At 38.3% G+C, this 72,089-nt stretch overlaps 1 protein-coding gene and 1 non-coding gene across 2 annotated transcripts; both read right to left on the bottom strand.

The window, feature by feature from the left end:
* Positions 1-30,871: 30,871 nt before the first annotated feature.
* TRNAS-GCU (transfer RNA serine (anticodon GCU)) lies at positions 30,872-30,959 on the bottom strand. Its single transcript has one exon. It is a non-coding gene; the product is annotated as a tRNA-Ser (tRNA).
* Positions 30,960-35,287: 4,328 nt separating this feature from the next.
* LOC143530021 (cytochrome P450 93B2-like) lies at positions 35,288-68,123 on the bottom strand. The gene is made up of 4 exons (XM_077025662.1): positions 67,889-68,123; positions 45,928-46,034; positions 36,238-37,167; positions 35,288-35,965 (listed from the first exon to the last, which is right to left on the bottom strand). The coding sequence occupies exons 1-4, from the start codon at positions 68,121-68,123 to the stop codon at positions 35,339-35,341; spliced, it is 1,899 nt and encodes a 632-aa protein (XP_076881777.1). The 3' UTR covers positions 35,288-35,338.
* Between the last annotated feature and the right edge of the window lie 3,966 nt (positions 68,124-72,089).

Here is a 72,089-nt window from a genome sequence, read left to right as displayed (position 1 = left end):
CATCAATCTTGATAGTTGTACCTAGCATAAGTAAACAGTTTTAAGATACATAAGTAAATATTTTAGCAAAACTACACTAAAATACATAAGTAAACAGTTTAAGATACTTAAAAATACATACCTGGATTGCATCTAACCACCTCTTGACAGTATTCTCTAAGAATAACATACTGACCACTAAAATCATACACAACATTCTTTTTAGCAACTCTTTTAGCCTTGTAAATCTGGTTAGGGGTGACTTGAACTTGCAACCTCCTTTGAATATTTTTTTTGCAATTTCCTCATACTTTCATGTGGGTCCTCTTCAAGATCTTCCTCCAGTTCCTTTGCCAACCACCCAACCGTGCATAAGCTTACAGTTCTAGTTTGTAAACATTGATGCTTAGTATCTAATGTTGTCACACACCATATTCTTTCAGCCCCATCAAAAGACACATGTAGGACCCATGGGCAAGTGGGAGGAGGAATCTTATTCCTTTTAGGTTTGGATATATGGCTGGAACTACCCTCTTGGGCCCCACAATTTTTTTTACATTTTCTTTTCCTTCTTGGCATGAGATTCTCTTCCACCTCATTATTTTCACAACTACCCATATTTAAGTTTCTCCCCAAACACACTACACGATACCTAATCTTGTCATTCTTCACAACATGAAGTTGTCTCCTTGAATGAATTGCATGAGTCTTCACCATTTGCTTTATCTCATCTTTACCACCTAAAGTTTGACCCAAGTAAAAAGGGCAATATTCTTCATCAGTTTCTTTTGAGTGTGATTTTCTCTTTTTTTTCTTGTTCATCCTAATAGCTCTTTGCAACATAGTATCATTATCAGGATCACTAAGACTATCAATATCATATAGATCTAAATCATCTAACTCATCTCCTTTATCTTCAACATCTTCACCTTCATCAGATGTATCATCCACGGCTGCTCTAAATAATTCCATATCCTGATTTGGGTCATCCATACTGTTTTCATTAAATATGAAGTCTGAATCATAATCATTAAATAATCATAATTAGAACCTTCTGCCTCACTATCACTATCAAACCCCTCTACATCTTCATCAGATTCAGGCACCCTAACATTATGTAAATCTATGTCATCTAATTCAACTACATCATCATCAATATGTTCATCAGATTCTAATTCATCATCTATTTCCACATTAAAACAAATTAACATTGAAGCCTCTTTTACCTTTGATATAATGTGTGAATGTTCCACATACACCTCAATTACCTTGTGCACACTAATATATCCTATGAGGCTAAGAGCATCAGCATCATTGGACAAGGGTCTTAAACCTGAATCTAAGTCCCCTCCGGGAATTCTAAAATAGAATTTCTAGTCAGTAAGAACTTCCTCTTCGCTGTAGCCTAATTGTTGTACCATATCATTCACAATAATCACTGAAAACAGATCAGCATTCACTCTATCAACAAAAGTAACCAAACCCCCCTTGTATGTAGTTTCTGGAGATTTCTCAAACTCTCCCCCATGGTGGAATTTAATAGTAAAATGGTCTGGAAAATTCCCTGAAACCGATTAATAGATAATAGTTAGGGGTTAGGGTTTGGAATTCAAGGGTTTCTTTGATTAATAGATAATAGTTAGGGTTAGGGTTAAGGGGTTAATACATATCGTATTCAACGTCTGGATCGAAATCATCACCAGAAGCTCTGGTATCCCACATTTCCATGTTGTTCTACGCTTAATCGCTGGTTTTTCTTCCCCTGTTCTTCACTTTATCACTGGTTGTATGTGAATATCGTATCTAAGTTCTTGTGTATTCAGTTAATATAATAATTAATTGTAATATCTAAAAAGACTATTCAGTCCCTGAGGTAATATCTAAAAAGACACTTCTAGCCCTCAGGTGATAAAGAACTAATGGCATACTTGGATGCCGTTAGACGGGAGGATATAACGGGCTAAAAATGAAAACTACTAGGACTAAATTGACAAAAAATCAAACTTTGGACTGAAGTGGCGAAAGTCGCAAACCACAGGGACGAAAATGGCCATTAACTCTAACTAATATAAAGAAATTAATATAATAACCCATCATGAGATAAAATGAAAAAAAGAAAATTATATATATATATATATATATATATATATATATATATATATATAGGGGAGGTTTATCCTAAAAATAAATAGTTTCCTAGAAAGACTCTTTAAATCATTATAACCAACATAGTTTTCTAGAATTGTTCTTTCACCATCATTTGTAGTGTCAAATGTCAAAATTTTGTTGGTTCTTACCATTCTTAGAAAACTCTTTATTCTTATTTGAACTCTTTTCTCTCTCTCTCTCTCTCTCTATATATATATATATATACACACACACATATATATATATATATATATATATATATAATTGTCTTTCATAAAATCATATGTGTCGCTCTCAGGTTGTTCCTCTCATTCTCTAGAGCCACCGTATTGCTTGATTTATAAATGGAGACTTCTCATGCATTTGACCTGAATTCGCGGATATGGGTCTCACCAAACCCGGATAGTCTTTAATTGGGTTATAACATTTCATTTATTTGTAAAACTATTTCATAAGTAAACAATAATTTTCGTGGGCCATGGGTCTCACCAAACCCGGATAACCCTTAAACGGGTTATAACATCTAATTTATTTGTGAAATAACCCCTTAATCATCAAAGAATAATTTCTACGGGTTATGGGTCTTACCAAACCATAATAGCTCTCAAATGAGTTATAAGATCTTATTTATTGGTAAATACTTTCATTCTCAAACCGTAATTTAATTTATTTTCTTTACATGTTCTCCATTGCTGGTTTATCATCTCCATCGCCGGTTAACTTCCGATACTACCCGCCATCGTCAACTACATCAACGTCCCCTTTTTCATTAGACAAATACTTGTGTTCATGTTTGTTCATTTAAAAATCAACATGTTCGTGTTCGTGTATTTTTGTTCGTTAAAAATCTAAAAAACCTACACATCTCAATTGAAAATACCCAAACGCAAAAAAATATAATAAAAAACTAATATATATGTATTAAATTAAAACAAACTACGTTAAAAAATAAAATAAATCATCGTAAAATAGCAAAACGATTAAAAACAAAAACTTAAATAAACTCCCGCAACATGGGAGGATGAAACTAGTGTGTGTGTATATATATATATATATATAGAATGGGCCTATTTGGGTTATCCTGTTTGTGACTATGTTATGTGAAAGCTAGTAGCCGATCCCTATTATTCAGGCAGGTATTAGGTTTGCCTTGGTTTGGACCGCCATACAAGGATTAATCAAACAGTGATTACTATTAAATGACATTGAAATCAAATACCTCGTTTTTATAACTTAAAGGCTCTTTAAATTTTATTTTTCCTCAAAACACAACTCCAACGACAAACTATTTGATAATTAAATGTATGCGACTAATACTGACTAAGTTGTTATTATCTAAAGCTGTCATCAGTACTGCAAGTTGTTGGCCCATGGTCAATACAACTGTAACTGTTTGCAGACTTCACACAACTTCCGTGAGAACTGAAAACATAGTTTTGAAAAGAGATTTGATAATCATACACCACCCCACATGTTCATATGGCTTGTATAGGTTTATACGAGCTGTGTTAGGTACAAATGAATGACGAAAAAAAAAACAGTTTTTTTGCAGTCTATACGACCGTATAGACCTATACGAGCCGTATAATCCTTAAATGGCTCGTATTGCTCCCTAACAAACCATAAAACTTATACGGTCGTATAGGCTATACAACCGTATAGAAACTTTTGCAGAAAAAGTCAAACTGTCTTTTGATCACTGTTAATCGCTTCCGGAAAACGACTATACGAGCCGTATAGTCCTGCTATACGACCCGTATAGACATATTTTAGTTAGCTTAAAACATGAAATATTTTTCTGATGGTTGATAAGATTAAACTAAAAGTAGTTTGAGTGAATGTAATATCAGGATTAAAGCTTAAAACGTGAAAAAATTGTTTGACGTTTTATAAGATTCTACCGAAAGTTGTTTAACTACATGTATTATTAGGATTTAAGAATCTAAAAAAAATAATATAAATAGATGTGATCTTGTTAGTTAAGTTTTATCATTCGTGTACGTTCTCTCTTCTTGGTTCTCTTATTACATAGATTAATGTAGTAGTATTATATGTTTAAACGAATTGAATATTTTACGTCGATCTTTGACAAATATTATCCAGAAAGTAACTTGGCGAAAATTGTGGAGTTACCGATGGTGAAATATGTGGGGTTAATGATGGTGAAAAGTGTGGAGTTACCGGTGAGGAAATTTTTGTAGATAGCGTTGGTGAAAATTCAACAACATATCCGTTTTTTCAACCGATAAGGTAAAATCATAAAAAATAATTTTTTTCCCATGTATCCATAAAATATACTTTTTTCTTGTTGATATTCTACAATTTTTTAAAAGTGTTTGGTTGTTTTAATATTATCTACACTACCATTCTTAACATAATAATTTTTTTTTAGATATTTGTATCTCTCGATGAATTGAAGAAGTGGGTTGAAAAACCTGTCATGAGAATAGTGTTTGTCATAGTCACCGAATGGAAGAAGAACAACGCCAACGGGGAGGTGAACAAATTTTTTCTTATGTGTGATCGAGGTGGAGTATACAAGTCAACCGCTAAAGTTAAGCGTTCAGGTACAGTAAAAACTAATTGCCCATTCCAATAATTAGTGGGTAAATACCATGATGACTCCGATGGTTGGATGTTATGAATGAGTCATGATGCCCACAACCATGAACTCGCTCAACATATGGAGGGTCATCAAATGCTATGAGGTTGACTGATGAGCAGAAGATTACAATGAGAGACATGTATCGAAATAAATCGGCGCCGCGCAATATTTTAGCGCATATACGTGCGAAGATCTTTCAAGTAGAAAGTCACATGGAAGTTCTTTTCTGACATTTGGATGATAAAGGTTACACACACGATTTTCGCGAAAATCCATCCTCCAACGCAATGGAAGAATTATTCTTTATGCATCCCACATCCTACATTATGTTTCGTTCTTTCCCGCACGTGTTGATTATAGACACGGTGTATAATACAAACGTGTACAAGTTGTTGTTTGTTCAAATAGTTGGCGTAACTTCAACCGACAAGACAATCACGATTGCGTTGTCTTTTATTTCAAAGGAGAAAGAAGATAACTTTAGATGGATGTTAACGAGGCTTAAGAAAATGTTATACGAGTGTATGATGCCACGGGTGATATTAACAGAAAGAGATCTTGCATTTATGAATGCTTGTAATGGTGTATTCCCGGATGCTACTAGTTGCTATGCAGATGGCACATATCCCAAAACATTAAAAAGCATTGCAAGCAAAGTTTCGCAAAAGGTAATAATTGGGAATATTTTGAAGAACTATGGAGCTCAGTTGTTTTTTACCCACGCCCGCCGCATACGAGTACAATTACAAGCGACTTTATGATGGTTTAACTGGCAAGCATAAAAGTAGCGTTTCTTTCTCTCAAATTCATTGTTATTTGTATTAGATGTATATTTTTCCCTTTATTCATGTTTATTTTTTATACATATTTAGGAGTATCTGAATATGTGAACACAAACTGGCTTGTTAAATAGAAAGAGATGTTTGTGTTTGCATGGTTCGATCAAGTTCTCCGCTTCGTTAATAGTACAACCAACAGGGTTGAGAGCGCACATGAACTTCTCAAGAATTACTTGCTTACTAGCAAGTCTACGTTTGAAAAATTTGTGGGTGTTATCGATCAGATCGTGAAGTCACATCATAAAGCCATAAAAGGAACATTTGAAGAAAGTCATAACAAAATGATGAATGACCACAGTATCTCACTACTCAAGGAGTTACGAGGTAAAGTCTCAAAACTAACCCTAGTTTTATTAGTTAAAGTGTAACATCCCCAAAATTTCGATCCAAATTTGACAACTTAGGAAAGTTGAAGGATCAAAAATAATCTCAAAACATGTAAGGGGGAATTTAAATAAGAAATAAAATCATTCCATATATGAGAAAAAATAAAAATATTTCATAAGGAAGATAATTGCACAAGATGGAAATGGAGAAGGAAAACCCATCCCACATGCAAGGATGAAAGAAAGTGGAAGCATTCCACTTATGTATAAATAAGGAAGTTAAAATCCATCCCACATGGAAAGTGGGAAACATTTGAAAGCTCTTTATAAAGAGATAAATTTCCATAGTAATATTATTTTATGCCTAGCATGCACTCAGTGGTCCTAGCGGAGGGTGCAAAGCACCCGACGTGTACGGGAACGGGCTCGGGCGATGGCGAAGGCGAAGGGCGCACTTTACACTACGCACGCTCGCATCGCCGTGAGCCGCTTGTGAGCCGCCTTAGTATTTTTGGACAAAGGGAGTTAGACCTGGATGTGACAAGCTACGAAAAGCAAGGGACTAAAAATTGAAAATTTGCATCCACGAACCCATCGCGATACGCGATGAGTCCAAGAGTAAGGCCATCGTGATACGCGATGTTCCATTGTGACTCAGCGACACGTGTCGCACCGGGGTAACACGTGGCAGACGCTGGGGTTGAGTCAGCATGCCACGCGTCATTTACATGCCATCGCGATAGGCAATGGCTAAGGAAGATGGTCCATCGCATATCGCAATGGGACCCAGTTTCAGCTATAAATAGAGGGGTTACGACACTCTTCACCCTCACACCAAATTACTCTCTCTAGAATATTTTCTATCTCTACCTCGTTTTGCGTGCCGAACGTCGTAATCCTTGCCAAATACCCGAAGTTTCCTCGAAGTGTGTGTAACATCCCAAGTTTCGTCAGTATTTAAAGGAATTGAGTTTAATTAAATTATAGAAGATTAAATGTAATTATCTAAAGTTGGAGGGGGAATAAATGTCATTAGATGAAAAGTTAAACATGAAACCCTACCCTCTTCATATAAACGTAGCCACCATCTCGTTCATACCCATCCTAGCCTCCAAACTCATTCTTTACCATATTCCCGTTTTTGAGAAAATAATCCACAAAGACACGACGATTCCCGGAGATCTAACCGTCGGATCGGTCTTAAATTTTAACTGAGTGTTCATTGCATATAAATGAATATTTTCACTAATCAGAACTTCGATCAGAGGTCGGGAAAGAAAGAAAAGAAAGGAAAGTTGAGCCCACACTTTGTTGGACCATTTAAGATACTTAATAGAATCGGACCAGTTGCTTACCGACTAGAATTACCCGATGAAATGAAACGTATTCATGACGTGTTTCACGTATCTAATCTACGCAAGTGTTTAGCCAACGAAACTCTTGCTATTCCATTAAAAGTTGTCAAGATCAACGAGAAGCTTAAGTTTGTAGAGCAACCGATTCAAATAGAAGATAGCATGATCAAGTTTCTCAAGCACAAACGACTGAAGCTTGTAAAAGTCAAATGGGATTCAAGGCTTGGACCCGAGTACACGTGGGAGCTTGAGTCAGAAATGAAGAAAAAGTATCCATATCTATTCCAATAAATCTCGAGGACGATATTATTTAAAAAGTGGAGAGGATGTAACACCGCGTAATTTACCCTACTTGAATTTAGCCAAAAATACTATCTTTTATAAGTATAGGGACTAAACTTAAAATTTTGAAAGTTCAGACTCATCGCGATACGCGGCGGGGAAAACAACTCACCCATTGCGTATAGCGATGGACTTGCACACAATCCCAGTCTTGGGCGGCGTAGTGATATGCGATGGCTCACCCTATAGGACCATCGCGTAGCGCGATGACGAGGCTAAGTGACGGAGACATGTGTCCAACCATGTGTCAAGACGTGGCACGATATGACATGCCACGGGTCACAATCTGGTAAGGCGGCATCACATTGCGGCGTCGCGATACACGACGGGGTAAAGAAAACCCATCGCGTATCGCGATGGGTCCCTGATTTTGCCTATAAAAGGGGTGACGGGTTTGAAGCCATTTTCATCCCAATTTCACTCTCATAATCACATAGTTAACCTAGGAGTGCGTGCCCGATTGCCATAACAAGCCGACGTGTCATTTTCTAGAAGTTCGTGAAAGTTTTAAAGTCGTAATCAAGTAGCAATCACTTAAGCGAGTTACAGCAAGATCCTACCGTCAAGTTCTTTTCTTGTTGTCATTCTAAGTATCCGTGTTAAGGTAGGAATTTCGTTTAAGTTATATAAATCAATCGAGTCTATAGCCTTTAACCTTGAAAGTATTATAAACATTCATAAACGAGTTTTCATAAACGTTACTTCATAGAAAAGTAATGTTAATAAAAGATATATTTTGACGGGCATGTAGTAAACAGTAAGGGTGATATCAATAGTAGTAAGTTTCTTGTCTAAGGAAAAGTAATTCATACAAATCCCAATCAACCGAGGGACCCATTTACTTACCTGAAGAAACTTTCTAACGTATTATAACCTATTAAGCCAAAGCATGCTATATCAAACGTCACATAAAAACAAAGTGTTTCGTTCACAACAAAGATAAACGATTTCAAGGTTAAGGTTAGCAATCATAGCTTAATCAAGAAACACCATTCGAATATTTATACAAACCTATTTATGTATAGGTTAATATCATTCTCATTCACAATCAAGGTTTCAAACGCACACCGACGGTACAGGTGAATACGTTAACATTTACAAAAATCCAAAAACTTACCAACAGGTGAATACGTCAAAAATCCAAAAACCAAAATTTGGTTTTTAGTTTTGTTTTAGCCTAAAACCACACCGAGCCACACACCGCAAACATCCTTAGTTGAGTAGAGGGAGTACTACAATTATGTATACACCTTGAAAACGACTAGGGTTACTTTCAAATTTCAATTAGTTATCTTTTCATATTGTGTCAATTACATATCAACCGTCCTTAAATTATTTAAAAATCCCAAATTTATAGTAATATCTAGGGGTGGCAAACGTGACCCATTGGGTTGAATGAGTTATAATAAAATGTATATAATTGGTCAAAATGAGTCAAATTAAAAAAAAAAAGAAAATGAATGAAACGGGTCAAAACGAGTTGACATTTCTCGAGTTTCTTTTATGGAACGATAAAAACAAAGGAAACTTTTTAGTACTTTTATTTTTTTAGTTTTTGATTTATATCTTGAGTTATGATTTTTAATTATTATTTTTGAATTTTTTAGTGAGGGGTTTTTGAATCTCAACCCATTTCAAAAATCCCTCATTAAAAAATTAAAACATCATAACTCGAAATATAAATAAAAAATTTTAAAAATAAAAGTACTAAATAGTTTTCATCGTTTTTCTCGTTCCATTAAAAAAATCTCGAGAAATGTCAACCCGTTTTAACACGTTTCAATCATTTTCTTTGTTTAGTTTGATCAATTCTGACCGGTTATATACATTTTATTATAACCTATTTAACCCAATGGATCACATTAGCAACCCCTAGTAATATCATGATGGATATTCCTGGAGTCACGTCTATTTCTTCATCTATCTATATATATTAAAAACATTATTTTATTTTAAAAACATGTCACATCCTATCTATCTATATAAATGCCTAAAAAAATCTTATGTGTCACTTTCTGGTTGTTCGTTCTCTTAATCCATCAGATTGCTTGATTTATGATTTGAAGTTTCTCATGTTTTTGACCCGAATTCTCATGTATGGGTCTTACCAAATCCAGATAGCCATTAAAAGAGTTATAACATTTCATTTATTTGTGAAACTCTTTCATAATCAAACAATAATTTTCGTAACCAAATCTAGATTGTCATTAAATGAAGTATAACATCTCATTATTTGAAGAATTAACCACTTAATCATTAAACAATAATTTTTGCGGGTCATGGGTCTCACCAAACCTGGCTAACCCTTAAATGGGATATAAGTTATAACATTTCATTTATTTGTATAACTCTTTCATAATCAAACCTTAATTTAATTTCTCTTATGTACATATTCTCCGCCGTAGGTGTATCCTCTCAATCACTATTTAACGTCCGATTACCACCCATCATTGTCAATCTCTCCTCTCAAGCATCAACCAATATCGTCACCTATATCAAACACTCTTTTTCCATAAGACATATATTTGTGTTCATGTTTGTGCATTTAAAAAAATCAACTTGTTCGTGTTCGTTTATGTTCGTTGGTTAAATATCTAGATGAATAGTTACCCTCCAAATATAGATAGGAAGTTATTATTATTCTCAATTATATATTTTAGAGTATAAAGAATGGGAAGTGGGAGATAAATAAGTGGAAAACTATATTTTCTTTCATATTTTAGAGATGAAAAGTAAAATAGAGTGAGAAGTTCTAAAATGCCGATTTTAAGGACAAATAATGAGAGACCCAAAACAATATATCGAGTCGGTCAGTTATGGTACCAACACTCGGTATAGCAAAAAGAAAAATCCAAAACAATAAGGTCTCAATGCGAGTTCATTTCGTTACGATATCATTATGATACCGACACTCAAGTTGTCTAAATTGGATTGTATGTGTATTCCTTTAGTGTGATATGTTATATGATTAAGAATCCTTAAGCTGATGTGAAAAAAAAAACATCAAAAAATTGAGGTGTTATTCATGTTTGCTGGGATCATGGATCTCATTGAAGTCATTTTGCTAAATTGACGTCAATAATTAAGCACTTTGCAGGTAGTCCGCATCTTCACAGACATGTCTATTTCACCAAGCTTCTCTCCGATACAGTGCCCAAATTGTTACGTCTTTCGTGCGGGTCGGAACTTACCCGACAAGGAATTTCGCTACCGCTACCTTAGTACCGTTATAGTTACGGCCGCCGTTCACCGGGGCTTCGGTCGCCGGCTCCCCTGTCATCAGGTCACCAACTTCCTTGACCTTCCGGCACTGGGCAGGCGTCAGCCCCCATATATGGTCCTACGACTTTGCGGAGACTTGTGTTTTGGGTAAACAGTCGCCCGGGCCTGGTCACTGCGACCCCCTTTGAGAGGAGGCACCCCTCCTCCCGAAGTTACGGGGCTATTTTGCCGAGTTCCTTAGAGAGAGTTGTCTCGCGTCCCTAGGTATTCTCTACATACCCACCTCTGAGTGATTTAAATTTTATGGAGCATTCATATTCTAAGAATCTTATATGTTTAAAGTGTGAAGTTCTAGAACCGATATACTTATCATGTGGTATCATGATGATTAATTCTAACTTTTGTTATAAATGTTTCCGTTCATGGTGCTTTGAATTGGAAATTTTATGACCTATGAAAACTTTCCCTTTCGATAAAAATGTTGGTGTTACAAATAAGTGATGCTAATGATCTAGAAGTCTCGTAAAATATATGTGAAAACAAATAAGTGCTTTGAACAATTGAATTTAAAAACCAAGATCGCAATTGCTGATAAAGATCTCAAGGGTATTACCAACTACATTAGCATAATGTCGAACACGTTCGGAATATGTGAAAACAAAAAATATAAATACTCCAGTTGAATTCAACTCTAAAAAAAGAACGTTATTTAAACAATATAAACTCGAGTTTATGATCCGGAACTTGCAACCATACATGAGCAAGCCACTGCCATACTTGAAAGATACAAACTCTGAATGAAAGGATGCTTGATTTATATGAAACCTTGTGAAGAGGTATGTACCCGTCTTAACATCGAGCGGGGCGGGTCAACCCACAAGATATAGACAAGAGGCTTGAAATCAAGATATCATGAAGGCACAAAGCCAAAACCTATGCGCACGGCGCATATCATATATGCTCACGCATCACATATGCTCACACGTATCACATGCTCGCGCACCATATATGCTCACGCATATCACATCTGCGCGTGGCGCGTATCGCATGCTCACGCATCATATATGCTCACGCATATCACATCTGCGCGTGGCGCATATTACATACGCTTGCGCATATCACATCTGCGCATGAAACATCTGCGCGTGAGAATAAAGAGAAGACTTCGCGCATCCTCAGGACAGGCGCATATCACACGTGCACATAATCAACCTCGTCCTTATCCAAATCAGGATAAGGACAACCTTGATTGTGCTCGTCAGCAAACCTTCCAGAAGGTATCCTTTAAGGAATAAGAATATGCTGATGTTGACAGCTGCCAATGAAAGGTGGACAACTCAGCAAAACCCATGTGCTACCACGTGATTGCACATGGGTCAGGTAAAATGCCTGGGTCAGAGAATAATCAATGAAAAAGCACCAGGTGTCCTAAGGACACGTGGCGCAAAGCAACAGGAGGAGGCCAAAAAGGCCCTAATGGGATCTGAGCCCAATCATTGGAAACCCTAACACTATAAATACCACACCACCTCCACAAGGGGAGGTAAGCAAGAAAATACATTCCAATTCCTTACTCACTCTCAGATTATTATTATCTTCTCCTACAATCTCTTATTCTCACACCGGAGGGTTACCCCAAAGAGGACCCCTCTGTCCCTTTCTGAGGGGTAAGTTCACGGTGCTGCTCGTTTTGTAGGTGGAAGAACTTATACTCCGGAGAACCATCGGTGAAATAGCATACTCATACCCGAGGAAAGTTGATCGTCTACCAGTGAGCCGATCCACGTTTCTTCATTGGCGCCATCACCTGTTACAACGGCAACAAAATCTCATCAGTTCTCTCTGAAAAACTTCACCATGGTTTCTGGTGTTCGAAACAGCGATCAAGTTCTGGAGGATATTGAGCGTGAGGATGTTAATGAGGGACAGCAGTTTCTGAGGGTGCCGCGTGATTCTGCGCGCACCACCAGTAACCATCCCTTCATCACAACTCCTCATAGCCAGACTGAAACTCCTCCAGACGATCTCACGTTCCAAAATTTAACCGGCGCGAAACAAAAAGGACCAATGGGTCCAGAAGATGAAACAAATGACCCTAAAGAATGGCTCATAAACGAACAACGGAGTTTAATGGACAAATACAATGAGCTGGTCAAACACAAAAAGTTAGCCGACCTAACACAAAGGCTCGCGTTTGATAAGCAAACCATTCAAGGAACAACAAAAAGGGCGCGCGCGCCGGAAGATGGTCACTCTGTTCACACTGAACACGCTGATTTTAGTGATGAAGAAGTGCACAGCATGAGGAAGACGCGAGATAGTCATGCAGGAGGCTCACAGCTCCGCGCGCACATGAATATGGCGCCTGGAGCCAAAGCCGATCTGGATCTGTACACACCGTACAACCCACCAGCGAGAGGGCAAGTGGACGTAACCACACCGTACAGGCCAGCCATCTTGGTGAAGCATTCAAAATTCACTGAGCGCATCGCGAAAGCTCCCATTCAACACAAAACCAAGATGCCAAGTGGGTTGGGCAAGTACGATGGCACAACAGATCCAGACGATTTCTTACAAGGTTTTTATAACACTGGAAACCTAGAAAGCTGGACGATGCCAACATGGTGTCACATGTTTACTCGCTGCCTCACGGGCGCGGCGCGTGTCTGGTTCGAAAGCTTGCCGACTGGGCAAATCGATGGGTTCGAAGAGCTATTGGAGAAGTTCCAAGCTCACTTCGTACAGCAGCGCAGACACACGCGCGACCCTGATGACATCATGCACTGCGTGTGCAGGAATGATGAAACGATTGAAGACTACATAACTCGTTTCAATCAGGAATCTCTTGCAATTGGAGGTATCACTGAGCAACTCTTGCGCGTGGCCTTTATACAAGGTGCGCGCAGTGATCAACTCCGCAGAGCTCTCGTGAGCAGAGATGGCATGCCAACCACTTGGGCCAAGCTAATGGAAGCATCGCGAGTCTTCGCGCGAAATGAAAAACAAATTGCCCAAGATAGAGCAAGAGAAAGAGGGCACCAAGCAGAAGCACCGCGCAACAACGAAAGGAGGGGCAAACAAAACTCTGTATGGTCCAGGTTGCAACAAACCAGTTTTTCTCCCGCAGAAAAGCAGGCGCAACCAAGCTCACCCCAGCCCCAAAAAGACAGTCGTAATCGCGGAGAGGGTGACAAGAGGGAAGGCGGCAGAGAGCCTAACAGACCTCTACCAAGAATATGGACCCCCCTCACTAAAACGCCTTCACAAGTGTTAAGCACAGAGAATGTCCAGTTTAAAAGCCCCAAGCCACTACACTATAAGGGACCACCAAACAGTGGCAAGTATTGTGAGTTTCACAAGTCCACAGGGCACAACACCGATGCATGCCACCATTTGAAGGATGCGATTGAAAGAGATGTGAAATCAGGCAAGTTGGCTCACCTGGTGAAAAACCCAAGACTAGAGAATGAACAACCAGATGGAGCCTCAGCCAGCAAAAAGTTCAAAAGAATCTGTGTAGCCGAGGGAGGAAGGCAAGGGCAAAGATCGAGAAAGAGAAGCGCGCAAGTCCAAGGAGATTGGCGCGAGCAACAAGTAATCTTCCCAAGAATCAGGGGAGGCCCTTCTATCAGCAGTCCTCTAGTCATCACTACACACATTGCTCATTATGAAGTGTCAAAAGTCCTGGTGGACACTGGTAGTGAATCAGACATCATGTATGAGCAATGTTTCAGGAAGTTGGATCCAGCAGACCAAGCAAGGCTCGAAATTGTGAATGCACCAAGCTCAGATACAATTTGAACTAACTATGGGGGATGAGAAACACAAGCGAGCTGAAATTGTCAACTTCTTGGTCTTGCCCACCACTTCATGCCACAATATGATCTTGGGTAGTGGAACGATTGCCCAATTCAATGCCATACCGTCGCCAGCGCACGGCGCGTTGGGGTTCCCAACACCAACAGATGTAACATTTGTATACCGAGATCATTTGTGCGCAGTGACAAGTATTCCGCGGGAAGGGAGAATGAAACTTCCAATGGCAAACAACGCGCCAGAGGAATGGATTCTCAACCCAAAATTCCCAGAGCAAACAATCACAATTGGAGCTACGATATCAGACGACACAAGGTTGAGAATGAAAAGATTGCTCACAACGTATATGTCGGTCTTCGCGTGGTAACATTCCGATATGACTGGGGTTCCGCGAGACCTGGCGCAACATTCTCTCAACACGTTCAAGTCCGTAGAGCCAATTGCTCAAAAGAAGAGAATCATGGGGGATGAGAAGGCAAAGGCCATGAATGAGCAAGTAGAGGATCTACTGCGCGCAAACATCGTCCGCCCAATACGATACCAGACATGGGTAGCCAATCCTGTGATGGTAAAGAAGAGCAACGGGTCATGGAGGATGTGCATTGACTTCAAAGACCTCAACAAAGCATGTCCAAAAGATTGTTACCCCCTCCCAAACATTGACGCGAAGGTGGACTCCGTGGCGCCATTTAAGCTCAAATGTTTTCTGGATGCCTATAAGGGCTATCACCAAATTCAAATGGCACCACAAGACGAGGACAAGACTGCCTTCAGAACCGACAAGGGTGTTTTTTGTTACACAAAAATGCCCTTTGGTTTGAAGAATGCGGGAGCCACCTACCAAAGACTCATGGACGCGGTTTTCAACGAGCAAATTGGAAGAAACCTAGAAGTCTACGTGGATGATTTGGTGATTAAAAGCAGGGAGGAAAAACAAATGCTCAAAGACATCGAAGAAACCCTTTGGCGCCTAAAGGAAGTAAACATGAAGCTCAACCCGAGCAAATGCACATTTGGCGTAGAAGAAGGGAAATTTCTCGGTGTAATGGTCACCAAGGATGGTTTCAAGGTGAACCCAGAGAAAGTGGAGGCTATCCTTGACATGCCCTCACCATCCACCATGAAAGAAGTTCAAAAGTTGAATGGTAGATTAGTATCAATCAACAGGTTCCTAGCGAACCATGCAAGCAAATCTACCCCATTCGTTAACATATTGAGAAATTGCCTAAAGAAAAGCCAATTCAAGTGGACGCCTGAGGCCGAGCAAGCTTTCAGTGAGATAAAAGAATGTCTGATAAATCTGCCTGCGCTCGCAGCTCCATTTCCTGGCGAAACTCTAACATTGTACCTGTCAGCAGGAGAGCGCGCCATCGGCGCAGTGTTGTTGGTGGATCGCAAGGGAATCCAAACACCAATCTATTATGTGAGTCGGGTGCTGACAGATCCTGAGACGCGCTACTCCATCATGGAAAAGTTAGTTTTGTCACTAACACACGCGTCGCGCAAGCTTCATAGATATTTCAATGGTCATCCTATTGAAGTTCTGACTGGTTACAACATCCAACAAGTCTTGCGGCGTCCCGCGCTCTCAGGAAGGCTGACAAAATGGGTGCTGGAATTAGGAGAGCACACGATCGCCTATAAGCCCCGTCCAGCAATAAAGGGACAAGTCTTAGCTGATTTCATCGCAGAAATCCCTGAAGGAAAAATTGAAGAGGCTCAGCGCGAGGTAGACCCTCCGCGAGCCAATAATGAAGAAAATGTTTGGAGATTATTCACTGATGGAGCTTCAAACAATGAAGGGTCCAGCGCAGGCCTCAAGCTGGTGGATCCAAAAAGTCATGAGTATACTTACGCAATCAGGTTGGATTTCAAGAGCACAAACAATGAAGCTGAGTATGAAGCCCCGCTGGCTGGTCTGCGCATCGCGCACAAGTTCGGAGTTAAAAAGCTAAAGGCCCATGTTGATTCATACTTGGTAGCAGCACAGGTCAATGGCCTTTATGATGCCAAGGAGAACACCATGCCTCTGTATCTAGAGCAGGAGAAAAATCTCATCGAGCAATTTGACTTCTTCAGAATCATACATATTCCGCGCAGTGAAAACAAGTCTGCTGACGCGCTGAGTAAGATGGCATCAACCAGCTTCGATCACTTTGGCAAAGATGTCAGGGTAGAAGTAATGAGCAACCCGTCGGTGGGAGCGAAGTCTGTCCTTGTAATTCATACAACCCCTTCATCATGGATAACTCCAATAATGGAATTCTTGAAGGAGGGAAAGGTACCGGACGATCGCGCACAGGCGAGGAAGATAAGACACAAGTCGCAGAACTATGAACTGCTTGATGGTACATTATATCGACGCTCTTATCTTGGACCGCTCATGAAATGCCTAGATGCTGAGGAAGCAAGCTATGTGATCAGAGAGATACACGAAGGAATCTGTGGAATACATGCTGGCCCGCGCATGGTGGTTGCCAAGGCAATGAGCGCAGGTTACTATTGGCCAGGCATGTACTTGGACGCGTTAAAAGAGATCCAAAAATGCAAAGCGTGTCAGAGCTATGCGCCAAACACCATGCGGCCAAAGAACAACTTGATTCCGGTGACCTCCGCATGGCCTTTCCACAAATGGGCAATCGATATTGTGGGTCCCCTACCGCAAGCGCAAGGGCGAGTAAAATATTTGGTAGTGGCAGTAGACTATTTCATAAAATGGGTTGAAGCCAAGCCACTAGCAAAAATCACAGCCGAGGCGATGAAGCAATTTATCTGGAGCCACATCATATGCCGTTTTGTCCTGCCCATGGAAATTGTGAGCGACAATGGCAAACAATTCACCGACAGGAAGATATCCAGTTGGCTCAAGGAATTGCGCATCAACCAAATCTTCACTTCAGTATACCACCCTCAGGGGAATGGCCAAGTGGAGCGCGCGAACCAAAGCTTGCTAAATGGGCTGAAGAAAAGGTTGGAGGGAGAATCCCATTCATGGGTCGAGGAGCTACCTAATGTCCTGTGGGCGCACAGGACATTAAGCAAAACCAGCAATGGCGAATCCCCGTTCAGCCTAACCTATGGAACGGAGGCTATGATTCCAGCAGAAATTGGATGCCCATCCCATAGAGTGCTCATGATGAGTAAGATTGATAACGAGCGCGAAAGAAGGTTGGATCTCAACTTACTTGAAGGGCGCAGAGAAGCGGCTATCATCAGTGAAGCCAAATACAAGAATAAACTAGAAAAGTATTACAATCAGCGCGTGAAAGAATGCCACTTCAAGAAGAATGATTTTGTCCTTCGAAACAATGAAGCTAGCCGCGCGATACCCCTGGGAAAGATGTCCCCCAATTGGGAGGGACCTTATCAAGTCTCGGAAGAATTGGGAAAAGGCGCATACGCTTTAAAAGATTTGAATGGAAAGAAGATCCCGCGCGCATGGAACGCAGCACAGCTTAGAAAATGTTTCATGTAAAAATTGTCAAGTTTGTAATCAAGGCTTTTTAAGACATTATGAATAATGATACGCGCTATCTTCTCTTAATGTGTGTTCTATTACCTTTTGCATGCATGTTTCACACTTCCCTTTATTAATTTTGAGCAATATGACAACATTGTATTGACATCAAAACAAAAATAAAACGAAGTAAAACATACATGCGCGAGCTTCAAGCTCAAACGCGTTAACGAGTTTTAACTCTAAAACGTCAGGGCCTTAGCCCAATAATATGAGCCTTAGCTCAGGGCCTTAGCCCAATAATACGAGCCTTAGCTCAAATCACTCACAAGATCCATCCTACATGCTGCGCAGCTAGACCATAAAAATACCTAAGCACAACTAAGGCAAAGCACATGCCAAAACATAGTTGTTAAGGTCTCAGGTCGAGGTCGCGCATGGAATTGTAATGGATATCAGAGTAACACATACTGACGCGTAAAGGCTAAAACACTCATAATTCCCTATAATAAATGCGCGATAACGTCGCGCAAAAGAGGAATAATGAAACGCCAAGGCACGTGTCAACATAGTCAGGATATTGCAAAATCAATTAAAATATGACAAGGATTAAGTAAAATAATTTCTTTACAACCTTGTTCTTATTTCAACGTGCAAGCATATCTTATATTCAACAAGCAAACATGCAATATAAAGAGATGAATGGGGAATGCGCAAGATGCGAATAAGGGAAAAACAAAATTTCATTCCAAAACATAGAAGGTTACAAATTTACAAAATGATGAGATACAAACTGCAAATAAAAAAAAAAAAAACATGAAGGGCTTCTCAAGTCTCTATGTCGACGTCAGCCTCTTCATCGCCCTCATCATTACCTCCCTCAGCATCTGGCGCAGCCCGCTCCTCGTCATCTCCAAACTTGCCATAGTCAAGCTGTTCGTCTTGAATGGAGTCGTCTTCTATCACAATAGTGTCAGGAGCGGGTCCTTTGGCCACACCAGAGCCGCTAGCAGAGGCAGCATTGCCCGCGCCATCATCGCCGCCACCAGCCCCTTCACACTCGTCAAGTAATTTCTTTAGAGCGCCGAGATCGGGCTGATCAGCAAGCAAGGCTATCTGCAAAGCATAAGGAAAAGTGTGAGTACAAAAAGACTAGGAAAATAAGTCAAGGTAAACTCATTAAGGTTAAAATACCTGCTCAAGGATGGAATGGGAGTATTCAAATACTCCTCCCCCACCTCGGCCATGTCCGCGCAAACAACGTCGAGCTGATAAGGGTAGTCGGATGGGTTCTTCTTCAGCATGCTATATTCACAGCCATCCTTAAACCCTTCAGCTCGACCCACCAAGCGCGAGGCAGCGTTGCAATCCATCACAAGGGTCTGAAACTCGTCTGAGTATTTCATCGCATAAGCGCAACGAGTCATACCCTGTGAGACTAGCCATTGGCGATCCTGCGCGAGGGAAGAAACAGACGTCTCAAGAGCAGGAATCTGAGAGTTTAACAACTCAACAGTTTCCTTGGTCTGTTTCAGCTCCTCTCTGTCGGACGCTGCTGCCGCCAAGGCCTCTTTCCTTTCCGCTCGCGCAGCATCGAGCGCTTCTTGGCTAGACGCTGCCGTCGCCAGGGCTTCATCCTTCTCTGCCCGCGCGGCCTCAAGCTCCTTCTTCAGGCGCGCAACCTCACTCTCTAATGAAGATTTGTCAGTGATAGACTGCACAAGTGCTTGGTCACGCGCCTCTGCATCCAGCTCCAAGTCGCGCACTCGCCGCGCACACTTGGCCGCGTCCGCATCTGCTGCCTGCAGCTTTTCCCGCGCAGCCTGCAGCTCATGCCCGCGCTTCACGAAGGCAGCGTTGGCACTTGCTCGGTTCTCGCTGAGTTCTGCTTGGAGTTTCTCAGCTCTCTCTCGAGCGTCAGAAAGATTCCAAGCAGATATCTTAGCCTCTTGCTTGGCCTCCGCAAGAGCATCACGCACCTTTACATAATCATAGCGAAGCTCTTGGGAGGCAGCAAAGAACGCTGACCCAGCGAAAAGATGGTCGTTGAGCAAGTCCACGCGGGCGCGCTCCTCCTGAAACCTCCTTTCAGCTGGAGGCACGGAGTGAGCCCAGAAGTCTTCACACACCCCCATGGACTGAAATGAGCTATCCTCAGTAATATTCCATCTCGGGCGGTATATGTGATCGGCTTCCTGCAAACACAAAGCAACGTTCTAGTCATCTAAACACTAATATGGATGTCCGCGCAGCGGAGCAAAACGAACTTATACCTGCGGGGAGCAAGCAGAAAAGTCAGCGCCAGCCCCACGAGAAGACTGCGCCATGAAATCTCGTGGCGCTACAGGGCTTGCGCGGCCGCCATCGGAGTCTTCAAAATGGGCCTCCTCATCTTCCTCTGTAACAGGCCTTTTCTCCTGCGACCTGGAAAAATCAAAACCAGTCTCGCGAGGAGGGCTGCGCGCAGGAGGAGGTGAGGGAGGTCTCGACGCCGCGAGATCAGCGCGTAAAACAGCCTCCTGCTCCTTAGTAATCCCAATGAGGGGAGATTCAGTGCTTGCAGGAGCAGGAGCAGAACCAACGGCGCTGCGCCGGCGCCAGTAGTGCCGCCAGCAGCTTGTGTGCCAGCTATAATGCCTATGAAAAAACCAACAAAGAGAAATGATTCAAGACTTGATCTAAAAAGAAAAAAAGTCAGAAAATAAAAGCGCAATATATACCTTGGCGCACCGCCGTCCGCGAGTTAAACATCGCCATGAAGTCCATTTTCCCCCTTTTTGAGGGTAAAACAGGGGACTTCAAAGCAACCTTCGGCGCAGCCTCGGTACCTTGTTGCGCCTGAGGTTGATCCATCAAGGTCGCCGGCTCTACAAACATTTGAGTGAGCAAAGATTCATTAATAACTCTATCGGAATCACGCTCATAAAACCATAAAGTATAAACAAAGTATACCTGTTGAAGAGGAAACAGCAGGCGCAGCGCCGCTTCCCTTTTCCGCCGCGCGAAGAGAGGAGGTGGCGGCACCATACCTCGTGTGGACAGGAGGACTGCCCACACCTTGAGGCAAAGAAGACAAGGAAACCTTGGAGGTAAACCCCTTGGTTTTCTTAAGTCCCTTCGCCTGAGTAGGAGGATCCTGAGCAACAGGGGCATCATTTTTCTTCTGTTTTTTACTGGCCCCTGCGCCAGTTTTCCCTTTAGCTTTACGCTTGAGTTGTGGCACCTCAGCTTCCTCCTCCACCTCTTCTTCCGCGAGCTCCAGCTCATAGTTCTCAAGCGCATCTACAATACGTGCAACAGAAATGTTAACCAAATTTGGTATTCTAAAGGCATAAGCATAAGTACAAAGGCCTACCAGGCGCATCGCTGTCAAAGCAAAATCCCAAATCAACAGGGATGAACATATCAGCGAAGCGATCGGGGAAGCCAACTTCCCCAGCGCCCAGCGAGACAGAGCCACCCTCCATATGCTCATCATAGGCGGCGTGGACGTACTCCTTGCTTACTGCATAAAACAAGACAAATGATATCAGCAAAACGAATTATATTCACGCAGAAATAATGCAATGAGCTAATAACTCACATAATCCATCAACTTGGATAACAGGCTCAGTCGCGCTGTCGGCCCACCTCCTGCTCATGCCAACCCCCACCAGCGCTTCCTCGCAAATATTCTTGGCGGGGGATGGTTCAGCAGTCAACTTATTAACCCATGCACCAGTTGGGTTCTTAAAAACATTCACATCCGCGGGCGCAGAAGTGATCGCGCGCATGGTCATGCGGATGGGAATCACACCAGCCTTAATATAGAAAAATTTCTCAGACCAGTCATGAAGGCTCTTGAAGGAAACAGTGCAGCACTTGACCTTCTGACTGCGAGGAACGAATGAGAACCAAGAATCTTGGATTTTTGGCTTATAGAAAAATTGAAAGCGCCGAGGGGTTGGCTCCTCGCGCTGAGCTTTGCACATGAACTCAAAATGAGTCATGCGCACAAGTCCAAAAGGATGGACTTGGGATATGTGAATCCCATAAAATTGAAGCAGCGCACCCATAAACCTTGTCATCGGGAGACGAAGGTTGCAGTGAGTGAAAAAATGGCAATATAAGGAGATAAAGCCGGTGGGCGGATCTGCCGCCGTTTGCCCGGCCACCGGGAGCATACAGCCGTACTCAGGGAGAAAACCCTGAGAGGCGATGAGACTGTCGAAATCAGACTGTCTCAACTTGCAGGGAATCTCATCCCACCTCTTTACTGTCTTGCCCTTCCCCACCTCCTCCGACGAGGCCTCAGCAGCCCGTTTTCCCTTGTCGGTCTTCTTCAAAGTGGACATGACTAATGATTTTACGCGGCGTTTGCTTGGGGAGATTGTGGTGTCTGGGTTATCAGACATACAACTGTGAAATCAAACAGAGGTTACTTCAAGAACGGAAATCGGAATAAAAATGGAAGGAAAGGAAAGCTCTGAAATAACAATGAAGATGAAGAATAACAACTCAAAAGGCTTGCTTTTATAGTCCCAGGAGAGAGAGAAACAGGTACTAATCAGAGCTCACGCGCCCCCACTCGCAGGTGCAGGCCAACGCGAGCGCGACACGTGTTCCTGACACTGTGTGAGGGGACATAAAAGGGAACGAAACAGGTACTGATAAGAGTTCACGCGCCCCCACTCGCAGGTGCAGGCCAACACGAGCGCGACACGTGTTCTTGACACTGTGTGAGGGGACATGAAAGGCAACTGTAGCACCTCGAGCACACGAAAAGTCTGACACATGTCTCCATCTCTGACGCATGTCAGCACCAACCAACCACGTACATGGACGATTCATTTCAACCACAAGGATAGAATTTCGCGCAACGATGAGAAATAAAAAAGGAAAAGACAAAACCCTATTAAAAGAGAACTATTAAGTCTAATATCTATCTTACCTCGCTCGCGCGAGACAAGACACACATTAGACTGGGGGGGCTTGAAGAGGTATGTACCCGCCTTAACATCGAGCGGGGCGGGTCAACCCACAAGATATAGACAAGAGGCTTGAAATCAAGATATCATGAAGGCACAAAGCCAAAACCTATGCGCACGGCGCATATCATATATGCTCACGCATCACATATGCTCACGCGTATCACATGCTCGCGCACCATATATGCTCACGCATATCACATCTGCGCGTGGCGCGTATCGCATGCTCACGCATCATATATGCTCACGCATATCACATCTGCGCGTGGCGCATATTACATACGCTTGCGCATATCACATCTGCGCATGAAACATTTGCGCGTGAGAATAAAGAGAAGACTTCGCGCATCCTCAGGACAGGCGCATATCACACGTGCACATAATCAACCTCGTCCTTATCCAAATCAGGATAAGGACAACCTTGATTGTGCTCGTCAGCAAACCTTCCAGAAGGTATCCTTTAAGGAATAAGAATATGCTGATGTTGACAGCTGCCAATGAAAGGTGGACAACTCAGCAAAACCCATGTGCTACCACGTGATTGCACATGGGTCAGGTAAAATGCCTGGGTCAGAGAATAATCAATGAAAAAGCACCAGGTGTCCTAAGGACACGTGGCGCAAAGCAACAGGAGGAGGCCAAAAAGGCCCTAATGGGATCTGAGCCCAATAATTGGAAACCCTAACACTATAAATACCACACCACCTCCACAAGGGGAGGTAAGCAAGAAAATACATTCCAATTCCTTACTCACTCTCAGATTATTATTATCTTCTCCTACAATCTCTTATTCTCACACCGGAGGGTTACCCCAAAGAGGACCCCTCTGTCCCTTTCTGAGGGGTAAGTTTACGGTGCTGCTCGTTTTGTAGGTGGAAGAACTCATACTCCGGAGAACCATCGGTGAAATAGCATACTCATATCCGAGGAAAGTTGATCGTCTACCAGTGAGCCGATCCACGTTTCTTCACCTTGTGATCATATCTTCAATATCACTATTGTTCCGGACCACTACAAAACCTATGATCTTTAACTATAGAAGTTTTATGGTTTTTATTTTTGTTCTGAATCTCAATAAGCAGCGATAATTATCTGTTATTTATATATATAAAAAGGGATTACTCTATAAAATGGTAACCAAGTTTCAGGATTGTTCCAATTAGGTCACTGGTTTAAGTTTTTGTTCTAATCAAGTCACTTAACTTTTATATTTGTTCCACTCATAGATATTTGACCTGAATAACAGGTTACTTAAGTGTTTTTAAAAGTAATTTACCTGAGATAGCAGGTTATTTAGGATTTATATAAATTAATAAAACAAATAAGATAAATCTAGTAAACGCAGCCACCAGGAACTGCTGACACCAACCCCGTCCACCTGTAACTGCGGCCACCACCCTCGAACCAAGTCACCGTCCAATGCCTAAACTTCGCCACCATCGATATCCCGATATTCGTCTCCGTTGCCATAATACTTTGCACCTTGTTCACTTCCAAAAACGAGGATCCGATAGGGTGGGGTTGTGCGGGGATGACGAGAGGAAAAGAGCGATTTCGTTTTTCCGGCCACCTAAACACCACCGCGTGGCGCGTGCTCTGATCTTGTGTTGATATCGTAGCTGGTTTCCGACGACCAGATCGTGTATTACACCTTTAGTTTTGGTTTCCGGCGACCTACAAACACCCGCGGGTATACCCAAACACCACCGATTGTGCTGCTCCGATTACACCCAACTCGTAGCCGGAGAAGGAAAAAAGGGTCGGGGGATGTCGACGGAAGGCGGTGTTGTGGTGCTGTGGTCCGGTGATGGTGTGAAGAAACAGTGTGAGAGGGTAGAGACGAGAGAGGATTGAAGATATATGTATTTATATATATACATACTGAGAGATAGACAGAGATCAGTTCTCCTGTTTCAGGGGCTGCAATGGTTGGAAGTGAAGCCAAGTGTTGCTTCATTTGGTTGAAGGCTTCCTCTGCTTCTTCCGTCCACCTGAAATCTTTCTTGTTGGTGCAACCTTTTAACGTTTTGAAAAAGGGTAGGGATTTCTCAGCAAGCTTGGAGGTAAAACGCTTCAAGGCTGCAAGCCTTCCGTTCAGGCTTTCCACTTCTTTCTTGCTTTGTGGAGATTTAGTTTCAAGAACAGCCCTGACTTTGTTTGGATTGCCTTTTATGCTCTGTTTTCCCACAATGTGACCCAAAAACTTGCCTTCTTCGAATCCAAATGAGCATTTTCCAGGGTTGAGCTTCATATTGATCTTCCTCAAGTTTTGGAAGGTTTCTTCTATGTCTTCAAGCATTTGATACTCGGTTTTGCTTTGATTACCAGATCGTCGACATAAGCTTCCAGGTTTCTGCTAATTTGACTAGCGAATGCTTTGTCGATCAAACGTTGGTAAGTTGCACCAACATTTCGTAGGCCCAAAGGCATCTTTTGATAACAGAAAATACCCTTTTCCGTGTGAAATGCGGTTTTTTCTTCATCTTCCACTTTCATGAGGATTTGATGATAACCCTTGTAAGCATCGAGAAAACATTTGAATGGATGGCCGGTCATGGAGTCAACCTTGAGGTCCATCTCGGGTAAGGGATAGCAATCCTTTGGGCATGCTTTGTTTAAGTCTTTGAAGTCGATGCATATCCTCCAAGACTTGTCAGGCTTTCGAACCATGACTGGATTAGCCACCCAAGATTGATACTTGACCTCACGTAGGATCCCAGCTAGTACAAGCTTTTCAACCTCTTGGCATGCTGCCAAGCTTCATTCAGGAGCCAAGCTCCGTTTCTTTTGGACAACAGGCTTGACATCAGGTGGTATTTTTAGCTCATGCTCTGCAATGCTTTGAGGGATGCCGGTCATGTCTTCCGAGCACCAAGCAAAGACATCGTGATAACATATCAACAGTTTCTCAAGGTGTGAAAGTGTTTCTTTGGAAAGGCTTGTGTTTACCCGTACCTTTTGTTCAGGGTACTTGGGGTTTATGATTAAGCGTTGATCTTCATCTTTTCCTTTGGAGCTTTCCCCTTCAACCGTGTAAACCTCTTGGGTAGGTTGGAGGGTTGCAATTCCCCTGTCGGTTGGGAACTTCACAGCACCTTGACCAACTGAGACGGCCATGTTGAACGCGCACTGCCCTGGCCTTCCTATGATCACATCATAGTTGGAAGGTATGTTGATAACCACAAAAGTGAGTGGTTTGGTTTTCTTCATCTTGCCTTCACTAAAACAGACATCAAGGGTTAGTTGGCCTAAAGGCTTCAAGGGTACATCGACGATACCTTTTATAGAAGACCCGGAAGGTTGAAGCCTTGAACGTTCTTCTTTGCTTAGTTGATTAAAGAACCTTTCATACATGATCTCTGTGGCCGCCCCTGTGTCGATGTAGGCTTTGCTTGTTTTGAGTGTTCCCACGTTCGCTTCCACTACCAAAGGGTTTGAGATTAAGTCACCTTGAGGTGCTGGGAAGCAGACACATTGAAGCTCCCAAGCCTCCAAGCGTTGTCGTTTATGGGAGACACCATCGTCTATATTCACTTCTTTGCTTTTTCTTTCAGCCATCTTGTCTTTGACCCTTTTTACCAAATGAGCCAATTCTCCAGACTTGATAGCTTCCTCAATTCTTCTCTTGAGTTGAAAGCAATCGTTTGTGTGGTGACCTTTTTCTTCATGAAAATCACAGAACTGGGTGGAGTTTTCGTTTTTCTTGCTCTTGGGCAAGGGTCGAGGAGGTCGGAAGTTGTGTTTCACCTCTTTGGTGGCAAAGATCTCCTGAGGTGTTTTGGTTAAGGCTGTGAAGTTCACAGTCTTTTCCCTGCTTGGAGGGTTCCGACCTTCAGGCCTTCGTTGATCTGAGCTCTTGGGGTATTTGTCATAGGGGTTGTTGTTCCCTTTCTTTCGGCCGGGGCTGTTGCCTCGCAAACTAGGAGCTCTTTTTCTTTGTTCTTTGAAATCAACGGCCTCTTCGCCTCGGATATGAGCTTCAGCTCGTTCAAGAGCTTCTTCAAGGGTTTTAGGTAGGCACTTGTTAAAGTCCCTTGTGAGGTACTTGGAGGTGATGGCGTTCATGAAGCCTGCCACCCTCATTTTTTCGTCAGCCCCCACATATTGTGACCCTTCTTTTTTGTACCTTTCGATAAAGCCTCGAAGGCTTTCATCATCTTTCTGCTTTATATGGAAAATGACCATGGCATCCTTGACATACCTCCTTTTTTTGTGAAAAGTGGGATAAAAATCCTTTGCTCAGATCATCGAAGCTTCGAACGCTTTGAGCAGGAAGGTCATTGAACCATATCCTGGCTGATCCGACAAGTGTTTGCATGAACATTAAACAACATTCAGCATGGGACCACTTTTCAATTCTGGCAGCACCGGTAAATACCTGGAGGTGGTCTTCGGATCCTCGGTCCCATCATATGTTTTTATATGGGGTGGCATTTTGATCTTTGTTTGAGAGTCAAAGTCGGCAATTTGTTGAGAGAAACAAGAAAGGTTGTCGGGCTTGTAAGGTTTCGCAAGGTCTTCTTCTACTCTTGTATTATGACTCGTTGTTCCTTGGTGAGTACCCAGTGCTTGGTTGATGAGCTAGGTCCAAGGGAAGTGTGCCATCATTTGAGCCATCATTTGAGGCATAAGGTTGAAGCCTTGAAGGCTTTCAGGGCTGCTGCTGCTTGGCTTGTTCCCATGGGAATGCTCATTGTTGCGCTCCGAGCTAAGGGTAAGACCGACATGGGCTGTTCCCACGTGGTAGTTGTAGGAGGGCGAACACTTGAAGCTGGTGACTGCCATATTTGGTCGAGAGTGGTCTCGTGCCCAAGGGGTTGTGAAGTATACAAAGGGAAAGCCGTTGGGATTGGCCTTGCATAGGTATAAGGAGACGGGTTAAAGGGTTGGCAGGTTACGCTTGGACCAGCTTCTAAATGAGAAGCAGCAGGTCGTGAGCTGGTTAAAGGGGAAAGTGGACGTCCGAGTGACAGTGAGGGTTCATCGTCGTCGTACTCCAGCCTTAATCTTATCCCTTTCTCTCTTTCTTTGCTCACGTGTCGGTTAAGAAGATGTCTTAGTTGCAAAAAATGCCGTGATACACCCTCCATCGTCAAGTCCACACGTTCCGGGGCGTTCGTGACTCCTGCATGAGGAGAAGGAACTCCAGATCGTGAAGGGGTTGGAGTCCGAAAAGGTGAAAACTCGAGAAACAAAGGTTCCGTCGAGGTACCTCCCGTGGTGGAAAAAATGGAGGTTGTTGCCGGAGTTTCTTGGCCGGCACTTGGCGTCGGTGTTCTTGACACTTGGTCGACTTCATCGGGAGATTCACCTTCTGTCATGAAGATTCCGATGAGAATGGAGCTACACTACTGGTCTTTATGATAAAGTAAGCGACGTAGCCCCACAGTGGGCGCCAACTTGTTGCTACAACAAAGATATGACCAATGATAGTGAATGGACTGGTTAGGCTAAAAGGCTTCAAGGGTTCAGGTTAGCCTAACGCAGGTCGTGGTGTCCCTCTACGTTTGCAAAACGTAGAAGGAGGTTCACTAGTTTGTTGTTTGTTGTTATAGCTCACCGAAGATCAAGAACCGTGATGTTTGGAATCGGTTTTAAGATGATGTTCTTGGTGAAGCTATGGAGTTGTTGAAGTAAGAAAGAAATAAGCTAAGAGCATATTTCTAAGGAAGAAGAGAAGATTAGGGAGATGGTGTTATCTGCCCAGATCTTGGTGTGTTCTTATTTATGGCTAAGTTCTTCTTATATAGAAGAAGAGACCAAGCCTTTCGTCCAGTTTACAAACTGTGTTACCTCCAGTCTGCATAGAGAGTTGACCTTTATGGGCGGGAAGCTTTGGACCGCTGGTCCATAGTTAAAATAATAATACTTTATCTGAGCATGTCCTTTGCTCAGAGGGGACAAGGATGTGAACAGTGATGTGATATCGTACTGTAGCACGTGGGTACTTGTTTACATAAGTTTGGGCGGGAAATGAAGCCTTTAACCTTTTAACTTTTTTAGCGTTAATGTGTTCCAGCCATTTTATTATTTCCTTGGGCTACCCCCGTCATCAGGTTACAACAAATAGATGAAAACAACATAAAGAACATGTTACATTCTCGGGCTTAACCAAAATTGACTAGCTAAATACATGTGGGTATATTAGTTTCCGGGTATTCCATATCACAAATGATGTGTAAAGGAGTGGTACTGCAAGATAAAAGATGGTGAAAACGGTAATCGTGTATACTAGTAAGCCCTACACAATGATTTGAAAGGGTTTACGAGTAATGGAAGGGAACATAAGATGTAAAAAGTTGTTTAGGTATATAACATACGTACGTAGTATAGTTTATACTAACGACACATAGCATATACATGTTACAACCCTCTCTAGGGATAAACACATTTTTTCAACATCTTGGTACCACCAAGCCAAAGGCCTTTTGACGATTTCTATATAAATAACATGTCATATCTAATAGCATTAGATGCACGGTTTATGACATTTTTTAATTCTTGTTTTGAAAGCTATGAGACCATTAAGAAACCTCCGCATTTGAGCTTCCGTGGCATGGCATTTAGGTGGACTACAATGGGGAGGGTTATTTTTTTGGATGCTAGTTATAATGTACATCATATATTTTGATAACTTATACATAATCTTTATTTTTTAATGTAAAATATCAAATTTAGTAATTTGATAAAATAACAAAGATATGTAATATTTTAACACAAATTTTATTAATTTATTTTTATCATTTAATTATTTTTCATGCAATAGTTTCGCTAACAATATATTGGGCTTTATAAATATATATTTATAAAATAATTTCATTTGGAAGAAATAAATGCAACAAGTGATGATAACATGTAATTGTTTTTTGGAGTAACGGAGAAAGTACGAGTGTGTTGGAAGATTAGTACATATATGATATGATATGGGATTGAAATATTTGTTTCCTATTCCTATATATTCTGATTGCTTTTTTTGTTATTAACTTTACTAATCTTGTGAACCGTCACAACCATTGTGGTCCTCTTCGGTCTTTAAAGGTTCATGAAAGAAGTACCACAATTTTGTCATAGATAGATAAGTTAGTTGGTTTGATAATTTAATGCCCACTTTATAATTTCATTTAATTCGACCAATTGTAGATGTTATGCAAGTTATACATGTGTTCTTTTTTCTTTTAGCTTTTGTTTGACAAGCTGTTGTAAGTGTTTGAAAAGATTTTTAATAGTATCTCATAGAATCATGATTTATTCGAGAAGAATGATAACAATCAAATAAGTCTGACAATAAAAACCTTCAATTCAAACATTGAAATGATCGAATAGCCGTGAGAAATTCGGCTTGCCCCATTTCCCGATTTTTAATCCTTTTTCCTTTCTGGGGAAATACCTTATTAGCTTAGAGTTGCTTACAATATCTAATAGGGGGCATGAAAGTGATTTATGCTAATCAAATACTCTTTTTAAAAACTTCAACTTCACAGAACATTCTTTTCTATTTTAAAATTCATTTCTTAGTGTCAAAATAAGATATATGATATAAAAATGAAGGATCTATTATCTTATTTTCTCTCGTTTTTCTTTTTCAAAAAAAATCTTAGAGGTTGTGTAATGTTACTCTCAAAATTTTCGTTTACACAGTAGTAATATTTTTTTGTTTCTCTCTTCATCTTAGGATTCCTATTTAATGATCCAGGACATAATCTTGGACATGAAGAATAGATTGTTTTTCTTGCTTTATTTATAATTTTCTTCATATTTTTAGTTTCTATTAGCTATTTCACACATTTAACTAGAAAAAAAATAGAAAGTCATCGACGGAAAGAGAGGGGTTCGAACCCTCGGTACGAATAACTCGTACAACGGATTAGCAATCCGCCGCTTTCGTCCACTCAACCATCTCTCCGAATTGAAAAAGATAACTACTATGTTACATTACACATCAAGTAAGGATTAATTTATGTATTTCTTTCACATTCTTTATCGTTTTTGGACTATCAATTCCTGACACAACTTGAAATCCAACACGAAAAATACAAGTTTTGGATCGGCTGACACGACTCGTTCGCTTAAACAGGTCAATCCGAACCTGACCTGTATAAAAAAATAGGTCAACCCGAACATGACCCGTTAAAAAGTGGGTTGACCTTTTAACCTGTTTAAGAATTTTAGAGAATCTAATATTTTGATTTTAGAGATAAGAAGTGTCAAATTTTAAAGTTAAATACTTTGATTTATAATATTTCATATATCCAAGTTTAACTTTTAAAAGTTGGATCGACACGACACAAATAAAAATATAGTTCGGTTAGGGTTGAAAAATCTCAACACACTAACCCTAAATCTATCAACCCGTTAACCCGACACGATTGACACCCCTACATTTAATACGTGTATTTTGCTTTATGACATTTTTCTAAAAAAAAAATTGAAAAACTATAACGGTGAAGGAAGTGACCATCTCTTTTTCATTAATAATTATTCACGCTCTCTTTCATCCACGTCGGTGTTATTGTGACATTCGTTATTTTCGATTTGCATTTGTATTCGTATGTGTATTGTAAATCCGATCCGTTTAACTTTTAAAAAGCTAATTACATTTTAAAATATTTTTATCCACTATTCACTTGCAACATTTTTATTTTATTAGTCTCAACCGTATATTCTCTTATTATTTTCATTCTTTTATTCTTATTTTGAACCAAAGATGTGAACCTAAGTTTGTTAATTAAGAATGAGAGAAAAATACACAAAAAAACAGTTAGATCTATCACAAGTTATTAGAATCTATGTTTTATATGAATAAGAGTAATTGATTGTTTAGATTATTATTAAGTCATTAGGTAATTACTCATATTCGTAAATGAACGTAAAATGGGTTGACTTAAAACACGATACGAACACAACGCGAATTTAAATGGGTCGACACAACACAAATAAAAATATGGGTTGGGTTAGGGTTGAAGAATATCAACACGCTAACCCGGCACGATTGACACCCCTACATTTAATACATGTATAACTTTCGCTTTATGACATTCTTCTAAAAAAATTTGAAAAACTATAGAGGTGAAGGAAGTAACCATCTCTTTTTTATTAATAATTATTCACGCTCTCTTCCATCCACGTCAGTGTTATTGTATTCGTATGTGTATTGTAAATCTGATCTGTTTTGCTTTTCATATCCTTTGAAATTAAAATAAAATAATTATGTTTTATACTTGTCGTTTCGTTCCAAAGTCTTTAACGGTGTTTAAAACACATATTTTATGTTCAAAACGATCTAAAATGAACTGTAGGGACCAAATTTGCCAAAATTCAAATTCTGGCCAAGGACCCTCACTCCACTTAGAATAGCCCACCGCGTGGCGTGGGTACGTGACCAACGACTTTGTACAACAGAAACTGGTCATTGGTTTGTTTTGGTCCGTTCAAGCACCAAACTTGTGTTTTAACCATCCAAACCGACCAATACTCAACCCATAATTATTCTTGAACCCTCCACACATGGTTTTTTTCTCTAGAAACAATATCTTTGATTCAAAAACCATTTAAACAAAATAATCAAACACCATCGGTTTATCCACCAGACATATGCGTGCTCCCTTGCACCAAATCCTAATCCTTCCCCATAAATACCCCCATCAATCTCAGCCATTTTACCTGCTCATATTCACCTTATTCTTCCAAATTGTTTGAATTTGCAAGTTGTTCTAGGTAGTTTTATTTAAGTTTGACTTTAGAAGTTAACGGAACCGAATTTCGCATTTCAATCCGTTTCGGTTAAATGTTTTTGATATTTTTCAGTGGTTCTATGTTATTTTATCTCAGTAAAACCATTTTCAAATTTATTAAAGGTTTTTGACATTCAAACACATATTTATGCATTTTAGGCATGTTTGGTCGTTTTTAGGAAAATTTACTTATTTAACCGTCAATTTTAGTTTGGATATGAAAATTTTACTTACTTTTTTCTATGGCCTTGGACATGTGGTAACCATCCTCGACCTCATACCGAGTCAAGGACTGAACCAAATCCGAACACTCATTGCACTTTAATTAACGTTTGAGCAACCGAGTTGCATGAAACACTTTAGATATGAGTTTTCCTTTGAATTTTAGTTTTTATATGGTTTATTTGGAAGTGTGAGAACAAATATTGGCTTGAACCAGGTTTTAGATCAAAACCGAGTAAAATCAAACACTTGTCTTCATGAGCTAGTCAACGTTCAAAACCACCAAATGTTCAACTAAATCGAACAAACCATTAGAAGTTGGATCTTGATGCATGCATTAGCGGGATCGTGCACACTTAAACTAATCTAACTCCCATATGTAAAACTTTACAAAGGTGGAGTAATAAAACTAAGCATCAAAGACCCGGTTTCATGTAAATCTCATTTTATTTTATCCTTGCTTTATTTAACCACATTTTGTAAAAACTAATTTAAAATCCCGAAAACCCAAGCCTTGGTTTTATGAACTATTATATCATTTATATTCCATTGTTACTCGATATTAACTCAAGGACTTTCAATCTAGGGCATGCACGCTAAACCGAACCGTCAGGCTAGCTTACTTGACAATTTATTATAAGTTTTTCTTTATCAACGTCACCTTTTTCAAGTGAGTAGTTTCATCCCTGTTTTCTCTTATATACTTTAGGGGTAGCTTGCATACTTACTCAAAGAAAAATGATTTAAGACTTAGATCCTCAAACCATAAACTCTGGGTTATGTGTTGCTTAAAATAAATTTTCCGATTGTGTGTTATATGCCTCATATGATTACTTGCTAAATGTTTATTGCTTTTGTTAGTTGGCCTTATCCTCATCCTTAATAAGTATGATCAAACGCTCCTCCTTAGAATTTGTTAGTTTACATATTAGAAAGGAACCTCATTTACTCATGATTTATATACCTCAATTGTCGTTTTTAATTATGGCTTCATATATGAGTTATGGATTTTTGACTTATATTATATATTTAAAACAGTGAAATTGCTCACTAACATACGTGTTGACAAAATATATTTTATGCAATGCTACATGTTTGATAATTGGTTGATTGAAGATTTGAAGACGTTATCTTATTTTGAACCGTTTAGGTTCTTAGTTAAATGAACTATTATTTTTCTTGTACTTTTTTTTATTTGTATGAACAAGTTGTGTTGCCATATGATGTTGAATGAAATGAATAAGCTATTTAAATAATGTCACGTTAATAGTGTTGTGTGCATTGATCAGTCATAGTCGTGCCACGACATATCCGCCCATTTGATCGGGATGTGACAATCATGTTATTCTATCACTATCCATCATTCAACAATGAAATATCCATCATTCAACTATTTTATATTTTTAGTTAACTAAATTAGTGTTATTCTATCAGTAAACGTCCCCCCTAGGAAGTACAATACGATGGTGAATTACTTTATCATAGTGTACTTGTTTTGTTACTTTACATACGTACTTACTCATATTTAAGTGTGTCACGAAATGCGTTCACAAAGGTGAAGGGACTGTGGTGGAATTCCTGACACCCACACACTTATTTTTTTTTTCCTTCCATATTTTCTGTTCTGTTTGATTACTCAACAAGACAAAAACAATGTTTTTAGATGTTGTTATCTTGTATTATATATGGTAGTTTAAGTAGGTGGTCGGTGCCACTAAGGATATTTTAATAATTTATTGGAGATTACTAATTTCTTTCTTTTTTAATGGCCAATTCTGATCACTAACGGTCCACTGACCCATCCGATTATCTTTATTCCACTCTAAGGAAAAACACATCTAATTTTTTTTTGGTCTCAAGTGAGACTTGAACCCAAAGCACCCACATTTTAAATTTAATTATTTACTTTTTAAATTAGTTTATTAAACAAATTTATGCTTTGCAGTTTAGTTCCGCTACCATGAAGAATCTGATAGACATCAATCAAATTAGCTTCGACTAGTCATAGCAACGCCCGAGTTTTACCAAGTTATGCTTTAAATATGTTTTTCAGGTTTAGTTCTAGATCTATAGTATAGTAATAAAGTCAATGTTTAAAGGCGGTCTCACTACATCGATCCTACTAAGAAGTCAATAAGCAATGTGTACATGCCTAAACACACATGATAATAGTTATATATTTTATTTAGATGTGATACAAGCACTTACATTGAAAAAGAGAAAAGAAGGAAACAATCAAGCAAACAAATGAACATTATTAACGAACATTATTAACGGTCATATCAATCAGTATTTCGTCGCTAAAATAACATCCAATCTGAAGTAAAAATCACACCTGTGGAGAGTTTTTAAGAAGTGAGGGAAAACACACCAGATCCATAGCCCTCGGAGCAGTGAGTCCACCTCGTTCATCCATACTCAACATTTGTTTATCATTTACGTTCCATTCAAAGCATTGTATGAGTGCGGAAATCATCACCGGGAGTTGTCTCGTAGCCATATTAATACTGGGACAACTTCTCCTCCCACTTCCAAAAGGCAAAAGTTGAAAGTTTTGGCCCCTAATATCCAAAGAGGTTTTAAGAACACCACCTTCTAGAAACCTCTCTGGCTTGAACTCTAAAGGGTTCTCCCAGTACTTGTGGTTTCTTCCAATTGACCAATTGTTAACAAACAATATGGATCCAGCGGGAATGTCATATCCAGCTTTAACACTCACATTTTCGTTTTTCCGTATCAACATCGGAATTGGTGGATGAAGTCGGAAGGCTTCTTTTAAGATTGCTTGAATGTAATGCAGGTTTGGCGCATCCGACTCCTTGACTAACCTCATGTTTCCCACGACTGTATCGATCTCTTGTTTTGCTCTTTCCATGACTTTAGGGTTATTGATAAGTTCTACTAACGTCCATTCCATGATTACGGCAGATGTATTTGTTCCGGCTGTAATAAAGTCCTATAAAAATAATTTTATTTGAATCTTTTTAACGAATATATAAATAACATGACATACTTTAATATAAATAATTACACAAAATTTCGGGTTCTTGTTAGAGCATGTAAACCCGTAAAACGACTCGTTTAACAGCTTAACAGTGACAAAAACAACTACGATTATAGCGAGATGATCATATGATAGAGAGACATAAATAAAACCAAATAAGCTCCCATATATGACTAAACATCTGGTTGATATGTTTTAAAGCATCAAGGAGTAATTAAAGTTACCAAAATCAAGGCTTTGATGTGGTTTCTAGTAATCTTAATCTCAGCTTTCTCATCCTCCAAAACATCCAACAACAAGTCTAGAAAATCTTTCCCTTTGCCAACTTTACCTTTCCCTTCGTTTCTTCTCATTTCTTCCCTTTGAGATATGATCTTCTCAAGCAACGTATCATACCTTGTACGTATATCCTCGTACCTCTTCTTAAACCCTTGCAAGTCTAACTTCCTGCAAAACCATATAAAATCCGAAACATTAAGCTCTCCGAATATCGTTGTCACTTCCTGCACAAGGTTTTTAACTTCTTCCGCTTCACTTTTGTTTGCGGAGAATAGAATACCCATCATCATTTGACATATAACATTGTTTGATATCTTTAACAACTCGTTGGTCATATTCACACTCTCGTTTTGTTTCGATTTCACTGTTAACGTTCGTAGAAGCTCGTGTATTTCACTGGTTCGAATAGGGAGAAAATGGCCGAGATTCTGGATTCCCAGAAGCTCGACCGTTGATATTTTCTTTATAAATTTCCAGTAAGGTCCGTACGGTGCAAACGCAAAGGCGGCACCGTACGTGACATGATCGACTGCTAAAGTGTGTTTTCTATTAGAGAAAGCTAGGTCGTTTTTCTGGAGCAATTCTTGGGCTAGTTCGGGAGTGTCCGCAATGACACATGACACCGAACCGAGGCGGATGTGGATTAGGGGGCCGTAGAGGGTGGAGAGGCGTTGGAATGACCGGTGGATGAGAGGACCGAGGTGGTGTAGGTGGCCGATAATCGGCAACGATGGGGGGCTAGGTGGGAGACGATGGTTTGGTTTCCTTTGGGAGAATAATAATACGAACAATGAGGAGATGAAGACTAAAGCTATTACTACGGGAGTAACATGTTGCAACGTTTGGAATGTATTGGGTAAGATGTATTGATTGTACTAGGGATGTTGCTCTATGTGATTTATTTATAAGATGAAAACTTGTGTGTTGATACATGCAAGATACCACCTTTCATCATCTCAACAGGTACGTAGACGTAAAAATTTAATTCATTGAAGAGGTAGATAATGTGAAGGGTGATTTGACTATCCACGTCCTTCAAACTCAGGCCAATTTTAGTGACTTTCGATATAAAATTACGAAACTCGTTATATATTAATAGTCACGTTAATAATTAAAGCCTACGAAGAAACTGGACACGAAACGAGAGCTTCGGGACACACGTTTAGCTTCAACGGGATTAGACTTCTAGAATGTTTGTATTTGGCTATATATATATGACTTTATTTGTCATTTGTATGTGTTTTGTAAGATGTAAATCATCACCCAAGCAGAGCTCACCTTAGATGGGTTGGTTTGTTCTTAATATATCAAATCTTTTAACCGATAATGAGATCGTTCATATCTTGTCTTTATCTTTATATTTTGTTCGGTTGTTTGATTTACCGAACCTATCTTGAAAACCGTGTCAAAAGCAAAACCGTTCGTGAGGTCGTTTTGGTGCCTACAAACTCAAGATCGTCAATTTCTTCTTCTAGCGGTTAATAATCGTCCTTCAAATTAAATCACAACCAACGAAGATGAACTATTTTAAAAACCCCATTTTTTTCCACAACAACAAACCTTCAAAAACCGACAAATCATCACAAACCACTATATATTTAATCAGATAAAATAACTCTTATTATAAGTTTAATTATTATATTAACCTCTAATCTTAATCACATGTTATTATATTAACTAAACTAATAAATTTGTTTTTTCAACAAAAAAAAAATTAAAAAAAATGCCCACCTAATTACTCTATATTATACCATTGCACCCCCACCTACCGTTCCTCTTTCCCTATTTCCTTTCTCTTTTCTTTTTTTCATCCTAGTTAATTCTAGATCTGAACAACAACCATCACCATCCATCCCCTTGAACAGAAATTAGTCTTTTCAGAAATTGATTGATTCACACTCTTTGTCGTCAAATTAAACAACCAACGAAATATGGTTAGTGTCTTCAAATCAATTACATCAAAAACCCCTTTATTAAAGTTGAAACAAATATTGATTGGTTCCATAGATCGATTGTTAAAATTTAAGAATGTTTAAACTTGTTTTTTATTAATTAATATATAAATGGGCCCACATCTATTAGTTCTTCTAACGTTTGCAGAGCCGGGCGTAATAAACGGACTTTGGCGCTACAATGGTGAAGTCCGGTTGATGTCAGTCCGTCACTTGCCAACTGGACTCGGACCTCGGGCAACCCACCCCGTTGTGGAGAGCATCCACAACAATAAACATCAACAAACTGCCACATCAATGTCACATCAGATTTCAAACTTTTGTAAAAAACTCATACTTTCTTCCACAACAACAAACTTTCACAAACCGACACATCATCACATACTACTTTACATCTAATTAATCAAATAAAAATACTCTTGAATTTCTTTTTGAACAACACTTTTATAATTTTCGTTTTACATATTAATCTAACCTAAAGTTATAGTTAAGATTTTTATTAATAGTATATTCAATTTTATATTTAACCCACCTACAACACATTATCACAATACCCCCACTCTTTCATTAGATCTGATTAACCCTAAAAAAAAGATCACACCCACCTACTCAAACACAACCATCACCTCTCGCCGGAGATACGAAATTGTTTGATTTAAACCGTAGATGAACAGAAATGATCTCCCTTTAACTCAAATCGTCGGTGAAGTTGCTTGAAACTAACAAGATCGTCAATTTCTTCTTCTAGCAGCTAATAATCGTCCGTCAAATTAAATCGCAACCAACGAAGATGAACTATTTTAAAAACCCCATTTTTTTCCACAATAACAAACCTCCAAAAACCGATAAATCATCACAAACCACTATATATTTAATCAGATAAAATAACTCTTATTATAAATTTAATTATTATATTAACCTCTAATCTTAATCATGTTATTATATTAACTAAAATAATAAATTTGTTTTTTCAACAAAAAAAAATTGAAAAAAATGCCCAACTAATTACTCTATATTATACCACTGCACCCCACCTATCATTCCTCTTTCCTTCTTTCCTTTATCTTTACTTTTTTTCATCCTAGTTAATTCTAGATAAGAACAACCATCACCATCCATCCCTTTGAACGGAAATTAGTCTTTCCAGAAATGGATTGATTCACACTCTTCGTTGTCAAATTAAAGAACCAACGAAATACGGTTAGTGTCTTCAAATCATTTACATCAAAAACCCCTTTATGAAAGTTGAAACAGATATTGATTGGTTCCATAGATCGATTGTTAAAATTTAAGAATGTTTAAACTCGTTTTTTTATTAATTAATATAAAAATGGGCCCACATCTATCCGTTCTTCTAACGTCTACAGCCCCGGACGTAATAAACGGACTTTGGCACTACAATGGTGAAGTCCGGTTGATGTCAGTCCGTCGCTTGCCAACTGGACTCGACCTCGGGCAACCCACCCCGTTGCGGAGAGCATCCACAATAATAAACATCAACAAACTGTCACATCAGCACCACATCAGATTTTAACCTTTCACAAAAACTCATACTTTCTTTCACAACAACAAACTTTCACAAACCGACACATCATCACCTACTACCTTATATCTAATTAATCAAATAAAATACTCTTGAATTTCTTTTTGAACAACACTTTTATAATTTTTGTTTTACATATTAATCTAACCTAAAGTTATAGTTAAGATTTTTATTAATAGTATATTCAATTTTATATTTAACCCACCTACTACACATTATCCCAATACCCTACACATTATCCCAATACCCCCACTCTTTCATTAGATCGGATTAACCCTAAAAAAAGATCACACCCACCTACTTAAACACAACCATCACCTCTCGCCGGAGATACAAAATTGTTTGATTTAAACCGTAGATGAACGGAAAATGACCTCTCTTTAAATCAAATCGTCGGTGAAGTTGCCTGATGTGCTAAAAGTAGTCAAATAAAAATATTAACTAAACTAAACAAGTAATAAAAACTAGACTTACGACTCAACTACACAAAACACCGGCAAGTGAACCGGTCAATTGTACTAAATCTAAGTAAGTCCAGAATATCGAACCCATAGGACTCTATAAATTACGTTAATTCGCTAATTAGACTCGACCTACGACACGACTATTTTTTATTAATGTTTTAAGGGGGTTTTTAAACTAATATTAAACTAAGAAATTAAATAAACGAGTAAACTAGAAATAAGCAATAAAACACAAGATCGAAATCAATCAGAGAAGGAATCTACCTAGGTAAGGATCCCATGTATCAACAATCATCAAGCAATGGACAAATAACATGATATGGAAACTGATTTCTAAACGTATTCATCTAACAAACCCTAAAGGACCCTCAATCGCATCAAGTAAAATCCTAAAGAATGAATATTAGATTATTAAGCAATCAGTTGTATTGATTTCCTCACGGTTATCAAATAGGGTTAATTAATAGTATCTTAGGCAAGCAATCTCACGAAACACTAAACCCTAGATAACTTGATAAGCTAAATACGACATCATGAACAAGGATCAACACAATAAGCAAGAATATTGTCACTATCTATCCTAGCATGCAATTGACCAAGACACATGAATAACTCCTCACCTTAGAGCTTTTGGAAATTAGCAGAACATTCAAAACCCTAACCAACTATCAACTAGCTTCTATGATCTAATGAGCCCATTCAATCACAATAATCAAAACATCAACTAACGATTAAACATAAACCCTAAATCTAAAGAACACAATCAAGAGATAAAAGATCTATGTGAAGCAATAATTAATAATCAATCAAGATAATAAACATTCATATGCATCAAGAAAGCAAAATCAAGTCTTTTACTATTAAAATAACGAAACCATAATCAAAACATTAGTCCAAAGCAAGAATCATGCATCAAACATGTTCATCAAACCTAGGTAGACATGAAGTCTATCCTAGAATCATTATTAAAAACAATACTAAACAAGAAAAACAAAAGAGATTCATGATAAATAACAAGAACGAAGAAAGTAGAGCGATAAAACCCTTAAGACTCCTTTCTTGATCGATTGAATGAAAGCTCCTTGATCTCCAATGTAATCAACCTTCAAAGAACCTTCAAACTCTTGGTTTTTCTCTCCAAAATTGGTTGCCAAAGTGTGTAGAATCGGCTAGGTTTATAAAAGATGTTTATATAAGAGAGTAACGGGCTTGGACTTGCAAAGATGGCTGACCAGGGAGGCCTAGGCGCCGCGCGGCCCCCCTTGGGCTTGCCTTCGCGCGGCGAGACGTGGTCATGGAGGGAGGCATAAATTTTTGTTGTTTATTTGTTACTTAAACTATTTTGATCCCTTTCTTGAACTTCAAGTAACAATAAGAACCTTCTAGATCATCTTTTTCTTGACTTATAAATCACCATCTACAGGAAAACAAATCGAAACGCTAAGTGGAATAATCATGTAATCATCAACGAATAAAACGAACTCAAACTTCGCATAAAATGATAGAAAGAGTTACAGCTTAACATGCAAGACACCAAAAGAGTTAAAACACTATAACTATAACATACTTGACTCAAAACTTAAATTAAAGAAAGATAAACGAAACACGAATCAAACCGAACTCAAAGCATTAAAGAAACACAACTTTACACGGGATACGAGATGTATATCAAATATTCCCACACTTACTCTTTTTTCGTCCCTGAAAAAGTCTGATGTAGTTGGATCAGAATCGGAAAATTACAGTCTAACAAACATATAGGTTAAGTTTTAAAGCTGAGAAGAACGCAAAAACCGCGATCACCGATATTGTTGTCCACTTAAACCCACGCCTTAATCTTTACCGAGACAAGTAAGATCCGACAATTAGTACTCAGTGGTTTACACAATTAAGACCCGCTTATTTTTAGCTTTTACCGGACCAGACCACCCCAAATTGACTTAAACCTCAAAATTAGCAGAATTAAAACTTTTGTTGCTCTATTTTTTTCATGAATAGTTAAGACGATCAAGGGTATTGTTTATCCACCTAAGCTTAAGCATCAAAGTCTACCAAACAGCCATTAGATACGATTAAGGTACAATTAATTAATAGCTAGTGCTCCCCACAACATGACATACCCCCATTATCAAGCAATACCCCGAACCCATCACCATAGGTGAGCATGCAAAATTTCATCTGTAGGGATTAAATGTAGCGTGTCCCTTGTGGTCCGTTTCTTAATGGTAATGAGACGCGAGCAAGGGGACCCCACATGGCTAACAGCGTGGATGATCAAGTCTGTAGTGAATTTGTACTTTATACTTTTGTGATCATGTTTATAGACTTATTAGGGTTTGCTCTTTTTGGCTTTATTTTAAATATCCACAACCCCACTTAGGAATTGTGAATACCCAGATGAATAGATTGCATACAGACCCATGGTCTTCGGACCTGAAGCATCCCATCAATACAAGATTTAAGGTTATAAAACCATACGCCAATGAGGTGTAAAACACTAAACTAGTAGTTTTAAGTTTATATCACAGGCTACACGAGATACTCTAACGTTAAACCTACCCAAGCATCATATGATAACGTATTCAGATTTTAAAACGCATAATATTTCCACTTTTCATACCAATAATTGAGGCTTGAATATGGCCCGACCTTTCATTACTTATCTTCCACGGACAAAACATTTTACCCACAAAAGATTTCTGTTTTAACCATTTTATCAAATTGCCCTTTCATTCTCAAGACTAAGCCTACCGACACATCCCAAGTTAAGTGTGTTTTCTTTTATTTATCTCATATTATTAGTAGTTTGAAAAACCGATTTCCCGATAAATATCATCATCTCCCACTTTAATGCAAAAAAACTATATTCAAGGGATATTTTTAAAACATTTTTCATTTTTTTTTTCAAATTTTTTTTCTTTTTTTATTTAAACTCGATTTAAACTACGACTCAAATATCCTATCCCCATACTTAAATTTTGCATTGTCCTCAATGCAAGGATAAGGGCGACTTAAAACAAAAATAAAATAAAGTCGGACTACAAAAACTAAGACTCTAAAAATTATAATAACAAAATAAAAAGTTAATAAGCTAGATAAATGGAAAAGACTTAGCTGGTAAAATGCGAATGGAACATGATGCTAAGGTCTTCTTCCATGGATGCCCTCCAACTACGAACGTGCTCAGCAAATGATAACTCCTTCTCTCACGAACGTAAGCGGCCAAACAAAAACAAACAAACATATCTAAAAATGTATCTTATCATAACGATAGATATTATGCAATTAAATTATTGCACCAATAAATATATAAAATATAATAATCAGGAGCAAATAAATAAGCACGAAGTATACGGCTCCACTGCTACTCCATCCTCACACTTGTCTTTTTCATTAAAGTCTTCATCGGGGATCATCTCTAGCTCATACAGTCCCTCTTTTACCTAGCAAAACTCAAAAACACCAAAACAAAGAAGAAATACAAAAGACTACGTTAGCGACTCGATGACTCAACGAAACTAAGAAAGTAGAAATAAAAATAAAGAAAAATCTACAAACTCTACACTTGAGTTTTCACTCAAGAACCCATTTTATGCGAATCACGTGGCGGACCGCGTGGAGCTTCCTCCACCTCGGTAGAACTCCAATGCCCTCAAGGATACCGAATCACGATCCGACCATTCGTCAACCTTTGTCTTCTTCTTTCTAACACCACGAACCTTCTCAAACTTACGCTTTCCACCACCTCTTTCTCCAACACACTTAACAATCACCCGAGAACTAGAAACCGCTCGCTCCTTCCCCACAGTTAAACTTACAGAACGGGAACAATCAAGACTAGGATCCATGCCCGAGATAAATGATTCTATCGAGTAAACTCGATGACATGGATCAATAAGAACGTCTTGACCACTCGGATGTCTCATGGACTTAGCCAAATAGGTGGCATTATCATCACCGGCTGTAAGAGTGATCTTTCCTTCAAACACGTCAATGACCGCCCTAGCAGTACGTAAGAATGGACGACCTAAAATGATTGGAACTCTCTCGTCGGCCTCCATATCTAAAACTACAAAATCTACAGGAAAAACCAAATTATCTACCTTAACGAGCAAATTCTCTACGGCACCCCTCGGATACTTAATGAAACGATCGGCTAAAGATAACGTCATACGAGTAGGGGTGAGATCTCCTAGGTCTAGCTTTTCATATAAAGAATATGGCATAAGGTTTATACTAGCTCCTAGATCGGCTAATGCTTGACATGTCGTGTCACTTCCGAAAAGGCATGGAATGGTTAAAACAACAGGGTCGGGTAATTTCTCCGGTACTTTATTGAGAACTACTGCCGAACACTCTCCATTTAGGGGCACAGTCGAAAGCTCCTCCAACTTATCCTTTCTTTTAAAAAGGTTTTTCAAAAATTTGGCGTACTTAGGCATATGCTGTAGGACTTCTACGAATGGAAGGTTAACATTCAATTGGCTAAATATATTAAGAAAATGCCCGTAATATTTCGTATATTTTTTGATTCTTTAGACGAGCGCGATACGGGACATAGGCTAAGTCAACGGTGTGTGGTGGTGGCCGGACTCCAACCGGATTCTTATCGGTGTTTTTCTTAACTTGCGGCTCTATGATTGGTGTTGTACTATGTGACTTACCTAGAGCCTCTACCTCTATCTCCTCATTTATCAACTCATCGTCCCTATCTTTCCTAATTTCTCTACTAACTACTTTCGGTCCAAAAACCCTACCACTACGAGTGGAGATGGCGTTTAATTGAGCAGCCGGATTAGTTTGAGGGATACCTGAAAACTGACCTGGGGGCCTTTCTTCTAAACGACGAGCAATATCACCAACAGTCCTTTGACTATGGAGAATGGAAGATTGTTGATTCTTGAAGAGCAAATCGTGTTCGGCAAACTTTTTCTGTGTAACTTGATCTCTATCCAAGATTAGCTTCATTATCTCTTCCAAACGCCCGATTCCACCGTTCGAATCCTGCACATTATTTTGAACATTAGTACCATCAGTGTTATTATTATAATACTGACCTTGTCCTTGATTATAAGAGTTTTGAAATCCGGGTGGTACACCCGACGGACGCCAATTAGCATTATTCTGATTCTGGTTCTTGTAAGTGTTCTAACTCTGACTGTTGTTGTTATAATTGATGGGAAACCTATTCTGACCAGCAACAAAGTCAACCTGTTGATTCATCACCGGGCACTCCAACGTACCATGTCCACCTCTACAAAACTCACACCTGTCCACCTTGGCCTTAAGTTCCTTTACCTCTCGGGTGAGTGATTCCAAAGCAGCAGCCACACTAGTATCCATATTAACCTGGTGTACACCTCGAGCGGATGAGGATGTACTACTGACGGGAGTGGAACTCCCGCGATGTGGCTCTTTGGTAAGGTCCGATTGATTGAAGCTCTCAAACATCTCGTTACACTCGGTGACATTCTTCTTTGCCAGTAAACTTCCTCCCGCAGCCGTGTCGAACCGAACTTGGGTTTCGTAGTTCAACCCATTGTAAAATTTTTCCACGAGAGCCCATGGTGTGAGACCATTCTGTGAGCAACGGTCTAGCATGTTCTAAAAGCGCTCCCAAGCATGACAATATCTCTCCCCTGGTTCCATGTGAAAAGAATGAATATCGCGAAGAACAGCCGCTTTAGCAGGTGAGAAGTACTTCTTGATAAACGCTGAACGTAACGCCTCCCAAGTAGTAAACATGCCAGGTGGTTGAGTGTCAAGCCAAATAGCATCTTTACCTGCAAGTGAAAACGAAAATAGATGTAAGAATAGAGCATCTTCAGTAGCACCTTGTAAATTGAAAGTTTTCAAAATGCGGTAAAGTCGGTTAATATGAGCAGGTGCATCCTCGTCATCACTCCCATGAAACTGATTGGTTTGTACGATGTTGTTCATGACGTATGACGGAATTTTCCACGAGTTGGGGTTGTCGATCGCGGGGACGACGATGCATGACTGGTTTCCTATTAAGCCATCGAAGGCTTGAGCAGCGATTGTTCTATTGTCGGCTATCTGAACGTCTGGTTGACTTCTCGGACTTTCCGGTGGCGAACTGGATGGTGATGATTTAGGTGTAGAAGTAGCTTCCGACGGTGGTCCTTGCGAACGAAGATGTGGCATAAACCTTAAGGACGCAACGGACTAAGTGAGTAGACTAAAAATAAAAACTAAAACTAAATTAAACTAAAATTTAATTAGACGCCCACGAATCAAACAAAAATAAAACAAATAGCACGTATATATAAAATAAGTCCAATTAACGCAAATAACGTAATTGCCAAGAGTCCGCGGCAATGGCGCCATAAACATGATGTGCTAAAAGTAGTCAAATAAAAATATTAACTAAACTAAACAAGTAATAAAAACTAGACTTACGACTCAACTACACAAAACACCGGCAAGTGAACCGGTCAATTGTACTAAAGCTATGTAAGTCCAGAATATCGAACCCATAGGACTCTATAAATTACGTTAATTCGCTAATTAGACTCGACCTACGACACGACTATTTTTTATTAATGTTTTAAGGAGGTTTTTAAACTAATATTAAACTAAGAAATTAAATAAACGAGTAAACTAGAAATAAGCAATAAAACACAAGATCGAAATCAATCAGAGAAGGAATCTACCTAGGTAAGAATCCCATGTATCAACAATCATCAAGCAATGGACAAATAACATGATATGGAAACTGATTTCTAAACGTATTCATCTAACAAACCCTAAAGGACCCTCAATCGCATCAAGTAAAATCCTAAAGAATGAATATTAGATTATTAAGCAATCAGTTGTATTGATTTCCTCACGGTTATCAAATAGGGTTAATTAATAGTATCTTAGGCAAGCAATCTCACGAAACACTAAACCCTAGATAACTTGATAAGCTAAATACGACATCATGAACAAGGATCAACACAATAAGCAAGAATATTGTCACTATCTATCCTAGCATGCAATTGACCAAGACACATGAATAACTCCTCACCTTTCAGCTATTGGAAATTAGGAGAACATTCAAAACCCTAACCAACTATCAACTAGCTTCTATGATCTAATGGGCCCATTCAATCACAATAATCAAAACACCAAGTAATGATTAAACATAAACCCTAAATCTAAAGAACACAATCAAGAGATAAAAGATCCATGTGAAGCAATAATTAATAATCAATCAAGATAATAAACATTCATATGCATCAAGAAAGCAAAATCAAGTCTTTTACTATTAAAATAACGAAACCATAATCAAAACATTAGTCCAAAGCAAGAATCATGCATCAAACATGTTCATCAAACCTAGGTAGACATGAAGTCTATCCTAGAATCATTATTAAAAACAATACTAAACAAGAAAAACAAAAGAGATTCATGATAAATAACAAGAACGAAGAAAGTAGAGCGATAAAACCCTTAAGACTCCTTTCTTGATCGATTGAATGAAAGCTCCTTGATCTCCAATGTAATCAACCTTTAAAGAACCTTCAAACTCTTGGTTTTTCTCTCCAAAATCGGCTGCCAAAGTGTGTAGAATCGGCTAGGTTTATAAAAGATGTTTATATAAGCGAGTAACGGGCTTGGACTTGCAAAGATGGCTGATCAGGGAGGCCTAGGCGCCGCGCGGCCCCCCTTAGGCTTGCCTTCGCATGGCGCGGCGTGGTCATGGAGGGAGGCACAAATTTTTGTTGTTTATTTGTTACTTAAACTCATTTGATCTCTTTCTTGAACTTCAAGTAACAATAAGAACATTCTAGATCATCTTTTTCTTGACTTATAAATCACCATCTACGTGAAAACAAATCGAAACGCTAAGTGGAATAATCATGTAATCATCAACGAACAAAACGAACTCAAACTTCCCATAAAATGATAGAAAGAATTAAAGCTTAACATGTAAGACACCAAAAGAGTTAAAACACTATAACTATAACATACTTGACTCAAAACTTAAATTAAAGAAAGATAAACGAAACACGAATCAAACCGAACTCAAAACATTAAAGAAACACAACTTTACACGAGATACAAAATGTATAAATAGATGTATATCATTGCCTAAAACTCACTAGATCGTCAATTTCTTCTTCTAGCGGTTAATAATCGTCCGTCAAATTAAATCGCAACCAACGAAGATGAACTATTTTAAAAACCCCATTTTTTTTCACAACAAACCTCCAAAAACCGACAAATCATCACAAACCACTATATATTTAATTAGATAAAATAACTCTTATTATAAATTTAATTATTATATTAACCTCTAATCTTAATCACATGTTATTATATTAACTAAACTAATAAATTTGTTTTTTCAACAAAAAAATTTTAGAAAAATTCCTACCTAATTACTCTATATTATACCACTGCACCCCCACCTACCGTTCCTCTTTCCCTCTTTCCTTTCTCCTTTATTTTTTTTCATCCTAGTTAATTCTAGATCTAAACAACAACCATCACCATCCATCCCTTTGAACAGAAATTAGTCTTTCCAGAAATTGATTGATTCACACTCTTCGTCGTAAAATTAAACAACCAACGAAATACGGTTAGTGTCTTCAAATCATTTACATAAAAAACCCCTTTATGAAAGTTGAAACAGATATTGATTGGTTCCATAGATCGATTGTTAAAACTTAAGAATGTTTACTTGTTTTTTTATTAATTAATATATAAATGGGCCCACATCTAACCGTTCTTCTAACGTCTGCAGATTTCAACCTTGGCGCTACAATGGTGAAGTCCGGTTGATGTCAGTCCATCGCTTGCCAACTGGACTCGGACGTCGGGAAACCCACCCCGTTGTGGAGAGCATCCACAACAATAAACATCAACAAGCTGCCACATCAGCGCCACATCAGATTTCAACGTTTCACAAAAACTCATACTATCTTCCACAACAACAAACTTTCACAAAACGACACATCATCACCTACTACTTTATATCTAATTAATCAAATAAAAATACTCTTGAATTTCTTTTTGAAAAATACTTTTATAATTTTCGTTTTACATATTAATCTAACCTAAAGTTATAGTTAAGATTTTTATTAATAGTATATTCAATTTTATATTTAACCCACCTACTACACATTATCACAATACCCCCACTCTTTCATTAGATCTGATTAACCCTAAAAAAAAAAATCACACCCACCTACTTAATCACAACCATCACCTCTCGCCGGAGATACGAAATTGTTTGATTTAAACCGTAGATGAACAGAAAATGACCTCCCTTTAAATCAAATTGTCGGTGAAGTTGTCTGAAACTAACAAGATCGTCAATTTCTTCTTCTAGGGGTTAATAATCGTCCGTCAAATTAAATCGCAACCAATGAAGATGAACTATTTTAAAAACCCCATTTTTTTTCCACACCAACAAACCTCTAAAAACCGACAAATCATCACAAACCACTATATATTTAATAAGATAAAATAACTCTTATTATAAATTTAATTGTTATATTAACCTCTAATTTTAATCACATGTTATTATATTAACTAAACTAATAAATTTGTTTTTCAACAAAAAAAAATTAGAAAAATGCCCACCTACTTACTCTATATTATACCACTGCACCCCCACCTACCATTCCTCTTTCCTTCTTTCCTTTATCTTTTCTTTTTTTCATCCCAGTTAATTCTAGATATGAACAACCATCACCATCCATCCCTTTGAACATAAATTAGTCTTTCCAGAAATGGATTGATTCACACTCTTCGTCGTCAAATTAAACAACCATTGAAATACAATTAGTGTCTTCAAATCATTTACATCAAAAACCCCTTTATGAAAGTTGAAACAGATATTGATTGGTTTCATAGATCGATTGTTAAAATTTAAGAATGTTTAAACTCGTTTTTTTTTATTAATTAATATATAAATGCGCCCACATCTATCCGTTCTTCTAACGTCTGCAGAGCCAGACGTAATAAACGAACTTTGGCGCTACAATGGTGAAGTCCGGTTGATGTCAGTCCGTCTCTTGCCAACTGGACTCGGACCTCGGGCAACCCACCTCGTTGTGGATGCTCTTACTGGTAAATAAGGGTGACATGTCAAGAGCTCACGTGGCCGCATGCTATTTCTATCAATTGATATTTTGCGAACAGCTATAATATCACTTCATATTAGGCTGTTTTGGGGTAACTGACATGTGACGTCTACTTAACTAATGGATGATTTTTATTTTATGGGTGTAATGATGTTGTCGTCTCATATATATATATATGTGTGTGTGTAGGGTCGAGCTCCTGTACAATAATGCCTTAACGTACGATAGGTACGCGAGACGTTCAAAGACAAAACCCTAAAAAACTCAACCAAAGCTAAAACGCTCAGCCAAAAACCTAAAACGCTAAAAAAGCGCTCAAAAACGGTTTTCGTGAAAAAAAAATAAAATTGATTGATTAACGATCCAGAACTGTTTTTTTAGTGAATCAATGATTAATTGGATACAACTGACGATTCCGAGATGTTGGGATGTGATTTCATGGATCGATATGTGAAAAATAGGGATTCGCGTACCTATTGTACGTTAAGGTATTATTGTATTGGATCTTTTGCCTATATATATATATGTATATATATATATATATATATATGTCGATACATTAATCATTTATCCTACAATGATTACACGACGCTGTAAAACGTTGATTTTCATAAACCCAAAATCACAATTACACTCATCTGCACATCCATCTCCCTCAAACCATCTCCACCACCACCAATTCACCACTCGCCGGCATCAACACACACTTCACCATCACCGTCACTCCCCTTGTTTCACAGGTTTTGTTTAGCTTTTGATAAGAATTGAAACTGAAACCGAAGCCAATTGATTAGTTAATCTTTGAAATTGATATTGCCATATACCTACAAAATGAGTCGTATAGATCTCATGCAACTCGTATGATAAGGTGTTTGAATATGCAAATGGTGTATGAATAACCAAAACTAAAAAACTATTTCCGTTCTCCGACCACGAACGGATTTTGTTCTTGATAAGTTTTCGAGACGGGTGCGGTAAATCAAACGATCGAACAAAAATATAAAGAATTTAAGTATAGTGAACGACTCCGTAATCGATTAAAAGATTTATAATATTAAGAACGAACCGACCCACCCAAGGTGATCTCTCCTTGGGTGTGTGATTTACGTACACCATGAGAACATACACTAAAATGTAAACAATAAAGACATACTTATAGCAAAACACATTCTTTCTAGAAGATCTCCTTCCCGTTGAAGTTAAACGCGTGCACCGAAGCTCTCGTTACGTATCTGGATTTTCCGCCCATTTTAATTATTAACTTGACCATAATATATTTAACAGGTTTCGTTCTTTGACATCGTAAGTCACATTTTTGACCTTATGTTTCACAATTCATTTACATTGAATAGTTGATTGGACTTAAATGATCTAACTAGGATTCTGTTAAATATTAAAAGAAATTCAAAAAAAAAAAGATTGAGTTGATCGAACTTGTCTATATCCAAGCTTTTTGTATCTGGAGAACCGTTGCACTTTTAGATTAAATTAAATCAAATGTATAATTGAGAAAGGGTTAGGTCAGAAAAGATGGGAGTTGCCGTAAAGTTGGAGTCGCCATAGATTATGAGTGTGTGATGGGTAGGGGTTGGTCTTATAGGGGCTTACCAACAAAATATTGTTCCATGTATAGATTTGTTTTTTCTCTTTAATTTAATTTAGTTCAAATTTTGTTTTTACTTTTCGTTTTGTTATTTTATTTGTCTTGTAACGGAAGGGTATAAAAGTCAACTTACACGCTTTTTCCCTTTTTTTTAACGGCAAATCAACTTGCACCTACTTATAGAAAATTTTATCCGCACTTGTGTGTTTAGTGGTAAAAGGCTTGGGTTCTCACGTGAAAACTTAAGTTTATCTCACTTTTGTTATATTTAGGTGGATATTGGCGATGAATGATTTGAGCTAGGCCTTGTGCAAAGGTTGTCAGTTCGAACCTTGAGCCCACCCGGGTTTTCTTCCGGGTTCTGCTCTTGTGGTGACACAACAATTGTTAAGTAGCAGTCGGCGGTATGGTTTCATGGGGGAACGCCCAAGCCAAACTCCGAAGTTAGCGTGGGCCAGGTTAAGACAACATAGTCTGGCCAGAGTGGGGCATCGATGCTCTCCAAATTTGAAGAGTATGGTAGTCTAAATACAAAAAAATCGTTGTTCTAAGAAAAAGTTATAAAAAATCTTAACCAACAGTCCAACAATCATTTCAGGGTTGAAAAGAGTCACAATCTCGCAAATAGCTGTGACTATGTTTGCATATTATGAACTCTAGGAATGAAGGTTGAAATGCATGTAGACTCATGCACCATTCGAAAGAGTTACTTTTTATTTTATGTAATCATATCTATTATTTGTTCATTAAGGCTATGTGTAATATAGGGTTACAAAATTGTTTGGGGGGGGGGGGGGGGGGTTGACCCGTGGCGTCACGCTAGTAGATACCGATTTCATTTTAGGGTTGTAGTGGTGTTGTCGCCATTTTTTATGTTTTATTAATATTTTCCAACATACGCCAGCAACAAATCTATGTCGCCCCTAAATCGCCCCATATATCAGCCGGGGGGGGGGGGTGTAGCACCAGCTCGTAAAAAAAAAAACTCACCCTAGATTTAGAATTCTTAGGACCGTGTTTCCAAAATATTATAAAAAAAAGTTAAGTACAAGATTTCCAAAATATAAAGGTTAATAATAATAAAAAGATGAAATCTGATGTTCTAAATTTGGTCTATTAAAATTTAACTTAATAAAGACATCTTAGTTAAATCTAGACTCTTCTAATTCTAGACCACTAAACAGACAAGTGTACCTATCGACTGTAATAAAGCTTAATATAGTCCGGATATCGAACCCACGAAACACTAGCGAAACTTAAAATTGACTCGGACTAACAACTTAAGAAAATAGGTTGATATGAATTTTGGAATTTTTTAATTATTACATATAAACTAAAGAATACTTGAAGTAATACTGGCATGAAAACTAGAAACACGCGAAGCGGTTTGAAACTCAAATATGAGAATACGAGATACCTAAGTATGAATCCCCAAACATATGTAATTAAATCCTAACTCTGGTAGTTTAATTGAAGACCCGATTCTAACCTAGTAAATCTCTAACACTATAGACGATAAACTAGACTCGAAGTAGGACAATTGTTAAAGTGCTAAGATGGACCGGCTCGACCTATCAATACCGAATCCCATAGCTATCATATATAAAGCTCTTTATATGCTATAACCTTTTACTTATGAAGCTGAAAATATATTAAATATAAATATTGAATCCCTAGAAAACTCTAGACACGAATAAACAGCTAAACCATAGCTATCCGTTGTTGGAATAATCCCGATCTCGTTAAATATCCTGTTAGTTTATTATAGTTTAGTTAAACTTTGTTATATAGTTCGGTTAACAAAGTTAGGGTGTAAATTGTAATTATTTAATAGTTTGTGTGAATATTGTAAATAGGGAAAGATGTGATACGTTGCGACGGTTGAGGAATAACCGTCGGTGAATAACCGTCGATGGGTATAAATACCACCACCGACCACCATTGTAAATTATCAATTGAAGACAAAATCAATAATAAAGAATCATTCATATTCAATTGTGTTCAAATATATTCGTTTAATTTCTGCATATTGTGTTAATTGATTATGAAGGCCATCATCCGTCACCCAATTATCAAAAAATTCCCGATTGATAACCTAGCTATCCCGAATTGTATTTCTAGTCACCAGGTAGGAATGTCCACTTTAATTAATTGATTTTAATAATTGTTAAACTTGTATAATCTAATTAGTATCAAAGAGAAGTTTGGTGTCACAAAAGTGTCTTTTTAATAAACTTTTGTTTTTGGTATATAATAGACATTTTTCAATTGTAACACAACTTGAGTTCTGGTTCGGTGGTTGTGTGGTGATGTTGTTATGTTCTAGTTAGTTAGCGACCTGGGTTTGACTCTTGGCAATCATAGAGGGTAAGTATTTTTTGTTTACATATATTTTTTTTTTTTGCTAAGTTCAATTTGGCGTGCCATGTATGTTGTGTAAACCTTTTTTTTGCATAGTAAAGCGAAAACGTTGTGATGGCGGAGACGATTGAGGCCTGTTGTATGAATCTTCGCTACCTTTTAATCACTTCGATACATCATTTTTCATATTATATTGGCTTCCATATATCATTTTTCATCTTGATATGTGGGAGAATTTTGGATCTTTAATATGTTCTCCGCTTAGCCTTGATGGTACGGTTCCTAAATTTATCAAATTCCATTTCTCATGTCATTATTTTTCTTGGTAGCTGATCCCAGAGGTTGGTTCTCGGTTTCTCATTTTCACTAATTTTTTACGTTTTGCAAGTATGATATTGGACAAGGAACGGAGTGAACAGAGAGCAAGTACCTCGCTTTTAGACTAATGGATGCTATAGTTAATTACAGGATCTACATATCGTTCTTGATTTTTGAGATCACATTCAAGAACATGAGCGCAAACTTTTCTTTAAGTGAATTAAGGCATAAGAGGGACATGATTAAAATATCTAAAATTAATTAAATGAGTTGCCTCTTGGTTTCGATTTGAGTGGATGTGTTTCTAACATTATTATACCTTTTATACAGTTTTTATTGTTGTTGTAAGGTTACCTGGTTCACTAAGGTTGCCCGTGATTTTGTTTACGGGTTTGTCGTGTTCAATATAAAATGTAGATTGATCTGGTCTATAATTTTATGGTTAAAGTTTCTTGCCTGTAGGATTATAATGTGCACTTGAATACAAATTTAGGTTCTATTGACATTGTTCTATTGAATTGTAATGGTCTGTTTTGACATCTTCATAAGAGTTCAATTGTTGCTTCTTTTATTTTAAGTTTAAGATTGAAGATTGATTTGAACTTACAAAAAATAACATAATTAAAATTCTTAATGTTTTGTTTTCATATAATGCCTTGAAAACATATTTATAGTTCGGAAATTTGTCAAATAGTTTTGAGGTTATTCTAACATGCAATAACTTGTGCTTTATGTTTTAACAAATATTGAAGATTATAAAACAGGCATATCGAGACCCACCTTCAGGAAACATGCTATATGGTGGTCTCTTTTGGATTCAACATGTGCTAGAACTGCAATGTTTATAAATTATCTAATTTCAATCATATTATGGCTACAACTTTTATTTATCTAATTTAATAAATTTGGTTATTTGGTTGCCAGGTGAAGGTGAAGATACAGTATTATGGGTAACTCATCTTAATTAAAAGAAACATTTTTGAAGAAATGTTTTTAGCCAAAAATGTTTCTTTCTTAATTCAGATGAGTTACCCATAATGCTGTATCTTCAATTGGCAACCAAATAACCAGATTTATTAAATTAGATAAACAAAAGTTACAGCCATCATATGATTGAAATTAGATAATTTTATCTTGGTGTCGAAGTGAGAGTCATTACGATATTCAGTGCGTTTTGATATTCGGGTTCGTTGTCGAGCTCCTCACGCAACGCGGGTGGGGATTCGTAAATTTATTTTTTAATATTTCTTGAAAGTATGTTGACTGTTCGGTAATTTGGTTTTAGGATTTTCAAGTGTGGGTGTTTGGTTTTGTTGAAAAAGTTTGGTTTCTGTTGTAGTTGCTATTTGGTTTTGCTTGCATATTTAAAACCAAATTCAAATGCAATTTAGAAAAGGTGTTGTATTTGGTGCTAAGGAACAGATAATGTATTAGTCATAGATTAATTTAAGCATAAAAGAACTTCCTATTGCACCAAATTTTGAGACATTTAAGGCAGTTATTGCTGCATATGGCAGAAAGAATAAAACTAAATGTGCTTTAACATGTGGAAAGAGGTAAAAAGCTAATTAGGTAACATGACATAACATGATTTGGTTAATATGATTTCATAACAACTAATTAGGTACGTGTTGATCTAAGTCCATTGCATATCTTATTTGTTACATCAATATATCATATTAATACTGCTGAAATTAGTCAAATTGCATATGTTGACATTCAAAATAGATCAGGCCTGGCGTAACGAGCCGGGTAAATATCTAATTATTTCTAATCACAAGAACTAGACTCGAAATCTAACGATTGATGATGTCACACCCCAACCTAAGGCAGAAATATCGGGGCGCGAACTAATTATTCACAACTCTCAATGTACTATCATGAAATAATTCGAAATGTGGCAATATCGATTAAATTAAATTTTTTAATTAAATTCAAACACTGTCAAACAAAGTACAAATTATTAAAACAAAAAAAAAAATAAAGTCAAATTCTGAATCTTGATAATTTGGTGTCTTGATAATATTCTTCTAACTTTAAGCAACATCTAAATCTCTTTCAAAAGCTTGCATTAAAAATTCAGTCTAAAACCTGCATATGCATATAAAATAAAAACAGATTTGTCAACACAAAGTTGAGTGAATAATATACCAATTAATTCAATATACTATAATTTGAGAAAATAAGCAAACTGTCCTTAATGCGGTATACAATTAAGCCATAGCATGTAAACATTTCAAACAGATAATAATGTGTGGTCTAAACTGTTTCCATGCGAATCGGGTGTTGGTTACCATGAATGAGTTGTCGGTGAAACCATTGTCATGCGATCGGACGCCGGCCACTATGACAGTCGTATGATCATACTAAATGTGAATGTGATGGACCTATCCGAATGCGATAAATTAAACAAATAAACAAGTAACAAATTAGGAACATAATTGATAGCACACAAGGTTAATAGTTGCTAGTGTGAATACTAATAATAAGTAAATAATGTAAGTACGCATATATGTGATGTGCTAGAAATAGTCAATTAAATATTAACTAAACTAAACAAGTAATAAAAACTAGACTTAAGACTCAACTACACAAAACACCGGCAATTGAACCGGTCAATTGTACTAAAGCTAAGTAAATCCGGAATATCAAACCCACAGGACTCTATAAATTAAGTTAATTAACTAATTAGACTCAACTTACGACACGACTATTTATTACAAATGTTTTAAGGGGGTTTTTAAACTAAGAAATTAAATGAACGAGTAAACTAGAAATAATCAATAAAACACGAGATCGAAACCAATCAGAGAAGGAATCTACCTAGGTAAGAATCCCATGCATCAACAATCATCAAGCAATGGACAAATAACATGATATGGAAACTGATTTCTAAATATATTCATCTAACAAGCCCTAAAGGACCCTCAATCGTATCAAGTAAAATCCTAAAGAATGAATATTAGATTATTAAACAATCAGTTATATTGATTTCCTCACAGTCATCAATTAGGGTTAAATAATAGTATCTAAAGCAAGCAATCGTACGAAACACTAAGCCCTAGATAACTTGATAAGCTAAACACGACATCATGAACAAGGGTCAACACAATAAGCAAGAATATTGTCACTAATCTATCCTAGCATGCGATTGACCAAGACACATGAACAACTACTCACCTTACAGCTATGGGAATTTAGCAGAACATTTAAAACCCTAACCAACTATAAACTAGCTTCTATGATCTAATAGGCCTATTCAACCATAATAATCAAAACACCAAGTAAAGATTAAACATAAACCCTAAATCTAAAGAACACAATCAATAGATAAAAGATCTATGTGAAGCAATAGTTAATAATCAATCAAGATAACAAATATTCATATGCATCATGAAAGCAAAATCAAGTCTTTTACTATTAAAATAACGAAACCATAATCAAATCAATTGTCCAACGCAAGAATTAAATTAACAAATGTTCATCAAACCTAGGTAGACATGAAGTCTAGCCTAGCATAGTCATAATTAAATACAAATAACTAGAATAAAGAACAAAGAGAAACATCATGAAAGATAATGAACAAGGATAATGAAAAAGAATGAAAGAACCCTTCTTAATCGACCCTTGAACACTTGTACAAAAGCTCTATGATGCTCCTTGATTCCTAGCCTCAAAAACAACTTGAAAACCTTGAAAAACTTCTCAAAATCGGCTGCCCTTATGCTTCGATTCGGCTAGGTTTGCAACCGTATGTTTATATAACGAGAAACGGGCTTGGAATTGCAAAGATGGGCTGACCAGGAGGCCTAGGCGCCGCGCGACCGGCCTAGCCTTACCCGTCGCGCGACGCGGCACCCTCTAGGAGGAGATTTTTCTTTCTTTTTTATTTTATTAAATATCTTGTACAATCTTGATAAATCTTCTTCCTTGAACTCCAAGTAACGCTTAGAACCTTCTAGACCTTCTTTTCCTTGACTTTCAAACTACCATCTATATGCAAACAAATCAAAACACTAAGTGGAATAATCATGTAATCATTAACGAGCAAAACGAACTTAAACTTCTTTTGAGATGATAGAAAGAATTAGATTTAACGTTCAACACACCAAACGATATAAAACATGATAACTATAAATAAATTGACTCAAAACCTTAAATAATAAAATACTAACAAAACACGAACTAAACCAAACTCAAAACATTAAATATACACAACTTTATAAGGGATTCGAGATGTATAAATAGACTTATATCAAATATCCCCACACTTACTCTTTTTGCGTCCCTGAAAAAGTCTAATGCAGTTGGATCAGAATCGGAAAATACAGTTTTAAAAAACATATAGGTTAATTTTTAAAGCTTAGAAGAACGCAAAAACCGTGATCACCGATATTGTTGTCCACTTAAACCCATGCCTTAATCTTTACCGGGACTAATAAGATTCGACAATTAGTACTCAGTGGTTTACACAATTAAGACCCGCTTATTTTCAGCTTTTACCGGACTAGACCACCCCAAATTGACATAAACCTCAAAATTAGCAGAATTAAAACTTTTGTTGCTCTATTTTTTTCCATGAATAGTTAAGACGATCAAGGGTATTGTTTATCCACCTAAGCTTAAGCATCAAAGTCTACCAAGCAGCCATTAGATACGATTAAGGTTCAATTAATTAATAGCTAGTGTTCCCCACAACATGAGATACCCCCGTTATCAAGCAATACCCCGAACCCATCACCATAGGTGAGCATGCAAAATATTATTTGTAGGGCTTACATGTAGCGTGTCCCTTGTGGTCCGTTTCTTAAGGGTAATGAGACGTGAGCAAGGGGACCCCACATGGCTAACAACGTGGATGATCAAGTCTGTAGTGTATTTGTACTTTTGTACTTTTGTGATCATGTTTATAGACTTATAAGGGTTTGCTCTTTTTGTCTTTATTTTAAATATCCACAACCCTACTTAGTTGTGAATACCCAGATGAATAGATTGCATACAGACCCATGGTCTCCGGACCCGAAGCATCCCATCAATACAAGATTTAAGGTTATAAAACCATACTCCAATGAGGTGTAAAACACTAAACTAACAGTTTAAGATTTATATCACAGGCTACACGACATACTCTAACGTTAAACCTACCCAAGCATCATATGATAACGTTTTCAAATTTTAAAACTTATGATATTTCCACTTTTCATACTAAAATTTGAGGCTTGAGTATGGCCCGACCTTTCATTGCTTATCTTCCACGGACAAAATGCTTTACCCACAAAAGATTTCTGTTTAAACCATTTTATCAAATTGCCCTTTCATTTTCAAGGTTGAGCCTACCGACACATCTCAAGTTAAGTGTGTTTTCTTTTCTTTTTTTATCTCATATTATTAGTAGTTTGAATAACCGATTTCCCGATAAATGTCATCATCTCCCACTTTAACGCAAAAAACTATATTCAAGGGAGATTTTGAAAACAATTTTCAATTTTTTTTTAATTTTTTTTTTCAAAGCAAAATCATGACTCAAATATCCTATCCCGCTACTTAAATTTTGCATTGTCCTCAATGCAAGGATAAGGACGACTTAAAACAAAAAATAAAATAAGGTAAAGTCGGACTACAAAACACTAAAAGTCTAAAAATTAAAAACAAAAGCAAAATAAAAAGTTAATAAGCTAGATAATGGAAAAGACTTAGCTGGTAATATGCGCATGAAACATGATGTCAAAGTCTTCTTCCTTGAATGCCCTCCAACTACGAACGTGCTCAGCAATTGGTAACTCTTTTTCTCATGAACGTAAGCGGTAAAACAAAACAAACATGTCTATAAATGTATCTTATCATAATGATAGATATTAAGCATTCAAAGCATTTCACATCAATCGACAAATAACACATGAATAATTAGAAGCAAATAATATAAAGTATACGGTTCCACTGCTACTCCATCCCCACACTTGTCTTTTTCATTAGATTCGTCATCGGGGATCGTCTCACTAGCTCGTTCAATCTTCAAACTCGCAAAACTCAAAAACACAAAACAAAGTCGAACTACAAAAAACTACGTCAGCGACTCAAAGAAAATAGAAATAAAAATAAAATATACAAACTCTACACTTGAGTTTTCACTCAAGAACCCATGTTATGCGAATCACGTGGCGGACCGAGTGGAGCTTCCTCCACCTCGGTTAAACTACAATGCCCTTAAAGATACCAAATCACGATCCGACCATTCGTCAACCTTTGTCTTCTTTTTAACACCATGAACCTTCTCAGACTTATGCTTTTCACCACCTCTTTCTCCAATACACTTAACCATTACCCGAGAACTAAAAACCGCTCGCTCTTTTTCACACTCGAACTCACCGAACGGAATCGTCAAGACTAGGGCCCATGCCCGAGATAAATGATTCTATAGAGTAAACTGGGTGACATGGATCAATGAGACCGTCTTGACCACTCGGATGTCTCATTGACTTAGCCAAATAGGTGGCACTGTCATCACTAGCTCTAAGAGTGATCTTACCTTCAAACACATCAATAATTTCCCTAGCAGTACGTAAGAATGGACGACCTAAACTAATAGGAACTCTCTCTTCGGCCTCCATATCTAAATCAACAAAATCAGCGGGGAAAACCAAACTATCTACCTTAACGAGCAAATTCCCTACGACACCCCTCGGATACTTAACGGAACGATCGGCTAAAGACAATGTTATACGAGTGGGGGTGAGCTCTCCTAGGTCTAGCTTTTCATATAAAGAATATGGCATAAGGTTTATACTAGCTCCTAGATCGGCCAATGTTTGACATGTCGTATCACTTCCGAAAAGGCATGGAATGGTAAAAACACCGGGGTCAGGTAATTTCTCCAGTACTTTATTGAGAACTACTGCAGAACACTCTCCATTTAGGGGAACAGTCGAAAGCTCCTCCAACTTATCCTTTCTTTTAAGAAGTTCATTCAAAAATTTGGCGTACTTAGGCATATGCTGAAGGACTTTTACGAATGGAAGGTTGACATTCAATTGGCTAAATATATTACGAAAATGCCCGTAATCTTTCGTATACTTTTGATTATTTAGACGAGCGCGATACGGGACATAGGCTAAGTCAACGGTGTGTGGTGGTGGCCGGATTCCAACCGGCTTCTTATCGGTGTTTTTCTTAACTTGCGGCTCTATGATTGGTGTTGTACTATGTGACTTACCTAGAGCCTCTACCTCTATCTCCTCATCTATCAACTCATCGTCCCTATCTTCCCTAATTTCTCTTCTAACTACCTCCGGACCAAAAACCCTACCACTACGAGTTGAGATGGCTTTCAATTGAGCAGCCGGATTAGTTTGAGGGATACCCGAAAACTGACCTGGGGGCCTTTCTTCTAAACGACGAGCAATATCACCAACAGTCCTTTGAATATCAAAAATAGCAGATTGTTGATTCTTGAAGAGCAAATCGTGTTCGAAAAACTTTTTTTGTGTAACTTGATCTCTCTCCAAGATTAGCTTCATCATCTCTCCCAAACGCCCAATTCCACCGTTCGAATCATGCACATTATTTTGAACATTAGTACCATTGCGTTATTATTATTGAAATACTAACATTGTCCTTGATTATAAGAGTGTTGAAATCCGGGTGGTGCACCCGACGGACGCCAATTAGCATTATTCTGATTCGGGTTCTTGAAAGTGTTCCAACTCTGATTGTTGTTGTTGTAGGTGTTGGGAAACCTATTATGACCAGCAACAAAATCGACCTGTTGATTCATCACCGGGCACTCCAACATACCATGTCCACCTCTACAAAACTCACACCTGTCCAACTTGGCCTTAGACTCCTTAACCTCTCGGGTTAGTGATTCCAAAGCAGCAACCACACTAGTATCTAGATTAACCTGGTGTACACCTCGAGCGGATGATGATGTACTGCTGACGGGAGTGGAATTCCCGCGATGTGGCTCTTTGGCAAGGTCCGATTGAGCGAAGCTCTTAAACATCTCGTTACACTCGGTGACATTTTTCCTCACTAGTAAACTTCCTCCTGCGGCCGTGTCGAACCGAACTTGGAATCGTAGTTCAGCCCATTGTAAAATTTCTCCACGAGAGCCCATGGTGTGAGACCATTCTGTGAGCAACGACCTAGCATGTTCTGAAAACGCTCCCAAGCATGAAAATATTGCTCCCCCGGCTCCATGTGAAACGAGTGAATCTGATCGCGAAGAGTAGCTGCTTTAGCCGGTGGGAAGTATCTCTTGATAAATGCAGAACGTAGTGCTTCCCAAGTGGTGAACGTGCCAGGTGGCTGCGTGTCAAGCCAAGTAGATGCTTTACCTGCAAGTGAAAACGGAAACAGATGTAAGAAAATAGCATCTTCGGTAGCACCTTGTAAATTAAAAATTTTAAGAACGTGGTAAAGTCGGTTAATGTGAGCCGGTGCATCCTCGTCATCACGCCCCGTGAACTGATTAGTTTGAACGATGCTGTTCATGACATATGACGGAATTTGCCACGAGTTGGGATTGTTGATTTCGGGAACGTCGATGCATGACTGGTTTCCGGTTAAGCCATCGAATGCTTGAGCAGCAATTGTTCTGTCGTCGGCCATTTGATCTTGATTTCTTGGACTTTCAGGCGGTGAACTAGGTGGCGACGAATTTGGTGTAGAAGCGGGTTCTGACAATTGTTTCTCTGCTGAAGAGCTAACCTCGGTCTTCAACGGAGAAAAATCTAGATTATCTAGCGGTGGTCCTTGCGAACGAAGATGTGACATAAACCTTAAAGACGCAATGGACTAGATGAGTAGACTAAAAATAAAAACTAACACTAAGTTAACCTAAAATTTAATAAGACTCTTACAACTCAACCGAAAATAAAACAAATAGCACGAATGTAGCAAATAAGTCCAATTAAAAGTAAATAACGCAATTGCCAAGAGTCCCCGGCCACGACGCCAAAAAACTTGATGTGCTAGAAACAGTCAATTAAATTTTAACTAAACTAAACAAGTAATAAAAACTAGACTTAAGACTCAACTACACAAAACACCGGCAAGTGAACCGGTCAATTGTACTAAAACTAAGTAAGTCCGGAATATCGAACCCACAGGACTCTATAAATTACGTTAATTAACTAATTAGACTCAACTTACGACACGACTATTTATTACAAATGTTTTAAGGGGGTTTTTAAACTAAGAAATTAAATGAACGAGTAAACTAGAAATAATCAATAAAACACGAGATCGAAACCAATCAGAGAAGGAATCTACCTAGGTAAGAATCCCATGCATCAACAATCATCAAGCAATGGACAAATAACATGATATGGAAACTGATTTCTAAATATATTCATCTAACAAGCCCTAAAGGACCCTCAATCGTATCAAGTAAAATCCTAAAGAATGAATATTAGATTATTAAACAATCAGTTATATTGATTTCCTCACAGTCATCAATTAGGGTTAAATAATAGTATCTAAAGCAAGCAATCGTACGAAACACTAAGCCCTAGATAACTTGATAAGCTAAACACGACATCATGAACAAGGGTCAACACAATAAGCAAGAATATTGTCACTAATCTATCCTAGCATGCGATTGACCAAGACACATGAACAACTACTCACCTTACAGCTATGGGAATTTAGCAGAACATTTAAAACCCTAACCAACTATAAACTAGCTTCTATGATCTAATAGGCCTATTCAACCATAATAATCAAAACCCCAAGTAAAGATTAAACATAAACCCTAAATCTAAAGAACACAATCAATAGATAAAAGATCTATGTGAAGCAATAGTTAATAATCAATCAAGATAACAAATATTCATATGCATCATGAAAGCAAAATCAAGTCTTTTACTATTAAAATAATGAAACCATAATCAAATCAATTGTCCAACGCAAGAATTAAATTAACACATGTTCATCAAACCTAGGTAGACATGAAGTCTAACCTAGCATAGTCATAATTAAATACAAATAACTAGAATAAAGAACAAAGAGAAACATCATGAAAGATAATGAACAAGGATAATGAAAAAGAACGAAAGAACCTTTCTTAATCGACCCTTGAACACTTGTACGAAAGCTCTATGATGCTCCTTGATTCCTAGCCTCAAAAACAACTTGAAAACCTTGAAAAACTTCTCATAATCGGCTGCCCTTATGCTTCGATTCGGCTAGGTTTGCAACCGTATGTTTATATAACGAGAAACGGGCTTGGAATTGCAAAGATGGGCTGACCAGGAGGCCTAGGCGCCGTGCGGCGCGGCTCCCTTCTGGAGGAGATTTTTCTTTTTTTATTTTATTAAATATATTGTAAAATCTTGATAAATCTTCTTCCTTGAACTCCAAGTAACGCTTAGAACCTTCTAGACATTCTTTTTCTTGACTTTCAAACCACCATCTACATGCAAACAAATCAAAACACTAAGTGGAATAATCATGTAATCATTAACGAGTAAAACAAACTTAAACTTCTTATGAGATGATATAAAGAATTAGATTTAACGTTCAACATACCAATCGATATAAAAAGTGATAACTATAAATAACTTGACTCAAAACCTTAAATAATAAAAGACTAACAAAACACGAACTAGACCAAACTCAAAACATTAAATATACACAACTTTACAAGGGATTCGAGATGTATAAATAGACTTATATCAATTTGTCCCCAAAAGTTCGGAAAAAAAGTAAAAGAAGGGGAGTGATTACTCACCATATCAGTAAGCGGGGATTGGAATGAATATGATAAGAATGGAAAACTAAACACTCATCATGCTCGTCGAGAATATCAATGGACAAATCCTAATAATAATAATAATCAGAGAATACTACGAATCAATAAATGAAATATACATAATGATTTGAGATCGATCGGTATTTGAAAGTTTAAAATAATTAATTAAAGTTTATATGAATAATGATTACCTATAATTTTATATTGTAAATAATATTTTTCATATAAAATATAACCGCTTATAAAATATTTGTACTAATAACTATTAAAGTTGTAATAAATATTTTATAAATGTTTATATATAAAAATACATTTGTTAGAAATTACTTGACAAAATAATTACTTTAAAATAATATGATATGTTTTTTATATTTTAATTATGTATTTTTAAACCAAAACCTTTTAAAATCTTTATTAGTTAAACCTAAGTAATGTATAAATATTTATTATATACTCTCATATATATATATATATATATTGAGAAAAGATATAATAAGAAGTAGATTTTTCCCAAAAAGTGTATAAGTGTGTTTTCTCTGTTAGATCTAATAAAACACATTGCATAATAAACACACCACAAATAAAATAAAACACACCGCACAATAAACACGCTTTCAATATCCACCGTCAGATCAACATATTTAACGCACCATATTACTTCTTACACTTTTTAGACACACTCCACTTCTTATTATAACTCCACCCTATATATATACAGTGTTAACAAAAATTCAGAAAAACACTAGTTAATATGTCGGTTTTAATAAAATATAATTTAATTATTATATTTATAATGTTAATAATATAATTTATATAATTAAGTATAATATAAAATAGGTTAAACCAAAAATTACCAAAAATAAGGATAAAAACGGGCCGGGGGGGTGTTTGAGCTGTCACACCCCAAGCAGACCAAGCACTCGCACCCCAAGCTGTCACACCCCAACCTAACGAGAAAATGTCGGGGCATGAGCTGATTTCTCACAGCTCTCAAGGTACTATCATGCAAAATTTAAAATGATAGTATCTATTATTCTAATTTATATAATCCAATAAATTTCAAATACCTGTTGGGTCACAATTTGGTTAGACTGACGGATATGACCATGACATAATCAAGACAAAAGAGAAATAATCTAGAAGAGTCGAAGTATTATATAAGATGGAATTTACAGCTTGGAGAACGTAAAAAAATCTTTGATGACGCGACGGTATAACCTGCCATGACCCAAAAGACTTTGAGTAGATCTCACGGGAGTGGGTGGGGGAAGATTAGAAATGGTCTCGATCTTCGATCGATCAACCTCAATCCCCGCACTCGAGATTCGATGCCCCAAGACAATGCCCTCGCGCACCATGAAATGACATTTCTCCCAATTAAGGACAAGGTTGGTGACGACACAGTGAGCCTCATCTTCTCAAGCTTAGCAAGACAATGATCAAAGGAACTCCCGAATACTGAAAAGTCATCCATGAAAACCTCGATGGAGTCCTTGATCATGTCGTGAAAGATAGCCATCATGCACCTCTAAAATGTAGTTGGAGCATTACACAACTTAAACGACATACGCTTATAGGCAAACCTTCCGTAAGGACATGTAAAAGTGGTTTTCTTCTAGTCCTCGGGAGCTATTGGGATTTGAAAATACCCGGAGAAACCATCTATAAAGCAATAGTATTACTGACCCGCCAAACGCTCCAACATATGGTCAATGAAGGGTAAAGGAAAGTGGACTTTCCTGGTGACATCATTTAACCTGCGGTAGTCGATGCAAACTCACCAACCAGTCACAGTTCGAATGGGAATGAGCTCGTTCCTCTCATTGTTGACGACATTCATGTCACCATTTTTAGGAACCACTTGAACTGGTGCTATCAGAAATAGAGAAGATGATCCCCGCATCAAGAAGTTTAATAATCTCCTTCTTCACAACCTCGTGCATCTTCGGATTAAGCCGCCATTGCGACTGAACGAAAGTTTTGAAATTATCATCCATGAGGATTCTATGAGCTAAGCAGTTAATACGGAAAAATAGCGGATATCAGTTAAGGACCGATATCTGAGATATCGATTATCGCAATGGGATATCGGTGGATATCGGTAAATTTTAATATCATGTAAAATTCATATATATAGCAATTTAATACTAATAATTCAGTTAGTCTCCTACCATTAACAAATTAACCTTTTGCAAATAGAAAAACACTAACAATCGTAGAAAGTAAGAATTGATCAAGACGTAACACACTAGCATTGAACACTAAAATTTGATTATTAAGACTTAAAATATTGATATCGGGAACATCGGTGATATATCGACCAAAATATTAGTCCTATTTCGGCCAAATATCGGTTAATATCGTCGATATTATCGGTACATATATTTTGAACCGATATTTTGATTTAAATATCGTCAAGGGACCGATAACCGATATACACTGATACACCGTTGATATATCGGCGATATCAATTGCATAGCCTATGAGTGCAAAATGAAGGGTTGATACCTTTGATGTCGATAATCTTCCATTTAATCGCCTCCTTGTGCTTTCGTAGAACCTTCAACAACTTCTTCTTCTCGACCTCTGTTAAAGCAGACGCAATGATAACCGTCAGCTTCCTCTCTTCATCCAAAAACGTATATTCCAGAAGAGCAGGCAGATCCTTAAGCTCTAAGGAAGAGGGATGACTCTCAATGGACGGTCGGTCAATCGGATCGATGCACACGATCTCTATTAACATGCCGATTCAGGGCTATGTGACTCGGTGTCGTCATCCAAGGAATGAATGGTCACGAAAACCATCTCAATCTCTGAAATCTCCCTACCGAAAATTTGGGTGTCTGAGGCAGATCCTCCATAGATTTCACTGAAAAACTCCCCAACATGTTCCATGATGGTATCGATGAAGTACAAGGAGTCATCACCATGCGTGGGGTGTTTAAGCGGCTGTCTAACTTCAAAGATGATGTTCTCATCCCCAAATCTCTAAATTAGATTACCCTCGCGGACGTCGATCAACGCCTGTGTAGCGTGTAAGGCCCCGTTACCGGTAGCCCTACTTTCGTGTTGGATTTACTCATAAACGCAGTTCTAATATCAGAGTTAATTAAAACATTTGCGGAATATAAAAGCTTTCATAAAACATTTCATAACAAAACACATCTTGTCTTAAAACAACATCTTGTCTTTCAAAATAAACAAAACGTTAAACTTAAACGTCTTGAGTCTTCCGAAGCCAGCCTCTTATTCAGTGCCACGTGTCTCCTCAAGCGAGCTGCCTCATCCTACTCACCTGCGTGCATACTAAAAGTCAGCTACACTGAGTGAGTTCTAGTTAATCATACATTATACAATACACACAAACTTATATTCTTTCATTCATACTTTCATACTTTCATACTTTCTTTTGTATTAACTTGCTTTCATATCTTACGTTATAAAGAGCATTACGCCCTACATTCCTCGAGTATTATTAGGGCTCGGTACCCTCCTTCCTCGAGTATTATTAGGGCTCGGTACCCTCCTTCCTCGAGTATTATTAGGGCTCGGTACTCTCTTTCCTCGAGTATTATTAGGGCTCGTACCCTCTTTCCTCGAATATTAGTAGGGTTCGGTTCCCTAGTTCTCGAATATTAGTAGGGTTCGATTCCCTCTTCGTTACCATACAACCATACATCATACCTCGAGTATTATTAGGGCCCGGTACCCTCTTCGTAACCATACAACCATACAACCATCCTTTCCTTCTTTTATTAACTTTATCACATTCATACACATAAGCATACATATCATACTTACCTTATACATAGCGTTACAACCTGACAGTACGTGCAATATCCGAAGATCGTTCACGTACCATCAAGCAATCATTCATACATTTCACATTATTCACATAAGGCATACACTTATCTCTTAGGATAAGCGTACTAACAAACATATTGAGTATGCACACAGCCCCAAAAACATAACACATAAATGGGGCTAGAAACTCACCTGAATCCTGTTACGCTTTCCGTTAATCGTTATTCCCTTCTTGAGCTGTGCACGGCTAACTGTATAATATTTACATGTATCAATTAACTACTACTACTCATGTTGTATTTCTATCTTTATATAACCCACAACGAACGGAGGTCCGGGGGCAGCGCCCCTGGCAGCGGGGTCTAGGGGCGGCAGCCCCTAGCAGAGTCCAAGGGGCAGAGCCCCTGGCTGGGGTCGAGCTACCAGGTCAGCTTGGAAAAATTTTATTTCCATTAACTGTCTCAACACATTTTTCATTAGGTTTTTAATTTATTTTCTAATTTGCTAACTCCAGCGAACTTATCATTAAGCGAACTTAACAATAAGCGAACTTAATATTAAGCGATGTAACACTAAGTTCGCTTAATGTTAAGTTCGCTTAACACTGAGTTCGCCTACAGTAAGCGAACTTAACATTAAGCGAACTTACTGTAGGCGAACTCAGTGTTAAGCGAACTTAACATTAAGCAAACTTAGTGTTAAGCGAACTTAACATTAAGCGAAGTTAAGCATTGAGCGAACTTATCACCAGGCGAAGTTAAGGCTCGGCGAACTTAGCTTTAGGCGAAGTTATCATTGGCAACTTATCACCAGGCGAAGTTACAGTTAGGCGAACTTGGCTTTAGGCGAACTTGCTTGCAAGCGAAGTTAAGCTTGCAGGCGAAGTTGAGCTTGCAGGCGAAGTTAAGCTTTGCAGGCGAAGTTATTCAGTTCAGCTACGGGTTTGGTTTTTATCAAGCATTTTGGCGATTTTAATACCCTTGTTATGGTTCGACATCACCCACTAACGTTCCCTAACCATTTTCGTTCGTATATATATCCCGTATATACTATAAAGCTTGGACCTTTAAGCTTAAGGACGTTCAATACAAGATCTACGGTTTATCTTAAACGAACAGTACATGTTTATGGGTTTATTAGGTTCGTCCTAGCATCAAGTTCGCTAATTTACGCTTCGTTTAGATCCGATCTATTATCGTTTCAAGTTTCAAGGCTAAACGTTCAATAAAACGTAAACTTTAAAGGTCAAGAACATACCTTTTGTGCTCGTTCGATCTTGGTTAGCTTGTTTGGGAACTCTATATCTCGTGTAATAAAGATCTAATACCAACTAACGTTTAATCTCTCTCGGATCTTGCTCGTTTCTCTCTCTCGGCCGCCGGCCGTATGTGGTGGTGTATGTGTGTGTGTTTTGAATGTATAGAGAATAAGATGGAAATGAATGATGGTTTAGGGTTTAAGGGTGCTTTAAGGAGGTATTTATACCCCTTAAGGCTCATGGACCTAAGGCCCATTACCCTTAATCCATCTTAATTAAATCCAAGTCCATGATCTTTCCCATATTAGACGTTAGTTAATATTATTAAACGCACGACAATTTAACGCAACTTTCTTTATTTATTAGAATATTTAGGATGTTACATAGCGGCAAGGAATGGTCGGCCTAAGATAAGCGGGATGCTATCGTCATCGTTCATGTCCAAAATGACAAAATCCACAGAGAAGATGAAATTATCAACACGAACGAGCATGTTCTCGGTCATACCTCGAGGATAATTCACAAAACGATCAGCAAGTTGGATACTCATCCCGGTAGGCCTCAGCTCGCCTAGACCCAACTTGTTGTACACGGAATGCGAAAAGATCGGCCAGTGCATAAATCACCGTATCGTCACTCAAGATGCAGGGAATCGTGAAACTCCTAGGATCAGACATCTTCTCTGGCAACTTTCTCTGCAAGACTGCAAAGCAACTAGCACTCAACGGGATGAATGAGAACTTAGCTTCTCCTTATTTGAAACAATATCCTTAAGGAATTTTGCATGTTTCAGCATTTGAGTGAGTGCCTCAAGGAAAGGAATGCTGAAGTGAAGTTATTACAAAAGATCAAGGAATTTGGAGTTCTGCTCCTCGTCTCTATCCCTACGGAGTCAACCTGGATATGGAATTTTAGGTTTATAGACTCTCGTTGGTGTGTTGGATGATTGTGGTTTCTTGGCATGTGTTGTACTTTTTGGGTTGCGCCTTTGGTGCACCTTGGCCGATGGAGACTCTATCTGAATCTCCTCGTCCACCCACCCCTCTCCATCGACCGCAGGCTCCTCGACGACTCCTCTAGTCACCTCCTGAATAACGGGTTTGTTGTGTGCCACTGCACCGGTCCTCGTCGTCACAGCCTTCGTGAATCCCTTCGGATTTTGCTCGGTATTGCTCGGAAGTGTACCCAACGGCCTCTCAATTAATCGATTGGCTATTCTCCCATCTGCCGCTCGAGATTCTGATTTGGCGCTCCCTGATTTCTCATGAATGACTCGTGCTCACGAAACTTCTCTTGAGTCTCTTTGTGATGGGAATTCTCACATGCCATGAGCTGGGAAAACATCTGCGTCTGCTTTGTCATCATATCCTCTAAAGTGGGCTTCTTTTCTCCACCACTTGCTCATTCACCAGAATCATGGAATAGACTCTGACGCTGCTGGAAGCCTAACTGATTTCCATTCCTCCAGTTGGAATTTTGATTGTTTCTCCACCCCGGGTTATATGAATTGAACTAGATTTGCTTTCGGTTTGGATTACTAACGAAGTCTACTGCCTCCTCCTGGAAATCTACGGGGCACTGGGTGGTATCACTTGTTAGTCCTTCACAATCTTCGCTAACTCTTCAACCTGTACCGTAAGTGCGGTG

The sequence above is a fragment of the Bidens hawaiensis genome, unplaced genomic scaffold, assembly GCF_021521415.1.
Source record: "Bidens hawaiensis isolate Kalapana, Puna unplaced genomic scaffold, B.hawaiensis_p1.1 tig00008819_1, whole genome shotgun sequence".
NCBI lineage: Eukaryota > Viridiplantae > Streptophyta > Magnoliopsida > Asterales > Asteraceae > Bidens > Bidens hawaiensis.
Note: the sequence above shows the minus strand (reverse complement) of the source record. Positions and strands in the feature narration are given on the sequence as shown.

Coding starts and splice junctions, on each gene's coding strand:
- LOC143530021 (XM_077025662.1), bottom strand. CDS start 68,123: ATGTTAATAGAGATCGTGTGCATCGATCCGATTGACCGACCGTCCATT. Junction 46,035..67,888: donor GAAGATTATCGACATCAAAG/GTATCAACCCTT, acceptor TTTCACTTGCAG/GTAAAGATGCTATTTGGCTT. Junction 37,168..45,927: donor TCTCACCTGCTAAAGCGGCT/GTTCTTCGCGAT, acceptor CAACATCCCTAG/TACAATCAATACATCTTACC.